Consider the following 60,948-nt stretch of genomic DNA (forward strand, 5'->3'; position numbering starts at 1 on the left):
AGGTATTCCTCATGCTAGAAGTGTAGTAAACATGCAGTACCTTTATCATAGTAGGAAGATCATTTATAGCCAACATGTAGTGTCTCCGTATCATAAGCCAGGGATAGTTCTAAAGCTTTACTTGTGTGTTAGCTCATGTAAGACGTCACAAGGACCACAAGGCAGGTACTGTTACTACCCCCAGCTTAGCAGGGATGGAAAGAGCCAGAAGAAACTCCTGGCTCTCAGCTCAGCTATAGCCATTGTGGCCATCTGGGGAGTGAACCAGTGGATGGAAGATTTTTCTCTCTGTCTCTCCTTCTCTCTGTAAATCTGATCTGCCTTTCCAATAAAAATAAATCTTAAAGAAGGGAAAACTAAAGGGGCCGGCTGGTGCCGGAGGCCCCACCCAGCGGCTCCGAGGTTGGTAGTGAAGTAACACTCTCATGAGGGTCTACACGCACTGTATCACCAGAGCCACTGTCACAGAGGCCAGGTCCCATGGCCAATGGGGCAAAAACTCACTGGTGTGTGCTTATCTCACTGCAGGAAAATGAGAACAAGGCGGGAGCTGGAGCCCAAGGGCCCCAAGCCTACCAGCTCTTCTGCCCCGGACCCCAGCAGCACCAGCAGCCAGAACTCTGCCACGGTCACCTTCAGCCCGGTGGCCGTCCATGTGGAGACTTGACAACCTCTCCCCAGCGCTGTCCCGAGAGCTTTCTCCAGAATCAAGTCCCAGAATCAAGGAGCACACTTCTCTGGCAGCTTCGCGCGAGCTCCTTTGGGCAAGTCGACAGAGGCATCTGTTGCGCGTGCCTTGATGCTTCAGGCCACCCTGACTCTCACTTTGCTGTGCCCCTGTCCCTACACCCCAACTATATTCACATGCCTGCCAAAAACCTGGAGGACCATCTTCAGTCACTTGATGAGGCTGAACTATGTTGGGGAGCCATTAATGTGTATTTGACTCTGCCCCTTGTTCCCCTACAAAAAAAAAAAAAACTGCAGCTAGACAGACACTCCCAGCCCAGGAGTCTTCTGACTGTGTCAAGCCTGGAGTGGGCTCTGGGGATGTCACAACAGGCTGGGATTCTGGGGTCATCTCAGTACCACAGCCGCATCCTTGTTGAGTCAAATCCCCGTCCCACGGTCAGACACAGGGAATTCACACAGGCTAACCAGCTTGCTGTTGTCACCTGCTCCCCGCACCAGGGGCCTACCAACTAGCTCATGAGTCCTGTCAGCACTTGTTCCTCTCTGGCAGAGAGGCCCTAAGAAAACCTGAATCCTTTCCACAGAGCTGCTGCTGTGTTAGGAGAGGGTTAGCAGGAGAAAGGGGGTGACTCCAAGTGGCATGCGCCGTTGTGCTTGTGGCCGGGAATGACCCTGGCACCTCTCATGGCGCCAGAAGACCCCTGCTGCAGTGGATTGATCTGGATGCCAAGCCACCCTGGCTGTCCTGGTAACACCTTCCTTCCGATTTGGTGATTTAGAGATTAGGTTACAACTCCATGTCCCCTAGGTCTTTGGCCACCTCTTTGCAGAGTCAAGCCAGAGAGCATCAGTCACATTCCCCACAACGGTCCCCTATAGAGAGCTGCCCTCTGTCCCCTTGAGCCTGGACACAGTGACCAACTGAACAGGGACCGCATTTTGGAGTTAAGAAGACCTGCCTCCCATGCCCTATAGCTCTACTGCCTGAGAAAAGTGACTCGACCCCCACAAAATGAAAATACAAGAATGAGGAAAAAGTGGTCCTACCTGTCCACCTTCAGTGTCCCAACCGTAAAGTATAAATGGTAACATCTCCTTTGCTGAGTAGCCAAGCACAAGCCTGGGATTAAGCACAGTGTAGTCCTGGCCCCAGCAGGTGCCTAACTTGGGAAGGCCAGCATTATTATTATGGCACTTTCTCAATTGCATGACATGTATTTTGTTCATATTTTTCTGATTCTCAAATCAGAATGTGTCTTACAATTAATGAACTCATTAATGTAATTATATTTCTTTTCCTCACCTTCTGTGTCCATAAAGCTGTTTCTTGATGAGTTATGTATGTTGCGATTGATGACTTCTTGGAAACAAGGTAATACATTTTTATTCTGCAACAGTCAGTGATGCTCTGACACATCACCTCAGATTCTTGGGGTCTCTCCCTACTGGCGTCCCATTGAAGATCACAGGGTTAAGCAGTCATGTCATCTCACTGTAAAAGTACTCAGGTGGAGAGAACTGCTGGAATATGGGCATATTCTTCCTCCGTAGCCATCCTCCTTCCTCCTGTGTTTAGGTATACACCAAGTACCAGCACCATGCAAGGTGCTTTCCCTAAGTTATCCCATGAGTTGTCTTGTGCCCTCAGAAGCCTTCCTCTTTCCGTTCGCAGATGAGTCTTCAACTCCAAGAGAAAAGGCACTTGCCCAAAGCCCCACAGTGACTGTGCTGCTGTTGGGACTCCAAAGCAGGTCTGTCTGACCCTGAAGTTCATCTTCCTGTTCCATCCCTTGCTTCCCCACCCTCCTGGGTCAGAGGCGCATAGAATCTTCTGTGGATTAGACAGGAGGACAAGTTTGCCCATGTGGTTGAGGGGCAGTCAGGGGCTTAAGTGCAGGCAAAGCTCCTGGGTAGCCTCCCACTGGGTTTCCATGATTGGAGCCAAAGATCCTCCTTTTCTGCACATCCTTGCACTAAGAATTTTTGCTGTGTTCACCCTGTGCTGAGGCCCAAGATGCAGGGCCCTCTGACCAGAGCAAAGCCTCTAACAGATATGCTCCCCTAAACATTATCTACTTTAAAAGAAATGCTTTCTGGAATATTCCAGACCCTATGGCCTGCCATAGAATCTTCTTGGGCTTAAGCCTCCAGTGTGGAAAAAGGAAGGGAGATGGGAATGGGGGGAGAGGCAGATGAAAGGGTTTCAGTATTTTGTTTTGCACTGATAAAAAATAATTCAAAAAACATCGTTCAGGGCTGCCCCGGACAGGCTGAGGCACTGCTAACCACATGCAACAGCCAGGCCTTGCCTCGGGAGCCAAGCTGGTCTCCTATACCTGGATCTCATTTCTGACGAGACGCCTTTAACTGAGCAGCTCCTGCCTTCCGTGGCCAATAGGAGATACAAAACGCTGAAAGAAAAATGTTTGAAAATTTTTAAAAAGGTCCAGACCAAATATGTATTGAATTGATTTCAATGTAGAGGTAACACATATCATCTTTTCTAGAAACTTCCTTTCCTTGACGATGGGAGTGGGATTCCACTGGGGAATCTTGAGCTGGTTCTCACATTGTGTAGTCACTTCTCAAACCTGACAGGAAAGGCGGATTGCTCTCCATGGCTCTTCTTGTGGGTTAAAAAATCTAACTTGCTCAAGGGTGGCAAAAGGAATCCCATTTCACAGGCTGCACTTGAACACAAATGCCGAGGTATGGGTAGACACCCCAGGGTTACGGATCACCAACACTCTACTAAACACCTTCTGTGTGGCAGGCACATGACAGGTCCTCAATGCCCACCTGCCCCATCATTGTCGCTACCTCTGGTGAAAGCATCATTACCTCTGTGTTACAGATGTAACGGACACAGCAAGGTAACTTATCTTGGGGCAAACAACGGACATGTACTATTCTTCTGGTGACTCTTCTAATGTTTAGGAAATCCTCTACCATAAGCAGCAAGACCATCTGCTGCAATGACAGTTGAAAAGGGGGCTAGCGTTGTGTGAGGTAGGCTGCTGCCTGCAACAGCAGCATCCCATGCGAGCACTGAATTTTGCCCTGGCTACTCTGCTTTCAGTCCGACTTCAAAGCCCAGGTGGGTGACTTGGATGAAGTTCTGGACTCCTGATTTCAATAGAATTCTCCTTGTAATGGCCATCTAGGATATATAAGAATGACTAGATCTCTCTTTCTCTCTCTCTCTCACTCTGCCTTTTAAATAAATAAATCTCTTTTTTTAGAAAAAAAGATTTGTTTATTTTTATTGCAAGGTCAGATCTACAGAGAGGAGATGAGACAGAGAGGAAGATCTTCCATTCACTGATTCTTTCCTTATGTGACTGCAACAACCAGTGCTGCGCTGACCCAAAGCCAGAAGCCAGGAACTTCTTTCCGGGTCTCCCATGTGGGTGTAGGGTCCCAAGGCTTTTGGGCCATCCTCAACTGCTTTTTCAGGCCACAAGCAGGGAGCTGGATGGGAAGCGAGGCTGCGGGGATTAGAACCGGCTTCCATATGAGATCCCAGTGGGTTCGAGGCGAGGACTTTAGCAACTAGGCCATCATGCCAGGCCCTAAATAAATAAATCTTTAAAAAAAAAACATAAAATAAAATAAAAGTGGGGCCAGTACAGTGGCATAGCAAGCTAATCTTCCACCTGCTGCACTGGCATCTTTTATGGGCACTGTTCTTTTTCTTGCTCCACTTTCCATCCAGCTCCCTGCTTCTGGCCTATGAAAGCAACAGAGGATGGCCCAAGTCCTTGGGCCCTTGCATTCACGTGGGAGACCAAGAAGAAGCTCTTGGCTTTTTGTTTCAGATAGGCTCAGCTCCAACTGTGCAGCCACTTGGGAAGTGACCCAACTGATGGAAGACCTTTCTCTCATAATCTCTCTGTCTCTTCTTCTTTCTCTATAACTTTAATTTTCAAATGCATAAGCAAATTTTTTTAAAGATTTATTTATTTTATTGGAAAGTCAGATATATAGAGAGGAGGAGAGACAGAGAGGAAGATCTTCCGTCCGACGATTCACTCCCCAAGTGAGCGCAACGGCCGATGCTGTGCCAATCCGAAGCCAGGAACCTCTTCCGGGTCTTCCACACGGGTGCAGGGTCCTAAGGCTTTGGACTGTCCTCCACTGCTTTCCCAGGCCACAAGCAGGGAGCTGGAAGGGAAGTGGAGCTGCCAGGATTAGAACTGGCGCCCATATGGGAACCTGGCGCATTCCAGGCGAGGACTTTAGCCGCTAAGCCATGCTGCCAGGCCCAGTACAGTCACATGTATAGTTACTCTCTCATTCTGGATTTTAAAAAATATTTAAAAAAAGAAAAGACATTTAGTTGATGCCCACTTTCTTCTTGCTAGTGTTCCTACGTGCTCACCAGGCACTGGCGTTCCAATGGTGAACAAGATACCTGCTAACCTTCCCCTGTGTGGACTTCTCACTTCATGTCCAATATGGAAGACAGGCGCTCTGATGACAGTCATCTATTGTTTGTGCAGAGTCCAGCTGTTCCTTTGGTGTTGGGAGGAGGCTGGAGGTACTGTGCAAACCCCTTGGTGACATCCTCAGGTCAGGCAGGAGTTCACGTGAGGAGGAGTCACTAAGAAGGCTTCCCCGGGAAAAGGGATTTCTGCAGGGCACGGGCAGGGCCAAGTGGGAGTGAGCAAGAGTGGAGGGAGGGATCCCAGAAGGAGAGCGAGGGCACTGCAGGAGGTAGCAGCTTTGGAGTCTGGGGGAGGAGGTAGGCCACGCGCTGTCAGGGACAAAGGGGTCCCGAAGGAAGACGCTCTGCTGCTTGGCGATGTTAAAGGCGGTGGGGATCCATGGATGATGCTGTAATGGGGTTGTGACAAGATCAAGTCAGTGCTGTAAGGAGATTAATCCTGCTACAATGTGCAGAATGGGCTGGCGTGGGAGCCACTGGAGGCTGGAAGAACAATTTAGAGTCTATGGCAAGGAGTAACAGGCACATCTGTGATCTGTTAGTTTTAAACTGCCTGCTCTAAATAGCCTTCTAATTGTCAAGTCTTGTTCCTTTTAGTGGCTATTTGTGGGTGTGCAGTAACCCAACAAAAATGTCCCCAGGAATGGTCTCAGGCCCACGGGATGGGAGCACACAGCAGGGTATTGTCACGGCTCTGTGGCCTATTGTCTAAAGACTAGCATTGCCTTCACAGAATCCTTCCTGGCCAAGAAACTAGCTGCTGTGGGTCAGCAGACACCCGTGTACCCTGGGGACAGCAGACAGAAACCAGAGGGACCTCAGACTCTCCATGCTGTTTAATGATAGCCGGCCCTGGTCTAATCAGGGAGGTCCCTGACAGCCTCACACCCAGTCCCTGAGTGGATTTTACCTGGCGTGCTTACAGGAGCTTAAGAGAGGCCAACAGATTTATCCTTGTCTGTGGCTCTCCAGCTCTTGCCTCTCACCCTGGGAAGGGCACAAAGTCAACAAGGGCTAAAAAAAAAAAAGTCATTCGTGTGTGTGAGTAGTCACTGCCTCGAGTGGAAGCACCTCTGGTATGGGCAGTTTTCAAGGCTTACTAAGGAGCGGAAGAGGAGAAGCAGATGGCTCCTGTTTCCGCCCTTCTCCCTGGTCCTACCTCTCTCCAACCCAAAGGACGCTGTCAGCTTCAATCGCAGAAGCCCTCTTATTTGAAAATTTCTTCCACTCCATCCTAAATCCTCTCCTCCTTTAAAGACACGCCACCCCCTTATAAAGTATCTACCACATCTCAGTCTAACAAGCAGATAAGAAGTCTTAGAGGACCACACACATCTCTGTTCCCTCCGGCTGCCCCAGCCAAACTGTTCCCCGTGTCTCTCTCGCTGCATCCCCTACCTGCCCCCATCCTCACAGAGCCCTCTCTGATCAGGCTCTCACCCTCATGATGATACCAATCATCCTTGCCAAACGTGTTCAGTTCCTCATCTTACCTACTTAGTGGAACTGGGTAAGCCTAGCACCCTCCCCTGGAATACTTCCGTGCTTGGTCTCCCAGACCCCATCTGCTCCTGGTTCTGTGCAGCCTTTGGCCTCTGGGGTCACTTTTTTTCTTTTTCAGCCTCTCATAGGCTCCTCCTCACCCTCCCTCTGCTGAAGAACATTCTCAGGCACAGAGTCCTCAGCTCTTCACGTGGCTCCTTTGGTCACTTTATCTAGCAATGAAGAGCTCATGCCATCAGTGTGGTTAGTCTCTCTTAATGCCACTGAAAACCCATCTTAGACCACAGTTGGAGTCCCGGCTCCTCCACTTCCTATTCAGTTCCCTACCTCTGTTCCTGGAAAGTCAGCAGATGACAACCCAAATACTCTAATCGCTACCAATTGTATGGGAGACGGATGGAATTCCAGGCACCTGGCTTCAGTTTGGCCATTACAACCATTTGGGGAGTGAACCGGCCAGTGGAAAACTTCTCCCAATCTCTCTCTCTTCCTCCATCACCTTCCCTGTATCATTCTTTAAAACAAATAAATAGAGTCCAACGTGGTAGCCTAGTGACTAAAGTCCCCTCCTTGAACACACCAGGACCCTATAAAGATGCTGGTTCTCATCCCCGCGGCCTCACTTCCCATCCAGCTCCCTGTCTGTGGCCTGGGAAGGCAGTCGAGGATGGCCCAAAGCCTTGGGACCCTGCACTCACGTGGGAGACCCAGAAAAAGCTCCTGGCTCCTGGCTTCGGGTTGGCTTAGCTTCGGCCATTGCAGTCACTCAGGGAGTGAATCAGTGGATGGAAGATCTTCCTCTCTGTCTTTCCTCCTCTCTGTAGATCTGACCTTGCAATAAAAATAAATAAATCTTTAAAAATAAAACAAATAAATAAATCCTGTAATTTTTAAAAATTTTTAAAAAAAATTTGTTTGAAATGCAGAGTTTCAAAGAGAAAAGGTGAGAGAGATAATCTTCCATCAACTAATTCACTCCCCAGATGGCCACAATGGCCAGAGCTGAGCCAGTTTGAAGCCTGGAGCCAATTACTTCTTCCAGGTCTCCCATGTGGGTACAGGGTCCCAAGGCTCTGGGCCATCTTCCTCTGCTTTCCCAGGCCACAAACAGGAAGCTGGATGGGAAGTGGAATAACGGGACTCGAACTAACACCCATATGGGATCCTGGTACTCCCAAGACAAGGATTTACCCACTGAGTCATTGCCCAGGCCCTAATTTGTCCATTTTTAAAATTGGATCATGTGGGGCTTGACATGGTAACCTAGTGGCTAAAGTCCTTGCCTTGCATTCCTGAGATCCCATATGGGTGCTAGTTTGTATCCTGGCTGCTTTGCTTCCCATCCAGCTCCCTGCTTGTGGCCTGGGAAAGCAGTCGAGGACAGCCCAAAGCCCATGTGGGAGACCCAAAAGAAGCTCCTGGCTCCTGGCTTCAGATCATCTCAGTTCTGGCCATTGCGGCTGCTTGGGGAGTGAACCAGCAGACTAATTTTTCTGCCTGTATCTCCTCTCTTTATAACTGACTTTCCAATAAAAAATAAAATGTGGGGTTTTTTTTTATTGTTGCTGAGTTATCTTAGTTGCTTATATATTCTGAATGTTAATGCTTTGTCACATGAATAGCTTGCAGAATCTTCCGTTCTAATTTATCTCTTTGCTCTACTGATGTTCTGTTTGTGGTGCAGATTCTTCTTAACTTGCCAAATTTCCCCCCCCCCTTTTTTTTTTACTTTTGTTGTTTGTGCTTTTGGGTGTTATATATAAAAAAAAAAAAAAAAAAAAAAAACTTGTCGTCTAATCTGGTATTCTGCAGTATTTCCCCATGACCTTCAGCTTTCTGATTCATGTTGCGTTGACTTCCCTATGGGTAACCGGTGGGGGAAGCAGAGTGCCTGTGTCTAGTTCCTGCATTCTGCATGTGGATATCTGCTTTCCCAGCACCATTTACTGAAGGAACAGGGAGGCCCTCCAGAACCCCCATTCTGATCCACAACTTCTCAGCTCCCTCAAGTTACCTGCATGAGCAGTGGCCTGGTGTGTAGAAGCCCCTAGAAGTCATTCCATATATGTCAAATTTGTGACTCCCATTCCTATTTGTCTCCAGGACCCTGCAAGGGCTCATGAAGTGGGGCCAGGGAATCATGGTGTGGTTTTCCCAGTACACCCACCCCCCATCTTAATAAAAAATAGAATAGGCAGCTCTGCTGGCACTCTAGCATAGTTGGCATTAACGGCCCAGAATCCTGCTGGCCATTGGCTGCCTTTCTCCCTAAGCAGTTGACTGCAACTGGAGGCTTATGTGTCAGTTTTGTGCCAATGTCATATTGCCTTAGCTACTGTAGTTCTGTAGAATGTCTGGAAATCAGGTATTAGAATGTCTCTGGGGTTCAGGCCTTGGGGTTGGGGGTGGCTGCAGCTCCCTGCAGTGTGGTGGCTGTTGAGGGGGGAGGGGCCCCTGCCAGGCCAGACCCAATGCTGGGGACTCAAGCCAAAGCCACTGCCGAAAGGCAAGGACCAAGTCCTTGGCTTTGGGCATTCAGTGCACAAAGTGGTGCCAGGCTTTTCCTGCTGGCTGCCCAGTGGCGAGCACTGGGGTTTTTAGGATATGTGATTGCTGCCTAGGGACACCCATTAATAAGGCCAGTGTTAGTGTAGGTGAGAGATGAATTCAGGGTGATTCCCAGTAACGGGGTCATGAAATTTTCAAGCAAGCGTGGGGACTGAGACCTGATGGTTTGGAGGGGAGTATCCATAAGATCTATTTGGGCCAGATTCACCAGCCCAATTAGGAATCCTGAGATGGGCTGTTAGCATAGAGCATCACTGACTGCCACACACTAGTCCACACCAAATCTATGGATGGGGAGCCTGTCTGGCATGGCTAAGTACCATTACTTGGCCAGGTGGTGGAATAGTGGACTGGTCACATTTTGCAGGGTCAAGACACTAACCAGCATGTGAGAGAACTTGGTCCAGGGGTAGACTCTGTGGCAGAACTACAAGTCCTGCTGGTTAGCTCGCAAGCTGGGTGGCAATGGGCTAAGCTAGGAGTGACCATGGCACCTGCCATCACTTATGGGTAAAGGAGCCGATGGCCATCTGGGCAGGTTAAGGCAGCAGCACCCAAAGGTACATCCTAAAATAAGATGTGGGGTGGGCCGAGCTGCAACTGTGGAAGGGGGTGGACCAGGCAGGGCCAAGCAAAGTTCAACTCACAAAAAATAACAGAAATCAGGATGGAGCACATGTCATGCCAAAGTAGGCTCTTACACTTACTGGTGTGCACAAGCCAGGAATACTAAACCACAGCATCAAAGGCAAAGGCTGAGACAGGTGAGGGGATAAGCCAACTGGATCAGAGCAACCACTGGCATGCGCGTAATCTAGGGATGGGAATAGACTCGGCTGGGGGGCTGTGACAGTATACCTTGCTAGGTTAGGATTCCCTCAGGAGGGTGCAGGAACTGGAGTGGGGGCTGCGTTCTGGTCTGGATATGGCTGCAATCTCCCTTGGCACAAGTGTGGACTGGGGCTGGGCGCATCAAGCTGGGCTAGAAGCCAGCACCATCTGATGCCCTGGAGACCCAGCTAGGCTGGGTCTCTGCCCCCTACTAAGCCATGTGTGAGCAGTGTCTGGCTATGGACAAGCCTTGGCTGGGGTGAAATATCCAACACAAAGAACTGGAATGGGTTGAAGGCCAGCAATGAGAGCTGCCCCATAGAACTACCAGTACATGCAAGACCTGGCATAGGGAAAGGTTCTGAAGGAAGAGCGTGGGAAACTCCTCTGTCGGAACACAGTCCCTTTAGGTGAGGGCAAGAACCACGATAAGGAGCAAACCAAACCAGGCCAGAGGAAGATACCCACCATCATACATATGGCATAGGTGGGGGCAGACCAGGCTGAACCCGTTCACATCACCCGTTGGCAAATCTGAGCACCAGCATAGAGTGTGGGTCAGGTCAGCTTTGGTTGCAATACATGCCAGTGCACATTAAGGAATGTCAAAGTGAGGTGAGTTGTACCAGATGTGGTTGGAGTGCCTAAACAGCACACATGAGAACCAGGAAGGGAGGGGGCAGAGCCGGCAGGGGGAATATGGGGGTGTTCCCTTGCTGGACAGCTGGAGAGTGTGAGCTGGGATGGGGACAGACCAGACTATGCAGGGCTACAATACCTGTGGGCTTCATGTGGACTAGATCAGGGAAAAGCCAGGCTGGGCTGATTATTCCTACTGGTGCAAACAAAATCAGAGTGGGTGAGGGTTGGTTGGGTTTAGCCTCAGCATCAGCTGGCAGAAGCTGGCACTGGGGGCTAGTTCTGTCAAGTCAAAGCACAGAACCACCTGGAGAGTGCATAATCTGGGAGTGGGAGTGGCCTATTAGGGAGATAGTGGGCACCTCCCTCATGGGTTACCACTCCCACTGGAGAGCACAAAAACCAGTACAGGGGCAGGGGTGGCTAGACAGAAAGGCACCTGCCAGAATGTGTGTGGGCTGGATAGTAGGTTGGTTGGGTTGGCTTCAATGCCCAGTGACAAGTACAAGAACTAAATGGGATGTGGGATAGACTGAACAAGTCTGATGCACATAATGGCATGCATGGGAACCAGGGTAGGGAGCAGGCCTGGTGGGGGTTATGGGGAGTCGCTCCAACTAGGCTGCAGCTCCCACTTGTTTACGTGAGGACCGAGTATGAAGTGGGCAGAATCAGGCTGGACTGCAACATCCATTGGTTTGTGTGGAAAACAGGGCTAGAAACAGAACTGACCCAGCAATTACAACGATCAGCATGTGCATAAGCTGATTGGTCTGGATGGTGCCAGACCCTGTACTGGCAAACTCACATAAGAATCAGGTTTGGGACCATCTCAGATGAAGTTTTATTGGAGATCCCTCCAACTGAACTGCTGGACTCAGAACCCCAACCATGAAGAGACTGTGTCAACCAGTGGATTCTGAATGGATTTTATCACGATTGGAAAAATGAGATTGGCAGCAAATCAGAAGTGTTAGACTATCAAAACAGCTTAAGCAGGACCCTCGGAGCATGCCTCACATCAGGGATCTGGGATGGGTGGTAGGCTGGGTGGGGCTTCTCCCTTTGTTTCTCCCTTGGCCCCAGATACAGGGGGAAAATTTATAATGTTAGTGTGGAAATAATGATATAACCCACTTTCCTGTAGCCCTTGACCCTTTGTACCCTAATCAACTAAGTAAGATTATTTAAAAAGAAGAAGAAGAAGAAGATTAAGAAAGAAAAAAAAAAAAAGACGAATGTCTCTGGCTTTGCTCTTGTTGCTTTGGCTATCCCAGGTCTTTTGTGTTTATATACAAAACTTCAGTGTTATTTTTTTCTAGCTCTGTGAAGAATGTCCTTAGTGTAGAATTGTAGTCATAATGCTTGGATATCTAGGGAAAATCTAGGGAGACCTTTTTTGGGATGAAAGCAGACTATTAGATTTTTCCTGCTTCCCTATGGCTATTATCCTCCTAGCTATTCTGTAAACCTTCTAACAACTTTATCAACTTTCTTTGTCTCTCTTATTATCAAAGAATGTCATGATAAGCACATAGAAAGAATTCTGAGTAAGACAACCCACCAGGCCACATTGCCCTGGGATAGTTCACATCTATCCAAGAGGCTTGCCAAATGAGGGTATTATCCCAGAGGATGCAGTGCCATCTAGTGACTCCAGTGTGAGATTCAGAAAACCCCAGTGTGCATAAACAGGTGGAAATCTCATGGTTACGCAGCTGTATATATTGAAGATAAATTCATCCAAATTTTTCCTTCCTCTTAGTGTCAAGAGAGTTCTGACCCTCATATAGTTAACCTAGAAGAATTTGATCTCTATTGATTGGAAGAGCAACAAAGAAAATGTCAAGCACTTAGCATTGACATTAGAACACACAAAATGGAGAATTAAGATGGCAGAATAGGGTAAGGACATGTTTAAGATGAAGAAATATTAGCCAGTGTAAAGCTGAGAGGGCATATTCCAGGATAGAAGAGGACAGAACAACAGCATAGGGGTACCTGGAGACTGACAGACACGGGAAAGCAGTGGACACAATGGTGTGGTGTTGTAGTGACCAATATCCCAGGGGCATTCAATTGAGTGGCGATCGGAACTACACCAGCAGCTGGAACTCCACCATCAACATGGTGGGAAGGGACGGAGCTCAGGAGGTGGATCCAGACGAAAACAAACAAACCAACCAAAAAAACCTGCCCATCCTGCTGGTCTGTTTGATTTGATCAAGAGCAGAGACAGAGTGGCAAATCCCAGATGGGCAGTGCAAGAACGGGGTGGATTTCATAGTCCGCCCTCTACAGCAGAATGGGGCACCATTTTGTGTAGGGAGACAATGGCTATGGGACAGGACTGAGCATGCACTGAGCTAGAAGTGAACTCATTTCTGGATCAGTGAACTGCAACAGCATGGCATCATACAGCTTCCACCAAAGACAGGTCCAGGTAGCCCTCAGACCTGATGGCAAGCAGATAAAGAACTCCAGGAGTGGCATATCAGGCACCTTTTTGTACAGAGTGGCAAAAGCTTTAAGACTATAGGGACAATAGTGAGCTGCATATGCACTGAACTGGGTGAGAATTCACTGAGCTCAGTGCATTGCATTGGTCTCACAGGGAAAATAATACCGACTATGGCATTGAACAGGTCAAAATAGGTCCATGTAGCCCCTTAGACCTAACAGGTCAACAGGTTCCGGCAAGATGAGCACCACCAACAACCTAGCTATATAGGACACCTGGTGTCTCTCTAATTCTGGGAACTGCTCCAACCAGAAGTGGGAGAAAGTTTGTACAGACAATGGTGCAGCCTCAGCATATTGTTCAGGAGGTGGTGACTGGTGAGCCAGGAGCTGGGGCTACAGAGACCAAGGTGGACATCTTCTTCCTTTTTCCATTTTTTTTATTATATTTTTGACAATCTTTACATAGTTAATTAGGGTAAAAAGGTTCAAGGGCTATAGGAAAGTGGGTAAGACTATTATTTCCATATTGTTTCTTTCATGTATCTGAGGTAAACGGGGATATTGAGGGAGAAGCCCCACCCAGTCTCCCACCCAGCCCAAGTCCCGGATGTGGGGCATGGTCCGAGATTCTTGCTCAGGTGGTTTTGACAGTTCACCAGTTATGAATCACTGCCAATCTTGCCACTCCAAGCACGATGAGGTCGCCTAAGAATCCGTTTTTTGACATTGTCTACCTTAGAGTCTGTTTGCCCAGCATTTTGCCGCGAACATATAGCTGAGGTAGTTGATTGACTTGTTCTGTCTTCTGCCTTTTCTTCGATAGGGTTCTGAGTCCGGCATTTCTATTGGGGAGAAACTTTGTCTGAGGTGTTCCCAGACCAGATTCTTATATGTACTAGCAAGTATAGGGCCCAGCACAATCCATCGCCCTGATCAACTGGTGGTTGCAATTGCTGGGTTGGTTCTGTTTTCAGCCCCAACTTCCACTGGAACCAATGGATAGTGCAGTCCAGTCTGGGTCTGCCCAACACATACTCGGCCCTCACATAAACCAGTGGGAGCTGCAGCCTAGTCAGAGCGACCCACAGTAACCCCCACCAGGCCCACCCCCTACTCTGGTTTGCCATTATGTGCATCAGACTTGTTCAGTCTATCCCACATCCCATTTGGTTCTTGTACATGTCAATGGTTAGTAAAGCTTAGTTCCATCCAACCAGCTCAACTCTCCAGCCCTCACGGATGTTGTTGGGTGCCTCTCTGTCTAGCCACCCCAAGCCCAATCCTAGTTTGTGTACTCTCTAGTGGGAGTGGTAACCCATGAGGGAGATGCCCACTATCTCCCTAATAGGCCACTCCCACTCCCAGATTATGCACTCTCCAGGTGGTTCTGTGCTTTGACTTGACAGAACTAGCCCCCAGTGCCAGCTTCTGCCAGCTGATGCTGAGGCTAAACCCAACCAACCCTCACCCACTCTGATTTTGTTTGCACCAGTAGGAATAATCAGCCCAGCCTGGCTTTTCCCTGATCTAGTCCACATGAAGCCCACAGGTATTGTAGCCCTGCATAGTCTGGTCTGTCCCCATCCCAGCTCACACTCTCCAGCTGTCCAGCAAGGGAACACCCCCATATTCCCCCTGCCAGCTCTGCCCCCTCCCTTCCTGGTTCTCACGTGTGCTGTTTAGGCACTGCATTCACATCCGGTACAGGCAACCTCACCTTGGCATTCCGGATTGTGCACTGGTTTTTGTCGCGTCCAAAGCTGACCTGACCTACACTCTGTGCTGGTACTTGAATTTGCCACTAGATGACGTGAAATGATTCAACCTGGTCTGCCCCTGACCCATGCCAAATGTATACCAGTGGGATACTTTTCATGGCCTGTTCTGGGCTGTTTCCTTTCATGTTTATTGCGCATACCTGCAGGGACTGTGTCCTACCAGAGGAGCTGCCCAGGCTCCTCCATCAGAACCTCTCCCAATGCCAGATTTTGTGCATACCAGAGGCTCCATGAGCCAGCCCTACTCAGTTCACCTCCTGTCCTAGTAGGAACAGTGGCTTTTCCTGACTGGCCTTCAACCCAAGCTGGCTCTTGCTGTTAGATGTTTCAGCCCAGCCACGGATCGTCTATACCTACATACGTCTCACACATGGCTGGCTCAGTAGGGGTTGAGATCTAGCCTAGTCTGTCCCACATCTACCTTGGTCCTCCAGAACACCAGACAGTGTTGGAGTCTGGCCTGGCTTGGTGTGTCCAGTCCCAATCTGCACTTGTGCCAAGGGAGACTACAACCATTTCCAGATCAGAACGCAGCCCCCATTCCATGTCACACACCCCTTGGTGGGAACCTCAACCCAGTTAGGGTGTCCCCTTAGCCCCCCAAACTGGCCTGTTCCCAGCTACAGATCATGCGCATGCCAGTGGTTGCTCTGACTCAGCTTGACTCAGCCCCTCACCTGTCTCGACCTCTGCCTTAGACACTGTGGCTTAGCGTCCCTGGTTTGTGCATACCAGTAAGTGCAAGAGCCTAGCTCAGCATGACCTGTGCTCCCTCCTGGTTTCTAGTTTCGCTTGTGGGCTAAGGTTTGCTCTGTCCTGCCTGATACACCCTGTTCCATTACCAATTCACACCTTACCCAGCTGTTGGAGCTACTTTGCCCAGCTTGTCCAACCCCCAGGTCTGGACCACATGTTCACCAGTGGGAGCTATGACTCGTCAGGGGAGTTTCCAAGGTTCCTCCACTTAATCCACTCCCAGACCCAGGTTTCATACATGCCATTGGGTTTTAGACCAGTGCCCGGCTAAGTCTGGCCTTCCATTTGGTCTTGTATGAGCTAGTGAACGTTGCAGCCTGGTCCACCCCAAACCCTATTCAGGATGCACATTTGGGTGCTGCTGCCTTGACCAGTCCAGACTGTTGTCAGTTCCTTTACCTGTGAGTGAGGGCAGGCTCCTGGGTCACACCTAGCTTAGTCCATCACCATCCCAGCTCTTGAGCTAACCGGTGGGGCTAGAATTTCCACAGGGTTTGGCCCACAAATCCCCCACAGAATTTACCCCCGGTTATGGTTCTTGAGTGCTAGTTAATGTCATGGCCCTGCCTAATGTGACCCGTCTCCTGATCTACCATCATGTCAGGAAATAGGATATGATCCTACTGGACAAGCTCCAAGCCTTAGCTTTTGCATGGACCAGTGTTCGGTGTCAGCTTTGTTCAGTGATTACAAGTTCTTCAAAGGAAGTTACTGTCTTTGGGAATCTTTAGCATTGATTCACATCTCAGAAGCATAGTCGTTTCACCTGGAGCTAACTAAGCAGCAATTCAAAGAATCAAAACCCCAGAGTTCCTGGCCGGGTGGCCAGCAGGTGGAGCCTGGTGCCAAATGGCACCCGGGACAGCTCACCACGTGCATGTGGTGGCTGGCATCAGGGATCTGGGCATGAGATGCCCCGGCCTGAGACCCACCAGAGCCAGCAGGCTGCAGGAAGTTTAAACCCCCAAACCCAAGGTCACACCCCTCCCTATTCCCATGCACCCCTCAATGAGGGTGACAGGTAGGCCCCAGGTCCGCCCAGCCCTGGAGACTTCCCCCCTCGGTGTACTCACCCAGAAGGGAGCAGCCCCTAGAGCTCAGGCAGACCGGGGGAAAGCTCACCGCGTGCATGAGGTGGCTCCAAGTTGGAAATCTAATATAGGAACCCAGACCTAGAATTCGCTGGAGGGAGTGGCACAACTGACTGCAAACAGAGTCGTGTACCAACCACAAGTAAAATCGAATTGTAGACCTGTGGGTGACACAGCTTAGAAACCTGCCCCAAGGAGAAGACTCTGCTAACAAGAAGTACAATGACTAAGAGCAAAAGAAGAGACAGAGGCACAATGAATATTACTTAGGACTCCCCTGCAAAGGAGAAAAAGCCTTTGTCAACTTGAGAAGTCACTGAGGAATATATCGAGAAAGTGGGAGATACAGATTTCAAAAAAATTGTTATAAAGCTTCTTATCAACAATGTGAAGCACGTAATATAGGAGTTTAAGGAATTTAAGGAATACGTCACACAGGAAATGAATCAAGTGAAACCTAATATATCAGAAATTAAGAATACAGTGAAGGAAATTTAAAAGTACAGTGGAGAGTCTCCAAAATAGAATGAAGGAAGCAGAAGAAAAAAAAAATCTCAGAATTGGAGGATATTTCCTGTCATCAGGGGGAAACAAAAAGCTAGAAGCAGAGCTGGGTCAAGCTAAAAAAAGTATTCAATGATTGAAAGACACTATTAAAAGGCCAAATATAAGAGTTATGGGAGTCCCAGAAGGTGCAGAAAGATAAGCTGGGTTTAAAAATTTACTTAATGAAATAATAAGGGAAAATTTCCCTAGAGAAAGAATTGGGAAACAACATCCAGGAGGGGCACAGAACTCCCAATAGGGTTCACCAAAAGTGATCTTCACCACGACACATGATTATCAAGCTCTCTTCAATAGAACATAAGGAAAAGATCCTTAAATATGCACATGAAAAAAATCAATTGAGATAAAAAGGAATGTCAGTTAAATTCATAGGTGATCTCTCACAGGAAACGCTACAGACCAGAAGAGAATGGAGCAACATATTCTAAAAGCAAAAAATTGTTGGCTCATGATAATGTACCCAGTAAAGCTTTCCTTTGTCTTTGAAAATAAAATAAAATTCTTCCACAGTAAAGAAAAGTTAAAAGAACATGCCTCTTCCAATCCTGCCCTACAAAGAATACTATAAGTATCCTTGACAGAGAAGAAGAATAGCACTTACCAAAAGCAAAGGCAAATGTAAAAAAACATCCCAGTAAAATAACAGATGACTAAATAAATTAACAACCCATTGCTAAAACGGCAAGACCAAATTACCACCCCTACACATTAATCCTGAAGGTAAATGGCGTAAACTCATCAACCAAATGTCATAGATAAGTAGACTGGATTTTATTTTATTTATTTTTTTATTATTTTTTTTTTATTGGAAAGGTGGATATACGGAGAGGAGAGACAGAGAGGAAGATCTTCCGTCCGATGATTCACTCCCCAAGTGAGCGCAACGGGCCGATACTATGCCGATCCAAAGCCAGGAGCCTCTTCCTGGTCTCCCACGTGGGTGCAGGTTCCCAAAGCTTTGGGCCGTCCTCGACTGCTTTCCCAGGCCACAGGCAGGGAGCTGGAAGGGAAGCGGGGCTGCTGGGATTAGAACCGGCGCCCATATGGGATCCCGGGCGTGCAAGGCGAGGACCTTTAACCACTTGCGCCATTGCGCTGGGCCCAGTAGACTGGATTTTAAAAAACCATCTATTTGTTGCCTACAAGAGACATATCTCATCAACAAATATCAGTAGAAATTTTATCTCATGGATTTTGATTTTTTTTTTAGTTTCATCTCTTCAAAACACTCTTTCTCATTAAATTCTTCACTGACTCATATATCATACAGCAGTATTATTTTCTTCAAGAAAGTTCTTGATTTTCTATTTGATTTCTTCAGTGACACATTAGTCATGCAGTAGCATGTGATTTAACTTCATGGTGTTTTTATTTTTTTCCTCCTGTTGTTGATTTTGTTTTGTGGCTTTTTATTTAAGAGGATGTATAATAACTGTGTAATGGTGACTATCATATCCAGAAGTATGTTATTTAACTTCATGGCATTGTAAATTTCTATTTTTCTTCCTTTGTTGATTGTGGCTTTTCATTTAAGGGGATGTATAGTAACTGTGTAATGGAGACTATCATATCCAGAGATGAAGATACAGTGCAGTATGCATCTCTACTTCCAGATCAAAGATGAACTCCCAATGAAACTGTTAACTATATCTTGACAATAGGATGCTGGACTCTCTGCCATTGTCCATGCCCACAATTATGGACAAATGACTGTTTATGAAGAACTATACTATCATAATAATACAGGGAAACTCAGCGTGGGAGGGGACTTAGGAAGCGGGGAAGGGAAAACCTAAGGTCTATGGAACTGTATGATAAAATGATAATAATAATAAAAAATGAAGTAAAACAAAACAAACAAACCAACCAAAACACAGAGAAGGCCATGAGAAAGTCAGGAAATCTAAAGCCTCTGTTGAACAGGTTGTGGCTGCACAGTGCCTGCAGGAATATTCCATGGCTGTAAAACAATGATTACTAACCCTGCGCCATAATGTTAGACTGAAACAATTTAGCTAATAGCAAGGCTTTACTCATACCTGTTGTTGAATGTTCACACTTTCCTGGATAGAGGTATATTCTTGACCTGCACAGAGGCCATGGCCTGGCGGGTAAAGCAGCCACCTGGGATGCTAGCATCTCATATGGACACAAGTTCATGCCCTGGCTGCTCTGTTTTGGATCTAGCTCCCTATTAATGTACCTGAGAAGGCAGCAGAATATGGCCCAAATGCTTGGGCCTCTTCTACCCACGTGAGAGACCTGGTTGGAGCTCCAGGTCTGGCTCAGCCCTGACCATTGTAGCCATCTGGGGCATCAACCAGTGGATAAAAGATCATTTATTTATTTATTTGAATGTTGGGAGGGAGTGGGTGGAGAGAGATCTTCCATCTTCTGATTCACTGCTCAAATGGCCACAATTGCTGCACCTGCATGGCTGACAGGGGCCCAAACACTCCAGCCATCATCTGTTGCTTTCCCAGGAAGATTAACAGGAAGCTGAATAAAAAGCTAAGCAGCCAGGACTCAAACCAGTATTCTGAAATTGGAAGCTGGCATCATGAGCAGCACTCTAACAGCTGTGCACAACCCTAGCCAGATCCTCAGTTCTGATGGAACACTAAGACCCCTCATACTGTTGCATTTGTCAATGTGTGTGCTGCCTGTTTGTCCAATGTGTGTGTAGCCTCTTAGAACCTGTTATTTGCCAAACTCTGAGGACATAAAAGAGAAACATGGTCTCTGTTTTCAAGAATGTATCCAACGGGGTAGAGATTAGTAGACTCCGGTTACCACAGGGTGAGAAATATACCATGGATCATAGGTAGATTACAGAACCCTGTTTCCCGTAGGGGAATAACTAAAAGATATCAGGCTAAAGTACTGAGTCACACCAAATGAAATTGCTTCCTGGAAGAAGTCACTTCCAAACCAAATTTGAAAGAAGAACCAGACCTATCCAGAGTTGTCGGTGTACAGGCCAGAGGAAGGGGGCTGGCAAGGAGGAAAGAGTGGTTTCAGACTAGGCAGATAAAAACGCATAACCGACCCACAGAGAGAGAAACAACACAGCCCCTTCTAGATCTGCCTTTCAAATAAAAATATATTTTTTAAAAAATCTTGTAGCTGAAGACAGCTGTTTAATTTGCCTGGTACCTAGCCAAGTGTTAAAATGCTGGGAGAAAAGTAGCCAAGGCTGATGGGCATTTTGGGACTGGTTAATGCTAAATTTGTGCCAGCATAATTGCCTATTTATTTATTTATTTTTATTGCAAAATCAGATATACAGAGAGGAGGAGAGACAGAGAGGAAGATCTTCTGTCCGATGATGCACTCCTCGAGTGGCCACAATGGCCAGAGCTGAGCCAATCCAAAGCCAGGAGCCAGGAAACTCCTCCAGGTCTCCCAAGTGGGTGCAGGGTCCCAAGGCTTTGGGCCATACTCAACTGCCTTCCCAGGCCACAAGCAAGGAGCTGGATGGGAAGCAGGGCTTCCAGGATTAGAATCAGCACCCATGTGGGAACCCAGCACATTCAAGGGAAGGATTTTAGCCACTAGGCCACTGTGCCGGACCCTCTGTTTTTTATTTTTATTTATTTATTTATTTTTAAGATTTATATTCATTGGAAAGTCAGATATACAGAGAGGAAAGACAGAGAGTAAGATTTCCTATCTGCTGATTCATTCCCCCAAGTGGCAGCAATGGCCAGAGAAGAGCTGATCCGAAGCAATAAGCCAAGGGCTTCTTCTGGGTCTCCAGGTCTCCTGTGCAGGTATAGGGTTCTGGGGCTTTGGGACATCTTTAACTGCTTTCCCAGGGCACAAGGAGGGAGCTACAAGGGAAGTGGAACCACTGAGACACGAACCAATGCCCATGTAGGATCCTGGTACATGCAAGGTAAGTACTTTTGCCATTAGGCTATCATGCCAGGTCCTCATTTTTTATATATATATATGTGGGGAAGGTGAGCAACGCCCTGACGGTACATGTCACCTGGCCCCAGGCATGAGGACTGCAGATTTCCCTGAGAAGGGAGTCTGGGGATATACTGGAATGGGAATGGCTAAGGGCATGTTTGACAAGGGATGAATGACTTCTGGGGGCTTCCACGGACTGGTCCACTGCACTCACAGGTAGGTGAGGGAGCTAAGGCAGGGTGGTTTAGAGGGGGAAAACCAGAGCGCATATCTGGGTCAGGTAAGGCACCCACCCACGTGGGAGACCTGGGCTGGTCTGAATAGCATTGTTTGCCACCTGCCCTGCATGGGTGTGAGCCAGTTGGACTAGGCCACAGGACCAGCTGGCACACATGAGATCTGGGATAGCATGGGTCTGGTAGGAGACATACTTGGGGGACTCCTCTGCTAGGCTGCAACTCCTGTTGGTGAGCATAAAAGCCAATGATGGGAGCAGGCCAGGCTGGGCTGGGCTACAGCATCCATATGAGCTGGGTTTGGGGGTGGGCCAGGCTAGGCTAGTCCATAGCACACTAGCAAGACTGAGACCCAGGATGAGGCATAAGCCAGGCTGGGTTGAACCACAACACCTGACGGTTCACATGACGGCTGGCTGTGGGCCAGGCTGGGCTAGCCTGCCACGTCCACTGGTACTCACAAGAGCCAGAATGGTTACAGGCCAGCTGGGATAGGCCATAGCACCAGCTAGCAAGTACAAGGACTGGGTGTAAGCCATGTCAGCCTAGACTGCAGTATCCCCTGGTAGGCATAAGATCTGGAGCTGGTAGCAGGCCTTGTGGGGAAACTGTGGGTACTCTTGTTAGGCTGCAGTTCACGATAGTGAGTACAGGAGCCAGAGCTGGGGGCGGGCCAGGCTGCACAAGGTGGCAGCACCATTGGCATTCATGTGGGCTGAGTGGGTCAGGTTGAGCTTAGCTGCAGCACCCATGGGTGTGCACAAGAACCAAATGGGATATGGGACAAACTGCACTAGGCCACAGCACATCCCACCACATGCAAAAGCTGGGGGTGAGTCTGGTGGGGGTTATTTGGGGCCACCCTGCCGGAGTCCAGCTCCAGCTGAGTTCGGAACTCGCGAAGGGTGCTTGGATGAGGCGCAAAGAAAGAAAGAGACGGACCACTAGGAACTCTTGACCATCGTGGACCACGCACAAAAGCTGTCCGCTTTATTTATACAAAATCAGTCAAACTCTGGCTCAGGCTTTTTACGTCATGGTCAAGCGGGGGTTTCTAAAGATAACTCTGCCATTAGTTTCACCTAAGGCTAGGTTGCTATTCACCTGGCACCTGGCTAGAAAAAGGTTTTCAATAGATGATGCATATCAGTCAGTAGCACATTCCTACCACAATTACTTTACAGCTAGGTCTTGAGACAGTCAAGGAAGGAAGGGGCCTAAAAGATCAAAGAAAGAGGGAAAGAATAGATTCCCACTACACCTGAAGACAGAACACCTTTGATTAGCATAGGATCAAAAAAGGGGGTTAGCACCCTTGATTAGCATAGGATCAAAAGGGGGATTTAACACTCTTGATTAACATATTGCCACAGGATGCAGTCCTAACAGCAATAACAGCTCTTTGGCTAAAAACGGCACCAGCAACATTAGCTTCTAAGTTCCTATTGATATTTAACAGTAACTCCGCAGAGGCAGACAATGCCTAAATAGATTACAGAATACTCAGCGGGGTTGTCCGGTGTCCATGCAAAGGGAGGCAGAGCTACATTCAGGTGTTGTAGAGACATCCCCGGGCCTTGCCACATAGCTGGACATTCCTTGCGACCTTGCCTGCAATAGAACGATACTCTTCACACCTTCCCGCCTTCCACATCCATCACACGGACCCCAGCACCACCCTGACTAGGCTGCAGCACTCACTGGTGTGGATGAAGACTGGACCTGGCATGCTGGGCTGGTTAGGCAATAACACCCACCAGTTCGCATGACAGGTGGTACTGGGGACAAAACTGACCAGGCAGCTGCATCTACCAGTATGCGTGGTGGCTGGTGTAGGTGAGAGATTAAACCTGACACTGCACTAGTCGGCATACACAAGAGTCAAGTCTGAGGTCACCCCAGGTGAGAGTTCTTGTGGGAATCCCAAGAGATGGCTGGACTCAAACCCTGGCCACAGGGAAAATCACAGGGTGTGTGGTCAGACCTTGGACTGGGCCTCCTCAGTTGCTAATGCCTGTGCAGTGAATAGCATGTCCAGATGCACATGGGGAATGACAGCTAGCTCATCTAAGCCAGTAAAGGACATCAAGTGCCTCATCAGATTGGACCACTCTCTTTGAAACATGTTCTTTGGCCTGTCAATGCTCTGAGGTGGACTTGATCAGCCAACAGACCTTGGGAAGATTTTCTCAACCTGTGGCAGCAAAGCTGATGATGTCTCAGAAATATCAAAACCACTCAACACCACTGGAACACTCTTCCCCACATCAGGGTCTCTAAGGTGTCATCACAAAGCTGTCCCACATCCTCAGATTCACCAGCAACAAACAGTCCACCTCCTCTTCAGACACAAGAGGAAAAAAAAAATGGAAGTATCTGTCCGATCCACCTTCCTCCATACCTCAACTCTCCCTTCATCAGAGACCCACATGGGTTTGCATGCCTATTAACCATGAAAACAATGTTAAAAAAAAAAAGAATTAAAGAATTTAAGAGTCACAACACTGAGGCCAGAGCGATGGCTCCACTGGCTAATCCTCCATCTGTAAGCATCATCACTCCATATGGACACCATTTTGTGTCCCGGCTGCTCCACTTCCCATCCAGCTCCCTGCTTGTGGCTTTGGAAAGAAGTAGAGGATGGCCCAAAGCCTTAGAAGTGCACTTGAGGCAGAGACCTGGAAGAAACTCCTGGCTTCTAGCTCTGCCTTGGCTCAGCTCCAGCCTTTGTGGCCACAGGGAGTGAACCAGTGAATGAAAGATCTTTCTGTCGCTCCTTCTCTGTAAATTTGCTTTTCCAATAAAAATAAATCTTAAAAAAAAAAAAAAAGAAAGAACCTGGTGCAATAGCCTACCAGCTGAAGTTTCATCTTGCATGCCTCGGGTGCCCACATGGGCACCGGTTCTAACCCTAATGGCCCCTCTTCCCATCCAGCTCCCTGCTTGTGGCTTGGGAAAGCAGTTGAGGACGGCCCAGGGCCCTGCATCCGCATGGGAGACCTGGAAGAGCCTCCTGGCTTCAGATCTGTGAAGCTCCAGCAATTGTGGCTGCTTGAGGAGTGAATCATCGGGCGGAAGATCTTCCTCTCTGTCTCTCCTCCTCTCTGTCTCTCCTCCTCTCTGTACATCTGACTTTGCAATAAAAAATAAACTAAATATTAAAAAAAAGAACCAGGACACAGGAACATTTTCGGTAGAAGAGACTCACTCTGTCAGCACAGACACCGAACAGCATTGCTTCAGCAGCAGCGAGAAGCGCTGAGCGCCTGGCACAGGAGATGGTGACTTCCCCCATGGCAGTGGCAGGTGGAGAATATCACCAAGCGTGTGTCCTTTATGAAAACAAAGATAGGGCTCTCTCGAGGCAGGCCAGAAGACCTTGGGTAGGTACGGAGTTCGATCTGATCGGGCCAAGTTCTTGGCATCTCCCAGGTGTCCGCATGGAGAAGGCAGCTGGCCTCTGTCTTGGTGAGCTTGAAGATCAGGACAGGCACTGCCTGTGGCACAGCACCTGACACTTGTAAGACCGCCAAGCGCAGGTGGAGTCCTGGCTGCCCCTCTTCCCATCCAGCTCCCTGTTAAGGTGCCCTCGAGCCAGGGGAAAGCAGGGGAAGATGGTTCCAGTCTTGGGCCCCAGTTACCCACGTGGGAGACACGGATTTCCAGGCACATGCTTCGGCCTGACCCAGACCTGGCTGTTGCAGGCCACTGGGAAGAGATCCAACAGGTAAGATTCTTTCTCTGCATTTCTACATATGTATATATAACAACGGTAATAATGCAGAAGCCTGTGATGGAAGCACACAGGGCTAACGGGGCACTTAAGGCCCCCAAGGGTGGCACAACCGGGGCCGAGGGAGCTCAGGTCTGGCCAGGTCTGGCGGCTGTTCTCAGAAGACGGCCGGAGAAGGCCTTTCGGGAAAGGAAGACAGGCTTCCTCCAAGTAAGAGGCCAGAAGACCCAGTACTTCACTCCTGCAGGCTTCTGAGGTGGCAGGGCTGGGGGCTCTGCCGGCCGCCCTCAGTCACCACTTGTGGCAGCCCCAGGGCCGCGGGCCTCTCTCGCCCGTTGGTTAGAGCGCATTTCTAGTTTTTATTTACACAGCTCTGCTCCTTTACAGTCAACCCTAGTAACGGTAAACACGGCCCAAAGCACGTTCTCTCAACTTTTTACAAAGACGGCGGAAGGCCTCGGGTTTCTATCTTGCACGCAGGCCGCCTCCCCAGCGTCACTTTGAGGTAAAAACCTTTTTTTTTTCTTTCCCCTTAATCGGTCTATGGAACCACCCCTCTCCCCGGGCGGGAGGGCTCCTGAGCTACGGGTCGGACGATGGGACAAGTCACACAGCGAGAACAAGGCTGATCACGCGCCACAAAAGGATTCGCGGGAGGGACGACGCGGCGACGCCCCCTAGGGCTCCCCATTGGCTGCGGCTGCCGGCTCGCCGCTCTCATTGGCTGCCGGCGAAGCCTCGCCTCAGCAGAAGCCCGCTCCGCCGGCCGCCGGCGTGCACACTGAGCAGGCGCGGCCTCGTGTCCGCGGCGGGGGCGGACGGCGCGGCGCGCGCTGCGTCCCGGCGCTCGGCTTTTCCTCTGCGGGTCCCGCCCTCCGTCGCGGCGGCGCGGTGCAAGCTGGGATAGGGAGCGATCTCCGAGCGAGGCAGCAAGATGGACGCGGGATTCTTCCGCGTAAGTAGAAGCGCGGGGATCTGGCGGGGAGAGGAGCGACGGGTCGGAAAGCGTCGGCAGGAGGCTTTCACTCGGGGCCTGGGTAACCCGCCGAGGGAGGCTTTCGGGAATCCGGAGGGCTCCCGGTGCCGCCGGACGCTCCCCCACACTCAGCCCCGCGCTGCGGCGGAGACCGGTGCGCCCCTGCGCAGTCTCCTCCTCCGGGATCGTCCCCCTCCTTTACGCGGCGGCCGGAAAATGGCGGCGGGAATGGGTTGGAGCGCTCTGTCGCTGCCGGCGAGTCCCGGGCCTGCGGGCCGAGCCCCGCGCCGGACGCCAGGGCCTGGGGCCTAGCGGCGCCGCGAGGAGGAAGTCCGTAGGGGGGGAGGCCCGAGGTGACCGGCGACGGGGAGGGACCCGGCGGGTGCGGCCTGGGGTGGCCCTGCAAGCAGCCCCTGGGTGGGGAGAGCGGAGCAGGGAGCCCCGTGTGAAAGAGGGGGAATCTTTGCTTGAGAAGAGCAGGCGCCTCTTCCTCCCGATGCTGAACCCTCGCGAAGGCGCCGGGTCAGAGTTCGCGCCAGCTCCCGCCCAATTTGATAGCCCGGCGGGCAGGAAGATTGGGATCGTCTGGAGTGGGGCCTAGGAGGGCGGACGGTGCAGCAGGCGTGGATCGGCGCCTTCCCGGGGACCCCCCACTTCCCAGTCCCCTGCAGGCAGGACGGGGACCCAGCTCATCGTGCTTGCACCGACCCCCGACTGTTGTTGAAAACCAAGATCTCCCACCTTATGTAGTCTGGGGTGGCTCTTTCCAACCCCTTGGCGGCTTGTACTTTGCAGTTCGCAATTTTTAAAGAAACAGTTGGAGAAGGGGAAGCCGTCACTGCGAAGGGTGCTTTGGAATGCTCTAGCGTCCCAGCCGTTTTCTCGTCAGAAGCTGCAGTATTGCTCCCGACCTTGACCCCGAGCCCGTTATTTGAATGGTCTCAGATCCTGTAAACAGCCGTAGTTATTTATGAAATGATAATTTTTAAGTGTACTTAACAAATTTTTCCCGCCGCTGATGGGGCGGGGCCATCAGCTATCTATTTTGTAATTTCCATTGGAAGTATTTTGTAGTAAATGGTCCGTATTTCCTGTGGTGTACAATATTTCAAAACAAGTAAAAGCCCGGTTTTTTTTTTTTTTAAACTGGCTAAGTAAATTCTAAATTGAGTTTGCTTTTGAGACTGTAAAAGCTGTGAAAGTGGGGGTTTTTTGGTGTTTGTGTTCTGTGTGTGGCATGCCTGAATTTACATGGGAAATTTTGTGGCAGCTGTCTCTAGTCCACTGTCAACCCAGATCATAAACTGAGTTCAGATCAGTGGTTTTTTTCCATTTCCTATGTTCCTGTCACACATCAGGTACCTCATATGTATCATTTCTGGTGGACAAAATGGCCCTGCAAGATAGATTTCACTGTCCCTGTTTCGGCAAATCAAGAAATGGCCTCAGGTTGAGTAACTTGCTCTGAGAGGCGGTGGCCGGTAGTGACAGCAGGGATTCTAATCCAGATCCTTTTATCTTCCCAAACCCTGTGCTTGATCACTTTCCAAGGAACTGTGGTCAACTCAGTGAACCAGTCAGTACCTTCCTGATCACATAACCAGTAATTAACATGCTTAATGGGGCCAGTGGAGCAAGAACGACCAAAGACTAAATACTGATTGCTTGATGATCTAACATTTACCCAACTTCTTCAGTGCCTTTGGGTTTATTAAGGTAAAACTCATGTTTTCCGTGCATTTCAAATTGTTGGAGTAGCACAAAACAGGGTGCTCCTTGTCTTCCCTTTAATGCATGTTGTCACAGACAGGGATTCTGCTGGCTTCAGAAGAGGGGGAAGCTTGTTTCACGTGTTTGAATTAAAGCTTTGCATATGTGTTATTGTAGGCAAGCTGTGAAAAGTGGTTGTGGTAGCCACAAACTGCTGTGCTTGTCTTTTTAATCTTAAAATGTTCTGGCTTTGAAAGTTGGGGAAAAGTACACATTCTGCATTTATGCATATTATATGTTGGTATTTTTTGATTGTGAAAGTCCTAGCCATTGTTAGTTGATAAAAGGCTAGAATTTGACCTTGTACCCTTAGGAAATTGTATTTGTATTCCTGCAGGGGACAAGCGCGGAACAGGATAATCGATTCAGCAACAAACAGAAGAAACTACTGAAGCAGCTGAAGTTTGCAGAATGCCTAGAGAAAAAGGTATCCTTCTGGATTAGACTATTTTTCCTTAGTTGACTAACACATTTTGGGATTCTTGAGGATGCAGTGTTACCCGAGTACAAAAGAGAAAATTCAGTGCTGAACGTTTGCCGTCTTTACCCACACAGACACTACCAATCAAATAAGAATGCGCAGGTTGTACCATGATAGACAAACTTTTCCTAAGCTCTAAGGAACTGTGAGTGCTTGAACTTTCTTTAGGGTTGGGAACAATGTACTCAATGGCTGTTTGCATATTCCATCAGGTGGACATGGGAAAAGTAAATTTGGAGGTCATAAAGCCTTGGATAACAAAACGAGTAACGGAAATCCTTGGGTTTGAAGATGATGTTGTGATTGAGTTTATATTCAACCAGCTGGAAGTGAAGGTACTAATACACAAATGGTTCTTATTTCTGAATATGTGAAATAATTTGTGAATCTATGAAACTGAATTTTTTCTGTGGAGTACAAACATAGGAGGGTTATTTAACAATGTTTGTTGTGAAAAGAATTCACTTTGTAAACAAATATTAAGGCTGGAAGTTTAGTGAAGGTGCATAGTTTTGAAAGCTACACAGGTGAAAAATCAAACTTATTGTTTGTAATTTTGCTGTTACATGTTAAGTTACTTTGACAGCAATTTTCTAATGATGATGTGATTTATGATTTAAAAGGCCTGAACCAAAATGGAAGTTATTCCTTGCGTCTGAAGTATAGCACCATCACCTTATTAGGTCACAGCAGAGTGAGTGCCCCAATGTCGCTCTGACCCAACTCCCTTGATGATGCAGTGTGTGTTTGGAGGTGAGTTGTGTAAAGTGGCCGAACATCAACAACAACAACAAACACAAACAGGAAAGAGCAATTGGGTAAAACTGTACACTGCTCTTTAAAAACACTGTTATGAGCTGGACATTTATATAAAGCATGAGGGGCAATTCTGATTGGTTTGGATGTTTTTTAAAGGAACTGAAGTCTGATTGTAGCTGCATGTCAGCCAGTCGATTACTCTTAGGCACTGGATTTTTGTTTATAGTTAAACTTCAGACAAATAAATTGGCAGCATTGTTCTAGCCAGTTAATGTAATTGTTCCTTTGCTCAAACATGAGACCATGGTAAAAATGCTGTTTAAAGGCATTTTATTCTAAGATGCTTTGCTATTTTGTCACGGCAACTGAAAGACAGTTAAGATGTGCCATGTGACCCTTTTGCAGCTATGCTAATGTGAATTTACTTTTACATTAATCCTCTTCCCGAAGAGTTCGCCTCTTGTGTTTTGACAGAACAGTTGACATTTCAACTGATAAGGTATTTCTATTTTTAAGTAATTTGGTGTTTACATTTTAAATATTTGTAAAGAATAATCTTAAGAAAGCACTTCCTGTAAAGTATATAAATGTTATTTAGAAAGCCAGGAACATGGGAGGAAAATTTTGAAATTATAATTAAAGATAGATTTTATTGGAGAAATGCTTTACTGATTTGTGTTTTAGTGCGTTTTTTAAAACCTAAGTAGTAATCCCCTTGTAGTGAGCATGAGATTAAAGTTTAGAACTTTTTAAACAATCTTTTCCTTTTCTGTGGTTGTGTACTCATTATTGCTTGTTCGTCTTTTGCAATTTAGATAAATGATATAACATTAAACTCAAGGTGGTTGAGTTGCAGTAGGGAGTCGGAAGCCAGCCAAGGGACCATCTTTCTCTACAGGGGACTTGGCGATTCCAAAGCCCCAAGGTTCCAAGAAGAAACTGAAGACACCTGGAATCTGTACTTGCTTTGTGCTGTTGAGCTGTGCTTGTCATACGGACTTTGTTGCTTGACCAACAGATGTAGTATTTAAGAACCCAAAGGTTTTTGAGGAGTCTTGACCTCTTAGCCCTTTGTGGACAGTTAGAATAGAATTTGAGGCATTGTTATGATAGATTTTCCTTTTGTAGAAGTGATGCTTTCAGTTTAGCCTTCAGAGTTACAGAATGCATGCATAACTCCTTAGTTTTCTTGCCAGGGCAATAGATAATTTATAGATGGCTGTCTGTCTATATTAATAGAAAAGTGAATAGTTATTAATGTACCTGTCCCATTTCTCACTGGGGGAAAATTTCTAGCCAAGTACTTTCTTTTCAGTATGTGCAAAAATTTGTGGGTATCCCATGATGGCTTTTAGTTAACGTATGTAAGGCCCACTAACAGCCACATAGTCTAAAAATACTTAGGAAATCCACAGAGGATTAACAAGCTGCTCTGATGCTTTTGGTAGAGTGAGGGAGAGTTTGGCAATCTGCTAGAGATTGTAGTGTTGAGCTACTGTAGATATTTAAGCTAGTACAGAATATTTATGTACTTAAGCCCCTATGATAGAATTTTAAAATACTAATTTAAATGCAGTTTTGGTGGATTGGTTTGTTTCAAAGTGACCTGTAGTTCTTCCTGTCATGTCTTTTTGCAGAATCCAGACTCTAAAATGATGCAAATCAACTTGACTGGGTTTTTGAATGGAAAAAATGCTAGAGAGTTTATGGGAGAACTGTGGCCCCTGCTGTTAAGTGCACAAGAAAACATCGCTGGGATCCCCTCTGCTTTCTTAGAACTGAAGAAGGAAGAAATAAAACAGAGACAGGTGATGGTGCCTTTTTGAGCTGTTGATTTGTCTGGGACTAGACAAAATCAGACTAGACGTGCTTCAGTTTGATGGGACTCACCCAGGATTGTTTATTGCTTGGTGTTGCTGCTGAGCTGAGTAGCTAGGAACACACATTAGGCTTGGGCTCACCACTCCTTTTTTCAACCCAGATCCCAGTCAGATGGTAGATTTTTAAATTGTTTACCTTTCTTTGGTTTTTTTTTTTTTTTTTTTTTTTCGGCTTTTTTTTTTTTTTTAAGATTTATTTATTTTTATTGGAAAGTTAGATGTACAGAGAAGATCTTCCATCCGCCAATTCACTCCTCAGTGGCTGCAGTGGCCAGAGCTGAGCTGATTCTAAGCAGGAGCCAGGAGCTTCTTCCAGGGTGCCGAGGCTTTGGACCTCCGGGATTAAAACCAGTGCCCATATTGGATGCCAGCCTGTGCAAGGCTAGGGCTTTAGCCACTAAGATACTGTGCTGGACCCTTTTTTGTTCTTTTTAAGGTTTATTTATTTTATTTGAAACGTAGTTATAGAGAAGGAGAGACAGATCTTCCACCCACTGATTTCATTCCCCCAAATGGCTGCAGTGGCTGGGACTGCGCCAGTTTGAACCAGGAGCGTAGAGGTTCCTCTGTGTTTCCCACGTGGCTTCAGGAGCCCAAGGACCTGGACCATTTTCTGCTTTCCCAGTGCATGAGCAGGGAGGCAGATCAGAAGTGGAGCAGCCAGGACTAGGACTACAGCCTGGTGTCCATGCAGGATTCTAGTGTTGCAGGTAAAAGAATAACCTGTTGAGCCACCAAATGGGCCCAATTTTTTTTTAATTAGTGTGAATACACCCAGCTTAAGATAAATGCAAAAAGTGCAAGCTGTTTATTCATTTGTGAACAAAAGGCTGTAGTACTGATTTTTTATAGATACCTGTAGTGTGGGTGACAAAATCAGCCTTGTCAGAAGCAGAGACTTGTGAAGTAATAATGGGAGTCATGGTGTTTATCAGGCATGGGAAATAGTCTTTCAGTTTGTGTGTTGTTAAATGTTCTTTTATGTCTACTTTGAAAACTCAATTTTTACAGATTGAACAAGAAAAATTGGCGTCCATGAAAAAACAAGATGAAGACAAGGATAAGAGGGATAAGGAAGAAAAAGAAATCAGCAGAGAAAAAAGGGAGCGGTCTCGAAGCCCGAGAAGGTACCCCCCAAAAGACATTTTCCTAACGTGCCATGAGTGCATTAGCTCTTAGGAGTCTGTGCGGAAGCTTTGGTAGTTGCGGGGGCGTCTCCCAGCAGCACTGTTGGGACTATCTTCCCTCATACAATTTTCATGGCAAGCTGAGGCTTGCCTCCGGGCTAAAGACCTCTTAGCCTTATTTGACATGGATCACCTGACTAAAATGATTGTCTCTAAAATCTCACTGAGCTATTCAGCTTCTGATTCCTAAATCAAACTCTTAGAATTTTCTTCGTTATTGCTTTAGTTTAATATAGCACTGATTTTTTTAATGTACACTAATTGAGTCTTTCTTGCCATTTCCATTTTATTAGAAATCTATACTCATCAGCTAGTCATATAATACTTACCTAATCCCCTGTTCTGCTTCTCTTAGATGGTTGTACTGAAACCAAACTTCAGATCATTTATTTGTTTTCCTCTTCTTTCCAAAGAGACTATTGTTAGGTTCACATTTTAAAATCCTCGACTCAGCCTCTACTGTATTTATGGTGAAAGGTGAGAATTATTACATTAGGCTTTTCCATTTTTAGGGTTCTGCTTATTTGACAATTCTCTACTGGAATTTGTAAAGAGACAAGGTGATTTCTTTGTCCCTTTCATTTATATTTCATACTATATTTCAGCCTTGTTATGGAAACCATGTTTTTGGGTAAAGCACCAATCATCATAGTGATAACTCCATGACTGGATAACTCATGTTGGCTGTTTGCATCATGTAAATAATTTAAAAACCTTAAAGTTAGGCAGATTCCTCTTAAAAAGGAAGAAGGGCCTTTCCTCTTCCAGAAATAGAGCTATCTTGTGCAAATTGGATGTGTTTCTCCACTGAAGAACCAGTCTTTGATAGGAGGGATCCTTGCTTTGGCCCCTGAGTGGCTTTCTGATGAATCCTAATGTAATCTGTCTAAAACGCTTTGGTTTGCTGGGGTGAATCTGTTGTTAGGGAAATATTACTGTTTTAAGCATCCTGTTTTTCTCTGAAAGGTTGGTTGTTGAATGATCCTTTAGTTAGGAGTTCCAAGTTAGTGCTTTACTCTTAGAACTGATGGAACTTGAGAATGGTGTCTTTATTTTTTTGCTTTTCTGATTTTCTCTCGTACCTTTTCCTCATGTATGTGAGGAAGGGCGTGTTACTTCTGAAGGGAACGCTGCAGATAAAAAAAGACAGTGCTGTTACTCCCTTTGACCCTTTCCCCCAGCCGTGTTGTTCAAAAACCTGAAAAAACTGCTTTCATCCTAGACGCAAATCCAGATCTCCTTCCCCTAGAAGACGGTCCTCCCCTGTCAGGAGAGAGAGAAAGCGCAGTCATTCTCGGTCTCCCCGCCACAGAACCAAGAGTCGGAGCCCTTCTCCTGCTCCAGAAAAGAAGGAGAAAACTCCAGAGCTCCCAGAACCTTCCATGAAAGTCAAAGAACCCTCAGTCCAAGAAGCCACATCTACTAGGCAAGTGCATAAGACTCAGTTATGAGCGAGTGCAAATGTGCTGGCTCTGGATTTTAAATTTTAGAACTTTTTTCTTTCAGAATTAGCTAGAGGAAGATAAATTGAAATATGGGAAAGTAAAAATACACAAAAGATGACCACTGTTGTATGTTGGTTGTACTGTTGGACATTGTATGTACTGTGATTTGATTTTTTTTTTTCTCTCAGTATATAACTGCACCTTTTAAAAAAAAATCTGTGGGGACTCCCACTTTTCATTCCAGCATCCCATATGCTGATCACTCCTTAAATGGCCACAATGGCTGGAGCTGAGGTGATCTGAAACCAGGAAGTTCTTCCAGGTCTCCCATGCTGGTGCAAGGTCCCAATGCTTTGGGCCATTCTCCATTGCTTTCCCAGGCTGAAAGCAGGGAGCAAGGAGCAGGGTGGGAAGTAAACTAGCACCCACATGGGATGCCAGCACTTGCAAGGGAAGGATTAACCAACTGAGCCATCATGCCAGGCCCTGGCAGGCTAATTTTTAAGTTGATCATTTTGTATGGCCTGCATGTGATGTTACAAATACCCATTGGCCCTTGGAAGACAGACAAAAAATATTCCCCTCTTCAGAGATAAAATCCTGTTTGCATGGAGTTTTGAAAGTATACATTTTAAAAAATAAGTAAACTTTATTAGATCATTGTATTATGACTTGGTAGTCTGAGTAGAAAGAAAAACAAGCTTTTATTTCCACAGTGACATACTGAAAGCTCCCAAGCCTGAACCTATTCCAGAACCTAAAGAACCTTCTCCAGAAAAAAATTCCAAAAAGGAAAAAGAGAAGACCAGAGCAAGATCTCGATCACGTTCCAAGTCAAGGTCACGGACACGGTCTCGCTCTCCTTCTCACACTCGACCTAGGCGGCGCCATAGATCCCGATCGAGGTGAGTTGTAGTTTTAAGGTCAAAAAAGTCTTGGGCTTTGTCTGTTATAAATGTTGAATTTCCACCAAAAAAATGTGTCTACTTCTTTGTACTATTAAAATCTACGCAATTGGAAAATTGTGATATTTGAATTTTTTTTTTTAATTGTGGTCTGTCAGGAAAACCATCAAAGCACTGGTGGTTCCTGATTTAGTCAGATCCTAATTGTTTCTTGTGGCAGGTCCTACTCACCCAGGAGGCGGCCAAGCCCCAGGAGGCGACCATCTCCTCGCAGAAGAACTCCCCCCAGACGAATGCCACCTCCACCGAGGCACCGGCGGAGTAGGTCTCCAGTCAGACGGTGAGACTTGGCTTTTGCGTAGTTGGGCAGCAGCCTGTGTTTGAAGCCACTCAGAGGAAGAAAGCACTCGAGTATCTAGAGAATGGCTTCTGAAGAATCAGTTTGATGTTCTCTGCGCTAAGAAAAATGTCTAGTCCGGCATTGGAAGATCAGAAACATTTTTAAACACCCTTTTTTTTTCCTGTTAATTTTTACCAATTTAAGACTACCATGAAATCTTACTAAGTGAGGGAATTGATGAGCTTCTCTGGGGCTTCAGTTTGCCACTTGTGCAACATCAGAGCAGTCCCTTTGCTGTGAACTAAGGCTTTTTCTTTTTTTTTTTTTTTTTTTGCATTGTAGGAGTGATAAGTAGTTATAAGATTGAATATCAGATTTGTGGTTCTTTTAGAGATTAGGTATAAATCTAACCCTGCCAATACCAGTGTATTTTTCCCCCTTAAAATCGCAGCCATGTAGTAAAATGTTTGAATCTAGACTGTATCCATCACTGAACAAGAAGGTTATAGCTGAATCTGCTCAAAGGTGAGGCCTCATACCTCAGTAACAGTTCTGGTGCTGCCTTGACAATAAAATTCTGTTTTTGGCAAGAACTGTGGTTACTTAATCTTCAGGTTGTTCTGTGACAGGCTTGTTTGAGTTTACAGAGGGAGAGCATGAAATCACCATAAAGTTTTCTTTTGTTTGTTTTTACTTTACATTCGTGTTTTCAGTCTTACACTTTATTGAAGTACAGTTTTTTGGGGAATGAAGGAATGCCATGGTATTTCAAACTGTTATTAGCAGTGTTAATATGCTACTGTGGAAGAGATCCGTCATGTAAATGATGCCGTTTGAGGCACCGTCCTTCCTAAAGCTGGTTACTGCTCTCGGAGGAGAGCTGCTGCTCGTCTCGGACCAGACCCGTGCACACAGCATGTTGTGGTTATACTGAGCCATTTTCAGATTGTGTAAGATTCCCTTTCAGCCAGTTTGTGTCTCACGCTTAAGGTAGGGTTTCTTTTTTTCAGGTTCTCAGGAACTCTTCTGCCAAAGGTGAATTCTGCAGGTACACATAATTGCCACAGAACTTAACACTGATTTTGCCGCAGAATTCGAGAGGCCCCTGCTTCTAAGTTTACATAGTTATAGGAATTTCTGAATCTTCCACATTTTTTAATGCAACCTAAGAATTGCTTCATGTTGTGTTACTACATGAAAGATGCTTTACCACGCAGACTTTGTGTGCAAACTCCAGAACACCAGGATCACTCCTAAGGAAGAAAGATTAGCATTCCATCACAGAACTTAGCCTTGCAAGTTTTGTTACTAGAGACAAGCAAAACACTATCTAGCCTCAGAACTAGCTGTTTTCCTGTTCTTGGTTTTAGTTTTGTTTCCCCCTTTTTTCTTTTTTTTGGGGGACTCACTGTGTGCATAGTTACATACACTCAGAAATTGGGTGAAAATAGTTGCGTTTTCACAAAAAGCGTCCATGCCCGTGAGGTCACATGTTTAAGTGCGGGGTCAGTGATGTGAGTCCTTTGTTCACAGAAGGCGGCGTTCGTCAGCCTCCTTGTCGGGGAGCAGTTCATCATCCTCTTCATCTCGTTCCCGGTCACCTCCCAAGAAGCCCCCTAAGAGGACATCCAGTCCCCCTCGAAAAACTCGCAGGTTGTCTCCTTCGACAAGTCCACCGAGGCGAAGGCACAGGCCGTCGCCTCCTGCAAGCCCACCCCCCAAAACTCGCCATTCCCCGACACCCCAGCAGTCGAGCCGCACAAGGAAGAGCCGTGTCTCTGTGTCTCCAGGGAGGACTTCTGGGAAAGGTAAAGATCTGGTTTGTGAAGCTTGGCTCTAATCCCCGCCCTCTCGGAGCAGAATGGTCGTTGTCAGTTGCCTGCTTCGCTGTGTCTCCAGATGTGTTGAGGTAGACTCCTGTGCCACCCACTGAGGGGCAGTGTATCTGCTCCAAGGTCTTTATTATTATTATTATTATTATTTTTATTAGTATTTTAGCAGTGCTCTCTGAGATTGCACAGGAGGGAAGCTTGGTATCTGTCGTGGGTTGTTTGAGTTGGAGCAACTTATTGAGGTGGATGTTTTTGTGTCAAGCTTGCACTTTGTGACTCTGAGGCTAATTAACTTTTTGCCTCCCAGAATTCTTATTTGGTATTTTACTTGATGACTTTATATTCTCTCTCAGTTCTTCATGGCAGCATTGTGGTCTCAAGGGAAGGACATGATAGGGTCTTCAGAGCTGGTTTTATTTTAGTTTAGGCCTTTGGCAGGGTTCTTCTGAGTCTTGCCCATATGTATCCTACGGGTTAAATTCTGAGGAATTGATGATCTGTGATTTTACCAGGCAAGTAGACTGCCATGTTAGTCCGAGTGAAGCATATGAGTTGCGCATGCAGTATACTTGGAGAAAAACTCTAGGATCCGTTGATATTGAGCCTTGACTCTTAGGGCTGGTGTAAACCAGACGCTGTGAAAAGGGAGTCGTAGGGAAGCAGGAGAGAACCTTAAAAGCTGCTGTAGTTACTGGATTTTGAGGCAGATCGTGCTAAAAATTTCAGGGTAGGAACAACAAAATAGGGGTGGCAAAGTTTTGATGAACTAGATGAGACCAGAGTTTCTAATCTACAGTTTCATCTGTAGATTTTTTTTAAAGATTTATTTTTATTGGAAAGGCGGATATACAGAGAGGAGAGACAGAAAGATCCATCCGATGTTTCACTCCCCGGGAGGCCGCAACGGCTGGAGCTGAGCCAGTCTGAAGCCAGGAGCCTCTTCCGGGTCTCCCACGCAGGTGCAGGGTCCCAAAGCTTTGGGCCATCCTCAACTGCTTTCCCAGGCCACAAGCAGGGAGCTGGATGGGAAGCGGGGCCGCCAAGATTAGAACCAGTGCCCATATGGGATCCTGGTGTGCAAGGCGAGGACCTTGACCACTGCGCCACCACGCCAGGCCCCATCTGTAGATTATTACTTTTTAAATTTAGCCTTTAGGCTATTGGGTGATGTATGATTAAGAAGAAGCCATGTTTCTGCGTTGGCTCTAGGCCTAGCTGAGTAAGAGAAGCCTTTGGAACCCATGGCGCATCAGGCAGTGCACAGTACTTAAGCAGCTGGAGGAGCCTTCCACTGGCAGGTTCAGACTAAAGTCACATATTGGGGTGGGAGGGCTTTGGAATCAGTGGTTTTATAATTTTTGTACACTGTAACTTTTCAATTGAAATTGGGAGATATTAGTCCACCCATGGTTTCCCGTCACTGTCCAGATCTGATTCTTAGTGCCCCAGTGTATTTTGCCTTTTCCTGTGAAATTTGCGTTTAGGAATGCTTATTTCCTTTGTCTGGAACCAGAAAGCTCCCTAGGGGAAGTATGAGTATGTCCACCTGTTACTTGGCAAACTCAAGTTACAATTTTTTTTTTTTAAATAAATAGTCTCAAGTACCTGAGCAGAAGGACTGAAACTTTGGTCACACTGTTAAGAACCTCTTTAAAAGCAGGCTAAGTTGCCATCCTCTCTCCCTTTGGTTGTATGCTTTTTGAAACAGGACACAATGGATACATACATAGGTAAGTTGCCCAACCAGGCACCTTGTGGACACTTGTCAGAGGCTGCCTGCTATGCGCTGGAGAGAATTCTGGTCTGAGATACTCAGCAGAAAGTCTCTCCGAATGTGTTGAAATGATTGCAGCCCTGTGATGAAATTTTGGGTTAAGCCCAACTACCCAGAAATACAGGATGTGATATTTCATTCTTAATTAATGTGTACTTTGCCCAGTTTTCTTAACTGGGATGCCTCTGACTGCTGAAGGAGGGAGATGGGAGACAGGGTGGGTAATTGTCTAACTTATGTGTCTGGCATCAGTGTCAGAAACGGCTCTGTGACATTCTAGGCTCAAGAGCAGGGAAAGTCCTGAAATGTGACAGGTACATGTCACTTGTATTTTCAGGTAGTGGCCACCGATCCTGGCTTTGGGACCCTGCTGTTGGTAGTGGGCCATTGAAGGGAAAGGAGGGAGCAAAAGTTTGGGGGAACTTACAGGAAAATTACTTGGTACATACCGCATGGACTCCTGTGCCTTAGGGAAGCGTCAGAACCATCAGCATGTTACTATCTTCATGAATGTGGTGGTATTTTGCCTTCCTGGGAACAGTCAGTGGAGATGTTAACAGGAACTGAATTTGGGGTGGTACCAGCACTTTTGAGTTTATTTTGGTTAATTTGGCTGTATGGATTATGCTATGTGGACAATGGTTATTTTACATTTCTGGTCACAGTGAATTTGTAAATAACTGGGCCAGTCTGAATGATCAATAGTTAAAACAGAACTTGAAGTAAACTTAAAAATCTGGTTTTACAGTTGGCTTAGATTTCAGATGATTTTGCTTCTTGAATATTGAAAACACGTGGCATAAGAAATGATACAAGTTTCGGGCCTGGTGTGGTGGCTTAGTGACTAAAGTCCTCTCCTTGAATGCACCAGGATCCCACATGGGCACTGGTTCTAATCCCGGTGGCCCCGCTTGTGGCCTGGGAAGGCAATCGAGGAAGACTCAACGCTTTGGGACCCTGCACCCACATGGGAGACCTTAGAAGAGGTTCCTGGCTTCAGAACAGTGCAGCTTCAGCCACTGCAGCCGCTAGGAGAGTGAACCATGGGATGGAAGTTTCTTCTCTATCTGCTCCTCTCTGTCCAATAAAAATAAATAAATCCTTTAAAAAATGGTATGTTTCAAAAAACCAGAAGCCTGAAACGTCGCTTATGTTAATGCTGTCACTCATATAAGAGTAGTGGTTTGTAGTAGGTACTTGTCTGGATGTATAACTTGCCTTAATAAGTAAAGACCATTTTATCTAAGCCATTAGTGAGAGACTGGATCAGGATAAAACTTCTATATTTCCAGTGGGAAAATATGTAGCGGTCACAGTCCAGCTCTTACTAAGTGAGCAAGTACTGACTGTCTTGTGAGCGTAACCACATATTTAACAAGTCTTACTGGAAAATACATCCTGATCTAAAGTTGTGGAACTGGTTCTGCAGAGTAGTAACATGGACCTGAGGCTTTATAGGTGATTGGGTGTGTGATATCTTGTCAGGAATTGAAGATTAAGTGACACTTGAAAGTGGAGAATATAGACTAGAAAAACAGCTTCAAATGATGAAAAACATTTGTTTCGGTTATTAGCAGTTGTTAGAATAGTTTTAAATACACTTTAGGAAAAAGGTTCACTTGCTGTTACTAGAAAAGCAGATTTATAGAGAGGAGGAGAGATGGAAGTCTTCATTTACTGGTTCACTCCCCAAATGGCCACAATAGCCAGAGCTGAGCTGATCCAAAGCCAGGAGCGTCTTCTGGGCCTGCCACGTGAGGCCATGCTCCTAAGGCCTTGGACCATCCTCTGCTGTCACAGGCAGCGAGCTAGATAGGAAGTGGAATAGCTGGGACACCAACCAGAACCCATACAGAATGCCAGCACTGCAAGGCAGAAGAGCCAGTGTGCTGTACCCATTACTTGCCATCGTTTATACAAACTAGATGTTTAATAACCATTCTTTAGCCAACCCAATGATTGGTCCACATGGCTTACTAGGTGGAATTGTTGATAAGATTTTGATCATTGAAGAGGTACAGTTGATTCTCTTTAGCAGGATTGCTGTGTTCTGTCAACTAGTTCTCTAAATTTACTGCCCGTTCGATTCTGCCTTTAACAAAATTTTAGCTACGAGCATCTCTTAAATGAGATATGTGTGCGTACATGGGTGTTGTTTCAGTCACACAAAACATGTACAGACTGTAAGAGTTCAAATTTTTTATGCTTTTATTCTTTAAGAGGGTAGTCTCAAGTAGTATTCCCAATTCATTCATGGTAAAATCAATGCTTTTATCTGTGTTTTAAATGCTTAAAATTTGGATACAGTAGTAGATGAGAGGGGAGTTATTGGGAATCAAAATGCAGGCCCTGATCATCTTGGATTCAGTTTCTAGCTTGTCCATGGGGCTGTGGTGACGTTGCAGGTCTCAAGTGTCTCCTGTGAACCTGCGGGGGTGTGGGTTGGTGTGAGATCAGCACTAGTGCTTAAGCAGCACTTGGGAACAGCAAGCTCCCAAAGGTTGCCTTGATTGCCACACAGTAAGAACAAAGACCATTTGCTAATTCGTGAGACACCAGTTTCTCTCTTATCTTACTGGTAGATCTCATTTTGGGAAGAATCTTTCAGGCTTAGTATTTAAAATTTTTACCAGTGGACGCTTTGGCCTCTTGGTGGCCAGTCATTCCTGTTTTCCAGACTAAGTCACAGTTCTGGACCCTCCTGTAGTGGTTCCTCCCCGGCTTTTGTGTTGAGGTCTCTGGAGTTGTGTGCATGAGTTTTAGGTTGGGAGGTTCAAGTAGCATGTGAGTTTACTTAACTCAGTGTTAGGTACCACACACCTTGATATTCTAGTTTCTATTTCACTGTTCGTTTTCTTGTGAGAAGATCAGGATTTTAAACTCAACAGAATTTTCACCAGGCATTTCACTTTGTTGCTTCTGCTTCAGAAAATGGCAACAAGGCTTTACAGGAAACAAAATCTGATTGCTTTCTTGTATATGTGTTTGTAATATCAGAAAGGCATTTTATGTGCCCTACTTTGTATCTAAGTGTTTTCCCTTTGTTCTTTTTTAGTGACAAAACATAAAGGTCCTGAGAAAAGAGAGTCTCCTTCACCAGCACCAAAACCTAGGAAAGTTGAATTATCTGAATCGGGTAAGTTTTGGTTTTGGTTTTGGTTTAAGATTTATTTATTTTTATTTGAAAGGCATATTTTTACAGAGAAGGGAGATAGAAATGTGTTCCATCTACTGGTTGACTCCCCAAATGGTAGCAATAGCAAGAACTGAGCTGACCTGAAGTTGGGAGCCAGGAGCTTATTCTCAGCCTCCCACATGAAATGGGGTGGGGGGCTCTGGCCTCAGGTGGTCCTCTGCTGCTTTCTTTTCCCAGATCATAAGAAGAGGGTTACATCAGAAATGGAGCAGCCAGGAACTGGCACAATGGCTTAGCTGGCTAATCCTCCACCTTGCAGTGCCAACATCCTATGAGAGTACCGGTTGTGTCACAGCTCCCTGCTTATGGCCTGGGAAACAGTGAAGGATGGGACCCTGCGCTCACATGAGGGACCAGGAAGAGGCTCCTGGCCTCAGTTCAGCTCAGCTCCAGCCATTGCAGCTAGTTGGCGAGTGAACCCACAGATGAGAAATGTTTCTCTCTGTCTCCTCTGTAAATCTACCTTTTCAATAAAAATAATCTGAAAAGAAAAAAAGGAGAGAAGGAGCTTTCCCAGGCCATAAACAGGGAGCTGGATCGGAAGTGGAGCAGCCATGGCACTGGCCCTCACCCCCTTTTTTGGTTTATTTCATCAGTCACTTTTTTTATCTCTGGAATTTGGCAATTAGTTGAAATAATGTTAGTAAAATGCCTGATATCTTAATTGCCTTGGGAAAAATGTCTTAGGTAAGTATATTTGATTCTGTTTTGTAAGGTTAGGCTAAATCAACATTGGATTTGGCATTTTAAATTCTTGTGTAAAACTTATAGTAGTTTACTGCTTGACCAAATCAAGATTCAAGAGACCATCCTTCGCAGATGTGCCAACCCTTTCTGTTGGCATCACTAAAGCAGCACTTTGTAATGTCTCTGTCTTTCAGAAGAAGACAAAGGTGGCAGGATGGCCGCAGCAGATTCTGTGCAGCAGAGGCGTCAGTACAGACGGCAGAACCAGCAGTCTTCATCTGGTAGGGGCACTGTTCGTCCTCTGTTCACCGATTTAAGAATGCAGGTTGAGGAATCCTTATTGTAAAAATCCAAACTCTGAAGCTTTCTGAGTCCTGGCTGAGACGACAGGTTGAAGATTTCACGCCCGATCGTTCAGAGAACGCAGGCCCACCAAACATACTGTTGGTGGTTACTTTGGGGCTCTGGATAACAAGCATCTATGAAACACAAGTGGAATTTTCTTGTAATTTAAAATTCAACACCATGTTCAAAATACTTCATTATACATGTAAATATTCCCAAATTTGAAAAAAAAAAAAACACCCATTAAAATACTTATTGTCCCAGACATTTGGGATAAAAAGTGCTCAGTCTATACTTAGCTGCAGACGTGTGTGTGGTGAGAGAACCTGCTTCCAAAAAGTAGTGCATCTGCTTGCTAGAAACCTTGGCAGGCAAGAATATCTGATGCTATTTGCCTTTTGTTTTAAATAATAACATATTGGTATAAAATTTGAAGGTGTAATTCTTTTCCAGATGCCCCAGTTTTAGCCCCTAAACCTTAAATTCAGGAATGTTTTATGTACCACTCACATTCAAGCTTTTTAAGCCTTCTACTATGTCATCAACACTTTTTTTTGCTTAATCTTATGGAATGTACTTCCTTGCTTGCTTGCTGGCTGGCTGCAACATTTTCTATAAAAATATACCACCATTTTTTTTTTTAACTAGCTGTGTTTTTGATGGTTCTTAGATGATTTCTATGTTTATGCAAGTGTATCTTCAAAATAATAGCTGAAATTGGGATTACTCAGGTGGCATGATGTCTCAGTTGGCTAATCCTCTACCTCCAAGTCCCAGCATCCCAAGTGAGCACAAGTTCATGTCCCAGCTGGTCCACTTCCCATCCAGCTCCCTGCTTGTGGCCAGGGAAGGCAGTGAAGGACGCCCAAAGCCTTGGAAATCTGTACGTGGCGTTTAAAAACATAACAAACAAACAAACAAAAAAAAAACCAAAAGAAGCTCCTGGCTCCTGACTTTGGATTGGCTCAGCTCTGGTTTAAAGATTAATTTTATTTTTATTGGAAACTTAGATATAAATACAGAGAGGAGAGACAGAGAAGAAGATCTTCCTTCCGATGATTCACTCCTCAAGTGGCCGCAATGGCTGGAGCTGCACTGTTCGGAAGCCAGGAGCTAAGAGCTTCTTCCTGGTTTCCCATGCAGGTGCAGGGTCCCAAGGCTTTGGGACGTCCTCGACTGCCTTCCCAGGCCACAAGCAGAGAGATGCATGGGAAGCAGGGCCACTGGGATTAGAACCGGTGCCTATATGGGATCCTGGTTCATGCAAGGCAAGGACTTTAACTGCTACGCTATGCCACTGTGTCAGGCCCTAAATAAATATTTTTTAAAAGAGCTGGAATTGTGTTGGATTAGTTTGCACAGAAACCTGGTTTTAAATTGTGTGCTCTTCTTACTTCAATACTTGTGACTATATCTAGACACAATTAGATTTTTATTTGAAAGTCAGAGTGACAAGCATGGGGGAGTTCTCATCCACTGGTTTACTCAAATGCTGCAGCAGTTGATTCTGGGCCATGCTGAAGTCAGGAGCTTGAAACTCCATCCAGGTGTCAGGGATCCAAGGGCTTGAGTCATCTTTTCCTGCCTTTCCAGGTGCATTAGCAGGAGGCTGGATGAGAAGCAGAGTAGCCAGGGCTTGAAACTGACACTCCAGAATGGGATGCTTGTTACGTCCACTGTGCCACTACCTTAGCCCCCTTATTTGCTTTTCATTTATAAAGTGGAATCCAAACAAATGCACAAAAGCAAAAAAATTCGATTAAGAATGAAAAAACTGACCTCCCTGGATCGCGTCTGGAGAGTCCCCAGTGCTCTGCCAGCTTCGGAAGTGGGAGGAAGAGCAAAGCTGCAGAGCTGCCCATTCCAGTCCCAGCTTGCCCGGTGGTTGGCGCCTGGAAGATACTCTGCAACAGTGCATGTGCCCGGAGCGGACGCTCCTCACTCCGGGAAGTGTGGGTTAAACCTATGGGGTCCACTGCTTCCCTGAGTTGGTTTTTAAGCTTCACATAGCTATTTAGAAAATGATTGACTTTCCTAAGAGATATTTGTATCATCTTGTTGTGTTGGATTGGAGCATGGAAATGATTTGTCTTCTGTAATTTGCTTTACACCTGTGCGGCCACTTCCATGCAGAACTGGTAACTTGTATGTGTGTTTGTGTATGCTGCATCTACTTTGATTCAGAAAATTTTGGACAGCTTCTTTAAAAGCACGGGCCTCATGTAATTTTTCTTTGCTGTAAATTACAGACTCTGGCTCCTCTTCCTCCTCAGAAGATGAGCGCCCCAAGAGATCTCATGTGAAGAATGGTGAGGTAGGCAGGCGGCGGAGACATTCACCTTCTAGGAGTGCCTCTCCCTCGCCTCGAAAGCGCCAGAAAGAGACCTCCCCTCGGTAACACTTCCTTCTGGGATCTTCATGTGCTTAATGTCACCAGTGGGCTGCAGGGCTGTTTGAAAATGAAGAGTGTCTTCACTTCAGACACTTCGGAAAGATGGTTGGGTGGGGGAGGGATGCTTGGTGTTTTTGTTTCTTTGTGGATGACTAATGTTTAGTGAGACCCACCATGTCATTTGTATGCATGACTAGCAAAATGATTCATAACGTTAACCCCTGAGTATCTTTGAACACTTTAAAACCTAAGCATCAGTGATACTTAAAACTTCCTCAAATTGCATAAATTAGTAAATGGAATTCTTGACATTTGTTTTTCTCCACTGCTCTCAGGATGCAGATGGGAAAACGATGGCAATCGCCAGTGACCAAAAGGTTGGTTAGACACAACTTTGTGAAGGAGGGCTCCATGTCAGAACTTGTAGCAGCTGGATTCCCTGTTGTTGTGCCCTTTCCCGTTGTTAGATGCATCATGGCTGTGGAGACATTCTTAGGTTGTCTTGACTTGGTTTTCTTCCACATTATCAGATAAATGATAGGGTGTGCAGGGATATTCACGGAGGCTCAGATTGTGATGATCTGGGTAACACTCCTCTTCTGATTGGCTTCAGTTTGACCTAAAACGGCTTTAATGAGATCTGGAAAACAATTGGTCCTTAGACTTACTGGATAGTAAAGACTGTGGTGGCTTCAGGGCAGCAGTGAGACAAGGAAAACAAAGTGGGAGGGGCAAAGGAAGAGCACAGGCTTCGGCCCAGCAGCAGAGAAGTGAGTTCTTGCTTCACTGAACTTTCTGATCATTGTCTATATACCCATAAAACAAGGGCATGCTAGAGACCTCATACAAAGAAATCGAATTCATGCCTTTAAGCCTTGCTGAAACTACCCCATTGTTCCCTTGATAGCTCAGTTTTAAAGCTGTTTTGGCTTTTAAATGAGAGTGTTTTCTTGGAATGGCCCTTTGGACCTAGTTGGCAGTGTCTGTGAGAGCAAAGTTCTGGGTATTCACACTGTGGAGGAAACTGTTTCTTGATAATAAAGTATAGAAACCTACACCAGTTTTGTTTTTCCAGCAGTGAATATGCTAATAATCTTGCTTCTTGACTGCTCTGGGCTGTTGTTTCCTTGTTTGAAAACTGTGCTGGTCCTTTCAGGTTAATAGCAGCAGTAATTGCCATCAGATGTCTAGAGTTTAGAGATGGAAGAATGATAGTTTCAGTATCGCCTTTAAAATGGAAAATAAAGTCTTGGGAATTGAACAGTGGCAGGAGTTTGGGCCACAGATTAGAAATCGGTTCCTTTTGTTTGATTGTCTTGTTAATGTAAGCTCAGAGGGTGGCAAACCATCTTGGCATATGCTTTAATTTTATTTTGAGTTTGCTGGTGATTTATCTGTCAGATGCACTTTTTCTGTTAAGTGTGTATAATGGGGCTCAGAATGATAGGGCCCTGATATTGCCTAGATAATTCCCAGGATAAATTCAATACTGAATACACTATTCAGTCAATTTTGATCTGTTACCTTTGGGATAGTGTTTTTAGGTAACAGTGTATAACTCCCATACAGTAGAGGTGAATGTTAGAGATTACGTTCTTGGAGCAATGACCTCAGGATTTGGGTCATACACTGCTGATGAGTGGGGGCTTTGAGACTTCTGACTGAGGCTTCAGTGTGATCTTTGCCTAAAAAGGCATCAGCTTCACCAGGAAGACATTTTCCACTTAGCCCAGAAACCTTGGATGCCGTTTCTGATTGGCTTCCTGGTGGTTCTGGTATGCCTGCAGGTTACAAAGCAGTGCTGTCAGATGGTGGCTTCCGTGTGCTATTCAGAATGTTACACATCATGACCCGGGACATGTGTTAGTAGGTCCTGAAACAAAAATTTCACATAGCAGTATTTCTCCCTTGGACACAAATAAAAGACTTAATTTCCTATTATTATTTCTTTGGTAGTGCTCTTGGGTATCTTGACAGAAAACATTGCTGTGAAACAGGTAGTGGCCATTACCATCCTTGAGATCAGTGTGGCTGGAAGGAAGTCTTATGTGCCTGTTATCACAAATGCCGTGGACTCAGTCAGCTGTGTTCTCTTGCTTTAGTGGTAGACGGAGGAGAAGTCCCTCCCCACCACCCACCAGAAGGCGGCGCTCTCCTTCTCCTGCTCCTCCTCCCCGTCGGCGCAGGTCTCCGACCCCACCACCACGACGAAGGTACGTGTCCCATGTGCTTCCAAAGTAGCTCATTGAAGTGGCAGTAGTTGGCCAGTAATGAAAGACCTCAGTTTATATGAAATGTTTAGAACACACAGATCTATAGATAGGCAGATAGATGAGTGGTACCTGGGCTGAGGTAGGGAGTGATAATGGCAGTAAAACATTGAATCAACTAAACTAAAACTGTTGACTTGTGGATTTTAGTTGGGTATATTTTATAATATATTTATCATATGTGTCAAGTAAAAGGTACTGTGATGATAAAAAAAATACTAGACCCATCCATTGGCTCAAGTGCCAACATCCCATTTGAGTCCCACATGCTCCAGTTCTCATCCAGCTTCCTGCTTCTGGCCTTGACCCAGAGTCTTGAGACCCAGCACCAGCATGGGAAACCCAGAAGAAACTCCTGGTTCCTGGCTTCTGATGGGCGCAGCTCAGCCTTTGCAGCCATTTGAGGAGTGAACCAGCAAATGGAAGATAATTCTGTCTCTTCTCTGTAAATCTTCCTTTCCAATAAAACATAAATAAATGTTTAAAAGAAAAAAGAAAAGGTACTATTATATTCAGGACTCCTGCTACTATCTTCACTTGGTGTCTAGGTAACATGCTCAATTAGTTGTTTTAAGATTTATTTATTTACTTGGGAGGCAGAGTAATGGGGAAAGAAGTCTTATAGTTTGGACTTTTATAGTATAAATTCAATTGATTTTGTAGCTTTTTTGTAAGTCTTACAATAGGAATGGAAATGCAGAAGCTTTGGAAGGATTGTTTTGTGTGCTCTGTTTTTAAATTATTTATTTATTTGAAAGGTGGATTGAGGAAGAGATATTGCATTGATTGGTTCACTCCCCACAGTGGCCTTGGCAGCCAGGAGCTGGGCACACTCCCCCTGGAACTGGGCACTCCCCCTGAGTCTCCCACGTGTGTGAGCTCAAGGACTCGAGCCATCATCCTTCATTGGAGTGGCAGGAAACACATTCACTATGGAATACAGGCCCAAACAGTGGTTTAACTCATATCAGAATACCTCCCTCCCCCAAAAAATGCTTTAGTAACATTTGTCAAACTTAGCATTGTAATGACCACTGCTGCTTCTCAGTGCCTGCAGGTGCTCAGCAAAGGGCTGGCTACTCTGTGTGCCGAAGCTGTGGTCATCCTGGGACCTTGCTTTGCAGGACGTGGAGGTTTAGGTACTAGGTTGTGCCCAGTTGCAGCAGTGGAAGCGCACCTTCCTGCTTGGAAGGCTTATTGCAAAGCTGCTGCTGGCGCAATAACTCAAGCTCAGAGCCTTTAAGAGCAAATTAGGCAGCTGGGCCTAAGCACTACATTGGCATCCTAATTCAGGAAGTAGGTCAGGGTTGTGTGGATGAAGCGTCAGGCTGGAGGTCTCACTGGAGATGCCTCTGCTTGGCAGTGGTGGTGGTCAGCTCTGGTTCAAAGTGCTCCAGAGCCACAGCTGATTAGTGAACATCAAAGCAATACAAATTCCTCCATTTACCAGAATGGAGTCATCTGAAATAAACAAATTTACTGATTTATTAGTTTTATATGATATAAAAGGGTTAATGTGTCCACTTACAAATAACCTTGCTTTTGCCTGGTGCTAATTACAGAATAGCTTCTTGTTTGGTGTTCAGTTGTCAGAACTGTCAGCTGACTGATGTGTGTCTGCCCTAGGACTCCGACTCCGCCCCCTCGCCGGCGCTCGCCTTCCCCACGGAGATACTCCCCTCCAATCCAGAGGAGATACTCCCCGTCCCCACCGCCCAAGAGAAGGACGGCTTCTCCTCCACCCCTGCCAAAGCGCAGGGTGTCGCCGTCTCCACCGCCCAAGCCGAGAAGCTCCCCAGTAACCAAGAGACGGTCACCTTCCTTGTCATCCAAGCCTAGGAAAGGCTCTTCCCCAGGCCGCTCTGCCCGGGAAGCCCGCTCACCACAGCCGAACAAGCGGCACTCGCCATCCCCTCGGCCTCGCGCTCCTCAGCCCTCCTCCAGCCCCCCGCCTGCGCGGAGAGCACCGTCATCTTCACCCCAAAGAAGGCAGTCTCCGTCTCCAAGTACTAGGCCCATTAGGAGAGTCTCCCGGACTCCGGAACCTAAAAAGACAAAAAAGTAAAAATATTTGATGCTTTTTGGTTAGGGATACTTTGTATCTTTCATGTTTAGCAGCTTGCCACTGCCCCCATCCCTGGATTTGGGGTTTCTGTTTTTTTACTGAAAAGAAACAGGCATGAGCTATGAATACACTTACAGGGCGGATTTTAGATGTTATTCACAGGTTCTTTTCAATTTTCCAGATATTTTATTATGGCATAGATTAGGTGCCCTGGGATTTTGTTTGACTTTTAGTGGTATCATTTTTCATGGTGGATGTGTGACTTTAGCCTCAGCAGTCTGAAATCAAATGTAGGGAATTGCCAGCAGTGTCACTAACGGAACGGGTACACAGCTGGGGAGCTCGAGTTGTGTTTGGTCTGGGAGATTTGGGAGTTGTGGTTTATGTTTCAGTAGAGCCAGCTAGCAACCAGTGCTCTGACATTTGGAGGGTGTAACCTGGCGTGTATTATCGTGGGTAGTTTTGTCCTGGGAAGGGATGTCTGTTCTTGGAGCTAAATGCTTTTTTTCCTCTCTCTGCAGGACTGCCTCTCCAAGCCCTCAGTCTGTAAGGAGGGTCTCCTCCTCCCGCTCTGCATCTGGATCCCCTGAGCCAGCAGCTCAAAAGCTCCCGGCCCCATCGTCCCCTGTCCAGTCTCAGTCGCCCTCCACAAACTGGTCACCAGCGGTACCGGTCAAAAAGGCTAAGAGCCCGACCCCGAGCCCATCGCCGGCAAGGGTGTGTCCAGCTCGTTGTGAGCTTGTCTTGTCAGTTTGGGTCTGATCAGACTGAGAGAGAGAGAGCACCATTAAATAGAGTGTCGTCTTGTTCAGGCTCTGTGTTCTGTGAAGTCAGTGGTTAGGTGTCTGTCCTTAATTAGGTTGTCTGAATCATGCAGGACTTTTTAATTGCTTAAAAATACTGCAATTTTTAAATTGTGTGCTAGATTCAAAGAACCTTCCTTTTGCCTGAATTTGGCATGCAGCTGTTCTCGATTGAAGTAGGCTTTCCCTTGGGCAATTTTGCCCTACCATTGAGTATTATAAGTGGTCTGAGAACTTTGAAGATATGACAAGCTAAACTATAATGCTCAGTAGGTTAGGTGTATTGAATGCATTTGCTTCATATGCTGTTTTCAAGATTTTACAGTATTCATTAGGCATATAACCCATGGTGAGGCAGGGTTCCTTCTGCGGAAGACAAGCCACCCCCACTCTATTTCTGTTAGATGCTGACTAGAGACTTGACATTAAGATTTATTTTTATTGGGAAATAAGATCAGATTTACAAGAGAGGAGAGACAGAAAGATCTTCCGTTTGCTGGTTCACTCCCTAAGTGGCCACATTGGCCGGAGCTGAGCTGATCCTCTACCGCTTTCCAGGCCACTAACAGGAATCTTGTTGGATCGCCCCAAATTGGCGCCCATGTGGAATCCTGGCACTTGTAAGGCAAGGATTCAGCTACTGAGCTATCACACCGACCCCAGGAGCCATTTATTAAAAGCCTGCTACATAACTAAGCAAGTGTTGGAAAACCTGGCTTAATGTGAAGCTAGTTGGGGGACTCGAGCTTCACTTAGCTTGAAGACCCTTTGCTCATCTTAAAAGCTGTGAACAGGCCTTTGGTGTCCGTGTGTCTCCCACCCCCATGGCCATGGATACTTAATGCCGGGGGGCGGGTGGGCAGCTTGTACCTTTTCCTTCCCTAATCCCAGACGGAAATCCTGAGTCCTTGGCAGTGGACTGTTCAGTTGAAGTTTAATCAGGATGTTACTTTCCTGAATTTCTAGAATTCCGATCAAGAAGGAGGTGGAAAGAAAAAGAAGAAAAAGAAGGACAAGAAACACAAAAAGGACAAGAAACACAAGAAGCACAAAAAACACAAGAAGGAGAAGGCTGCGGCCGCGGCTGCATCTTCTGCTGTGAGCCCTGCCGCCACCGCCGCGGCCACGTCGGTGCAGGAGGAGGCAGAGGCAGCAGCGTCGGAGCCCAGGAAGGTGTGTGGGCGCTGCGTGCGCACGTGCTGTCACCTGTCTGCATGGTAGAATCGGTTTTGAAAAGGCACAAAATTGGGGTTTTTATTCATTTGCTTTTGTTAGCCATTCTGATGATACTGATGCGTTTCCCTCTGACCCGCCAAGGACAAGAGTTTGCCAGGACCAAAGAGAACACATGTGTCTATCGAGAAGCTCTCTGTAGTTTTTTGCTTTTGTTGTCAGTTCTTGGTCGTCCATTTACTGTCTTGCATCTTACCTGTGGCTGTTCTGGCTTTTGCAGGAGACAGAGAGTGAACCTGAGGATAACCTTGATGACCTGGAGAAGCACCTCCGGGAGAAGGCCCTGCGGTCCATGCGCAAGGCGCAGGTGTCCCCACAGTCTTAGGTGGAATGTTCCTTACGATGTAAATTTTATTTGGTTTGTACGCAATTCAATTTCAAAATTGCTAAAATGTGTTTGAGCTTTAGACTATAACATTTGTTGTAATAATTGCTAGGTTGAAGTTCACCATGTAAAAAAAGGGCATGGATTTACATTGCAAAAGGTGTCCACAGTGTATTAGTGACATTCTTTCATTGACAGCTGACATAAATTCATTTAGAGTGAAATATTTTAAGCCAAAAAAAATTCCCTTTTTAAAAAAGGGGGTTCAAATACTGTTGGCATTCTTATGGTTCCTTTAATTGCCCCTGGCTTTTCCAAAGGGGTTTTTCTCTCCCTCTTTTTTTTTTTTTTTTTTTAATTTTTATTTTTTTTTTCTCATTTGAGTCTCTTAGCACTCATTTTTAAGTTATACTTCCAACCTCATGGTTTGTGAGCTTACCCAGAAATAAGACCACTGTTTAGAGAGAAGTGTACATGAGTGTCTTAATGCCACAATCTTCCTCCCTTGTTGCCTGTGGAGTCTCTGCTGACGTGAATCAGAATTGGAGCTCTAAGAGACAGCAAGGAAAGCCGGTCCTCTGCCACTGTGGGTCTCTGTCCATGTGGAACAAGTCGATTTGGAACACTGGAATTTCGTTCTGTTCTGTTCTAGGGTGTTCTTTTTTGTTTGTTTTTTCTCTTGTAAAGGCAGTTAACGAGTTCCAGGAAGGATCCTTCAGTTACATAATTTTTTTTTTTTTTTTTTGTGAATTGTCATGGCTCCATTCATACTGTCTTGTTCTTCCACGTGGTACATACAGCCTCAGAGTGCTGGTGTTGGGAAGGCTGGAAGGACTCGGACCTCGGACTTGGAAATAGTGTCTTGGTTTCACTTTTTTTTTGTTTTGTTTGTTTGGTTGATTTTTTTTTTAAACTAAAGCTATATAAAGCTTGTGGATTAAACAATAAATTTCTAAATTTAAAAATGTGTGCTGTTCACCTTTAGTTATTTGTCTTATACTGCAGGAAGCTTGCTTTTCTTAGAAATTCTGTGATGCACACTTTAACCCTTTGACAGGGTGGGCGTTGGGCAAGGGAGTGAAGGGTGGTGGATGGCTTTGCTGTGGAGTGCAGCGGAGCCCAAGGGCGGGGTGCATTGGAGCATTGGAGCAGGCAGAGTTGGTGAAGGCTGAGGCTGCTGAGCCCCTGCAGCAGAAACCTGGCACATGACGGGGAGTGAAGACTGACCACAGCTTCTGGGATTTGGCTGTCCAAAACTCAGTTGATTTTACATGTGAGATGTTGCAGAGCCGAGTATAACATGAGGAAAACTGTGTTGATTGCCACACGCGGTGATGTTGATTGCCACACGCGGTGGCCTAAAGATGGCGCCTGGCGGAAATAAACACGTCAGCAGGAGTAGCTCCTGTCACGTACATTGGAGAGTATTGCGCAGGCGCTTGCACATGCGCTGAGGGCTGACGCGTGAACAGCGGCGTGATCAGCGCGTGCACAGGCCTCTTGCCCTATCCAAACTGCAGGATTGGCGCGTGGTCTAGAGGCTCACCAATAAGCCGCCACTTGGGCGGAGCCACCCCCGATAAGAGCGAGAGCACGAGCTGGGTCGGGGCCTTCCTCTTCATCATCTTGGTGTGCACAATAAAGACTACCGCGGAAGACTTCACTCGCGTCTGCCTCTTATTGCGGGTCGATAGGAGCGTGGGCGTGACAAAACTGGAGAATTAAAAGGGGGATATTTGACACCAGGAACCCAATGGGTGATTTGATGATGCTTCAGCAAGTTAGGGTCAAAAGGGAAAGGAAAATGTCTCAAATGTTAATTTCAGGAATTAACAGTCCTCAGAGGTTTGGTTTGGTTTGGATTTAAACCTGAAGCATGGACGCAGTAACCAGGAGCTTGCGCTTCCCTGTTCTGAGGCCTGAGTACATGCTTCGGACCGGCTGGGCCAGCATGTCTGCTCCAGCTCTCCGCCGGGGGATTGGGAAGCTGCTTTGTCTTGACTTGGAGCTCCTTCAGCGTTGTGCTTTGCAGCACATGCCCATCCTGTAATCACAGCAAATGTCAGGTTAGATGACTAAAAGGCATCTAGATTTTATCTAAAATACAATTCACGTGCCATAAAATCACCATTTGGGGCCCAGCGTGATGGCCTAGTAGCTAAACCCTCACCTTGCAACCACCGGGATCCCCTGTGGGTGCCAGTTTGTGTCCCAGCTGATCCACTCATCCAGCTCCCTGCTTGTGGCCTGGGAAAGCAGTGGAAGCCTTGGGATGCTGCACCCACATGGGAGACCCAGAAGAAGCTCCTGGCTCCTGGCTTCAGATTGGCTTAAGTTCCAGCCATTGTGGCCAACTGGGAAGTGGACTAGTGTTCTATCCACTATCTCTTTTTATATACCTGCCTTTCCAATAAAAGTAATTTTTTTTTAAAGGTTACCATTTAAAGCTGTTTTTTTTTTTTTAAGGTTTTTGTTTTGTTTTGTTTTTGGAAAGGTAGATTTACAGAGAGGAGAGACAAAATGATCTTTTGTCCACCTCACCTTGACATTTGCCAGGAGGTGCTACATCCTGGGTCAGCCCAGCTTGCCCCCGTTTCCAGCTCATGCAGCCTGTCCCATTCCTGCCAGCCCTAAGTCCCAGCCTTAAAGTGAGCTGGCTGGTGTTGTGGCCCAGCCCATCCTGTCCTGCACCCATCCTGAATTCCATGTCTACCAGTGGGTGCTACAAGCTGGCCCAGCCCAGCCCGCTCTCAGACCTGACCCAAACGTATACTGGTGGGTATCATAACCTGGCCTAATCCAGACTGCTCCCAGCCTCGGTTCATACCAATGAGGACTGTGTCCTGACAGTTTCCCAAGCTCCTTTATCAGGTCACTTCCCAGTGGCAGATCTTGTGCACACCAGTGGGTTCGTGGCCCAGCCTGGCTTGGCTCACCTGTCCTGGCATTCACTGGCAGGTGCAGTGGCCTTGCCTAATTGGTCCACACCCATTCTGGCTCTTACTAGTGGGTGCTACAACCCAGTGGCCCCACCTGGTCCACCCCTATCCCAGCTCTCATTTGGTTCCACAGGTGCCAAAACCTGCCTATCCTATACCCACTCTGGCTCTCCCATGCACCAGTGGGTACTGGTGCCTAGCTCAGTCTGGCACACTCCAGACCCAGCCCGTGCTCATGCCAAGGGATGCTGCAGCCATGTCTAACCAAGTTTGCTGCCCCAACTCCAACTCTCGTACTTACCAGTGGGAACTGTAGCCCAGTAGGGACATTTCTCTTAGTTCCCCAACGAGGCCTGCTTCCAGCCACAGGTATTGCACATGCCAGTGGTTGCTCCAACCCAGCCTGGCATGGCTTTTGTGAATGCTGGTGGATACTACATCCTGGCCCATCCCTGTACCCAATTCTTGGGTGCACCTGCAGATGCTGCAACTTGGACCAACCTGGCCTACTCTGAACTCCGGTTCCCATGAGTGTTGGTGAGTTCCATGGTCATGCTTAGCAGTCCCGTAGGGATGAGTCCACAAATTCCCCCATAAACTACGCCATGACCCAGTTCTCTTATACTGGTTAGTGTCATGGCCCACGTGCTAACCTGATACTCAATGCCAGATACCATAGCTTAGTCCTGCCGGGCAGCCCCCAGCCCTAGTATTCGTGTGTGTCAATGGGCTGTGATCAATGCCAGCTAGCTGAATCCAGGTTTCCCACAGGGGCAGGTCCTGATCTGACCCAGACATGTCTGCCGGCTTACCCCTCTCCAAGCCACCCAATTGCAGCCCCTCGTTGTCCTGCAATTACAGTGGCTCCCCCCAGAAGTTGCTCCTCACCTGTAATGTACTTCCTCAGTGGTCCTGCCACCCATCTAAACTTCCCTCCAGGACAATGCACAGCCACCATATCTGGCTGGATCAGCACGTGCCCCAAGCCTAGGGCACCAGCCGCCTGTCTGCAGTCTACCGCCTATTTATGCTTCTATTAGAATAAAGCTGCTAGGGAAGATTTAAATGTAATTTGATGGGAAGGTATATTTTCTTTAAGATTAATTATTTTTTTTTTAAGATTTATTTATTTTATTACAAAGTCAGATATACAGAGAGGAGGAGAGACAGAGAGGAAGATCTTCCCTCCGATGATTCACTCCCCAAGTGAGCGCAATGGCCGATGCTATGCCGATCCTAAGCCAGGATCCAGGAACTTCTTCCAGGTCTCCCGCGCGGGAGCAGGGTCTAAAAGCCTTGGGCCATCCTCGACTGCCTTCCCAGGCCACAAGCGGGGAGCTGGATGGGAAGTGGAGCTGCCGGGATTAGAACCAGTGCCCAAATGGGATCCCGGCGTGTTCAAGGCAAGGACTTTAACCATTACGCTATTGTGCCAGGCCCAGGTGTATGTTTTCATAGAGATACATACACTTCCTGGAGATGCTTATTCCTCAGTTTCAGCCCAGCTCTGGGCCTTGCAGTCACCTGGAGATAGATAGAAAATCTTTCTGTCTCCTCTCTGTAAATCTGCCCTTCCACTAAAAATAAATGACTCTTTAAAAATATGTACAGCTGAGTCAACGGCCATACCACCCTGAACGTGCCCGATCTCGTCATAAAAATATGTATAGCTGAATATCTGTGTTTCCTAAGTTATCTGTATTTTTTAGAGCTAGCTGCTCAAGCAGAATCATGTGGGGATCATTTAATATAAATCCCTGACCCATCAGGCTAAGGTGGCATCTCCCAAGAAGCATTTTTTTTTTTTTAAGATTTAATTTTACTGGAAAGTCAGATATAGAGAGGAAGATATTCTGTCTGTTGACTCACTCTCCCAAGTGGCCACAACAGCTGGAGCTGCACTGATCTGAAGCCAGGAGCCTCCTCCAGGTCTCCCACACAGGTGCAAGGTCCCAAGGCTTTGGGTCATCCTCGACTGCTTTCCCAGGCCGCAGGCAAGGAATTGGGATGGGAAGCAGGGCTGCTGGGAATGGAACTGGGGCCCATTATGGGATCCCGGCGCTTGCAAAACAATGGCTTTAACCACTAGGCTACCATGCAAGGCTCCCCCAGGAAACATTTTTATTTTTTTATGATTTCTTTTGGTTTTTGTATTAAGATTTATCTGTTTTACCTGAAAGTCAGAGAGAGATAGAGAGACCTTGCATCTGCTCGTTATTTCCCCAAATGGCCACAATGGCCAGAGCTGGGCCAGTCTAAAGCCAGGATCCTGGAGCCTCTTGGGTCTCCCATATGGGATCAAGACCACGAGGCCTTGGGCCATCCGTTGCTGCTTTCCCAGGCCGTTATCGGGGAAATGAATTGGAAGTGGAGCAGCTAGGACTAGAATCCAACTCCCATGTAGGATGCCTGTACCACAGGCAAAGGATAAGCCTGCTACACACTGCGTTGACCCCTACAATTCAATTTGTAAGATTAACTATTATTAAAGTACAATCATTTAAATGTGTGGTGTTAATCAACAAAGTGAAGATACAGCCAACAGAATGCAAATGCATGCAGTCAGGATAATTGCTTGGTTATAGGGCAGTTCCCCATTTTGGCAACTCCCTGGCAGTTCTGAGGATTCCAGGCCTCCAGCTCATTCACACTTGCTCTGTTCTGTCAGCGTGGTTCTAACCCCCCTGGTGGGTGCTAAGTGTCAGCTCACTCAGCATCACTTCTGGTGCTCAACACTTTGAGCTGATTGATAAATGCTGGTGAGGCCTAATGCAATGGCTCAGTGGCTCAATCTTCATTTTGCAGGTTCCAGGATCCCATGTGGGCGCTGGATTGTGTCCCAGCTGCTCCACTTCCCATCCAGCTCCCTGCTTGTGGCCCGGGAAGGCAGTGGAGGACAGCCCAAGCCTTATGGTACCTGCACCCATATGGGATTACCCTTCCACATCACTGCACCAGTCCTCCTACAAGCTTTTTGGTAACCTTCTCTTACGCAGCACACGATGTTCCTGTATAAATTGTCTCTGGGTTACTTACACATAATCCCTAATGTAACCCATATGGTGTGTAAATATTTGTTACACTGTGTTGTTATTTAGGTAATAATAACAATGTCTGGATATATTCAATATGTATACATTTTTTTGTTTGCAGTAAGATGTGGTAGGCTACATCTGTGCAATGCAGAAACTGCAAAGAGGTGTGGCTATTGTAAGAACAGGACCTTTCTGGTGTAGCTTGTCACCCTGGCAACCTTGGTGAGCATAAAGTCTGTCGGATTGTTTGCCTTCTCAGGATTTACTTACAGAACTCTCCACCCTGGGATCCAGGAGTGGGTTGGCAAATCTGACAGCTCACAAATGGTGCTACAAGTAAATCCTGGTGTGAGCGGATGGCATTTATTTCAGGGAAAGCGTGTATATGTGTACTGGGCTGCAATGTAAAACGCATTTGTAGACCCAGCACAATGGCTCAAGTAGTCAATCTTCTCCTTGCAAGCACCAGCATCCAGTATGGGTGCCGGTTCGTGTTCTGGCTGCTCCACTTCCCATCCAGCTCCCTGCTTGTGGCCTGGGAAAGCAGTAGAGGACAGCCCAAAGCCTTGGGACGCTGAACCCACCTGGAAGACCTGGAAGAAATTCCTGGCTTCAGATTGGCTCAGCCATGGCCATTGCGGTCATTTGAGGATCTTTCATCTTTGTCTTTCATTCTCTCTGCAAATCTGCCTTCTCAATTAAAATAATAATAATAAAAAAAAATCTTAAACAAACGAACAAAACATGTGCATGGAATTCTCAGTATTCAGGGTCTAGTCCACCATGTATTTTGTGTCCTTTAGGGGGTGCTGTGGTGTCCTGGAAACGTGAAGGATCCAGGGGTGACACAGGGGTGCCTCTTGCAAGTGCTTGACTGTTTTTTTCTCCATCTGAATGTAGGGAAGCAGGGCTCCTTGGCTTAGCGGTTAAGCTAAGGCTTGGGGCACCTGCCTGGCTTGGGGTTCCCACTCTGGTTCCCATCTGGCTTCCTGCTAATGTGCTCTGGAAGGCAGCAGCTGATGGGTCAAGTACCTGGTCCCTGCCACCCATGTGGGAGATCGGATTCAGTCCCTCGCTCTGGGCTTAGGCCTCACCTAGTCCTGGTTGTTGGGCACTTGGAGAGGACTATCGGATGAAGAGCTAATTCATTCACTCTCAAATAAAACTTTTAAAAAAAAAAAAAAGATTTGTTTTTCCAGCCCAGTACAATAGCCTCCTGGCTAAAGTCTCTGCCTTGCATGTGCTGGGATCCCATATGGGCTAAGGTTCCTATCCCAGCTGTTCCACTTCCCATCCAGCTCCCTGCTTGTGGCCTGGGAAAGCAGAAGAGGACCGCCGAAAGCCTTGGGATCCTGCACCCACATGGGAGACCCAGAAGAAACTGCTGGTTCTTGGCTTCAGATCAGCTCAGCTCCAGCCATTGTGGCCACTTAGGGAGTTAACCAGCGGATGGATGGAAGATCTTTCTGTCTCTCCTTCTCTCTGTATATCTGATTTTTTATATATATATCTGATTTTCAATAAAAATAAATAAATCTTAAAAAAAATAGAAAGAAATTAAAGAAGCAGATACTTAGTCCAGTGATTAAAGCACATCCCACATCGGAGTCCCTGGGTCAGTTTCTGACTCCAGCTTCCTGCTGAGGCAGCAGCTTGGGCTCCTGCTCTCTCCGCGAAGACCTAGATTATCTTCCTGGCTTCGGCCTAGTCCAGCCTGTCATTGTGGGCATTGGGAAAGATGCCTACAGAGGAGAACTGATGGACCCGTGGTCCCAGCCTCCACCCCAGTCACCTTCCTGCCAGCCAGCTGTCGGTTCCATTGGAGTGGAAGGAAAGGCCAACGTGAGGAGGTTGACCAGGTGCCACACACAGGGCAGAAGTAGCTTTGCAAGGTTTGTGTTGAGATGGAGGGGTAAGCCACACCTGGACCAGATTGGGTAGGAATGGCCTTAGAAGCACCGAAGCCCAGTGACCAGGCGCTGCCCAGGGCACACTCAGCAGAGATGGGGCTTGGCAGGGCAGGCCAGTCTCGGGGCACTGAGCCCAGCGTGCTGCCGGGAACCACCTGCACCAGGAATTGCCGAGGGTGTGCCTGGGCTCAGGTCCCCTGGTTCCTTCCCTACTTCCTGCTGCTGTTTTCTGTTCTCTATGAGCAGTGTCCTTCCTTGTCACATAATGTCCAATTCCTTTTTGGATTTTTTTTTTCAAAGATTTATTTATTTTTATTGGAAAGGCAGATTACAGAGAGGAGACACAGATCTTCCATCCACTGGTTCACTCCCCAAATGGCTCCAACGGTTGGAGCTGAACTGGTCCTGAACCAATCTGAAGCCAGAATCTTCTTCTGGGTCTCCCACATGGGTGCAGGGTCCCAGGGCTTTGGCCCGTCCTCGACTGCTTTCCCAGGCCACAAGCAGGGAGCTGGATGGAAGTGGAGCAGGTGGGACACAGACTTGGGCCCATACTGGATACAGACACTTGCAGATGGAGGGTTTCTCAAGTGAGCCATTGTACCAGCCTTCTCTCTTTCTGTCTCTACCCCTCCCCCTCTCCCCATCTTTTTGGATTTATGAGTGAATTTAACACAATGTTTGTCAGGCCCAACTCAGTGGCTCAATTAGTCCTCCCCTTGCAAGTGCCAGGATCCCATATGGGTGCCGATTTGTGTCCTGGTTGTTCCACTTGCCATCCAGCTCTCTGCCTGTGGGCCTGTGGAAATGGTGGGGACGGTCCATATCCTTGGAATCCTGCACCCCCATAAGAACCCAGAGGAGAGCCCAGCACGGTGGCCTAGTGGCTAAAGTCCTCGCCTTGAACACGCCAGGATCCCATATGGGTATCGGTTCTAATCCTGGCAGCTCCACTTCCCACCCAGCTCCCTGCTTGTGGCCTGGGAAGGCAGTAGAGGACAGCCCAATGCTTTGGGACCCTGCAACTCACGTGGGAGACCTGGCAGAGGTTCCTGACTCCTGGCTTCGGATCGGCACACTTCTAGCTGCTTGCGGAGTGAATCATCAGATGGAAGATCTTCCTCCCTGTCTCTCCTCTCTGTACATCTGACTTTGCCATGAAAATAAATAAATCTT

At 46.7% G+C, this 60,948-nt stretch overlaps 2 protein-coding genes and 1 non-coding gene across 16 annotated transcripts in view; all 3 read left to right on the forward strand.

Annotated features, from left to right (window-relative positions):
* The window catches only part of LOC121156146 (non-compact myelin associated protein), a 2,841-nt gene extending 2,169 nt beyond the window's left edge, over positions 1–672 (forward strand). The window contains exon 3 of the mRNA XM_040979754.1: positions 529–672. Within this exon, the coding sequence (XP_040835688.1) occupies positions 529–667 (139 nt within the window). The 3' untranslated portion in view covers positions 668–672. The remainder of the gene's footprint in view (positions 1–528) is intronic.
* Positions 673–26,092: 25,420 nt separating this feature from the next.
* Positions 26,093–52,845, forward strand: SRRM1 (serine and arginine repetitive matrix 1). 14 transcript variants are annotated; one of them, XM_040979567.1, is made up of 18 exons: positions 26,093–26,178; positions 28,307–28,396; positions 28,663–28,785; positions 30,847–31,017; positions 32,101–32,216; positions 33,499–33,702; positions 34,438–34,626; positions 34,847–34,966; positions 36,500–36,774; positions 41,628–41,708; positions 42,650–42,736; positions 45,050–45,194; positions 45,528–45,569; positions 47,295–47,405; positions 49,089–49,523; positions 50,049–50,244; positions 51,297–51,503; positions 51,784–52,845. In XM_040979567.1, exons 1-18 carry the CDS (start codon positions 26,158–26,160, stop codon positions 51,886–51,888), a joined length of 2,718 nt encoding a protein of 905 aa, XP_040835501.1. In that variant the 5' UTR covers positions 26,093–26,157; the 3' UTR covers positions 51,889–52,845. The 14 variants fall into 14 exon arrangements, with proteins under 14 accessions (XP_040835501.1, XP_040835502.1, XP_040835503.1 ...); XM_040979568.1 differs by having other exon boundaries at positions 42,653–42,736; XM_040979569.1 differs by having other exon boundaries at positions 36,503–36,774.
* Positions 44,577–44,715, forward strand: LOC121156170. The gene has a single exon (XR_005883812.1). It is a non-coding gene; the product is annotated as a small nucleolar RNA SNORA7 (small nucleolar RNA).
* Positions 52,846–60,948: the final 8,103 nt, after the last annotated feature.

Source organism: Ochotona curzoniae, unplaced genomic scaffold (genome assembly GCF_017591425.1).
Source record: "Ochotona curzoniae isolate NIBS_2020 unplaced genomic scaffold, NIBS_Ocur_1.0 contig_3255, whole genome shotgun sequence".
NCBI lineage: Eukaryota > Metazoa > Chordata > Mammalia > Lagomorpha > Ochotonidae > Ochotona > Ochotona curzoniae.

Excerpts from the sequence above, each read along its gene's own strand:
- SRRM1 (XM_040979567.1), top strand. The coding sequence starts at position 26,158 with ATGGACGCGGGATTCTTCCGC. Across the intron at positions 45,195-45,527 it reads CAGAAAGAGACCTCCCCTCG|GATGCAGATGGGAAAACGAT; the intron begins GTAACACTTCCT and ends CACTGCTCTCAG. Across the intron at positions 50,245-51,296 it reads CGAGCCCATCGCCGGCAAGG|AATTCCGATCAAGAAGGAGG; the intron begins GTGTGTCCAGCT and ends CTGAATTTCTAG.